Source organism: Pleurodeles waltl, chromosome 8, assembly GCF_031143425.1.
Source record: "Pleurodeles waltl isolate 20211129_DDA chromosome 8, aPleWal1.hap1.20221129, whole genome shotgun sequence".
NCBI lineage: Eukaryota > Metazoa > Chordata > Amphibia > Caudata > Salamandridae > Pleurodeles > Pleurodeles waltl.
Genome location: NC_090447.1, coordinates 497,429,409 through 497,501,497, shown reverse-complemented (window position 1 = coordinate 497,501,497; position 72,089 = coordinate 497,429,409).

Below are 72,089 nucleotides of genomic sequence, written 5' to 3'. Positions count from 1 at the left end.
CACTCTGGGCACCATGCCCCCTCCTGAACCCTTGGAGACTGTTATCCACTTGAGAGACTGTGGCTTTGCACTCCCCAGGATATGGTAGTGGGTAACCCACCCACTGTAGAGACTTGAGAGACTGTGGCTTTGCAGTCCCCAGGATTGAACAGTGGGCAACCCACCCACTGTAGATACTTGAGAGACTGTGGCTTTGCACTCCCCAGGATTGAACAGTGGGCAAACCACCCACTGTAGAGACTTGAGAGACTGTGGCTTTGTACTCCCCAGGATTGAACAGTGGGCAAACCACCCACTGTAGAGACTTGAGAGACTGTGGCTTTGCACTCCCCAGGATATGGCAGTGGGCAACCCACCCACTGTAGAGACTTGAGAGACTGTGGCTTTCCAATCCCCAGGATTGAACAGTGCACAAACCACCCACTGTAGAGACTTGAGAGACTGTGGCTTTGCACTCCCCAGGATTGAACAGTGGGCAAACCACCCACTGTAGAGACTTGAGAGACAGTGGCTTTGCAATCTCCAGGATGGAACAGTAGGCATGTGACCCCACTCGTGGATTTGGCGTCGTGCACTCAACCAGCTGAGGTGCCCCCCCTTTCTCTCTCTCTGAGGTGCCGGTTTAGTTGCTCTCTGATGCCCCTGCAGTGTTCTCTCCGTCATGGTCGGGGATCTTGTGTGGGCCTCGCCCATACCGTGTGGTCCCAGTGCTCCACAGACTTTCTTAGAGCACTACCTGGACTACTATGCTTGGTATATCTTTTGTACATGGTGTATATATATATTTCTGCCTACTTGCTTTTAATATTTTACAATGGTTACACTCATTTTCTATTGTCTTTGCATTCTTCCGGGGGGTGTGGGGGTGTAACTGTGATGTATTGATTTGCATAAGTGTGTGTGTTGTAGTGGGTGAGGGTGGGGTTGTTGCTTGTTGCGTGTCCCTGTTTTTTTCCCTCCTTCCTCCCCTGTGTCGTAAGTGTAGTACTCACCGTGGTCCTCGCCGCCGGCGTTCGTGCTCCTGGTAGAGGAGCAGGAAGACTATTGCAGGGAGAATTTGGAGTTCCGGATCCAATGCGTCCTCATTCCTCGTGGGGTGTGTAGAGGTGAGTGTTTTCCCTTCGGGATTCCTGTTTCCGCCGTGTTTTTATCCACAGTGAATCCACCCCGGAAAAGGTGGCGGATTGGCCTGTCATAATAGTGTGGGTGGTACATTGTCTCCCGTCTGTCTGTTGGCGGTGACTGCCGCGCTGTTTGTTTGTACCGCCATGGCGGTCGGAGTGTTATAGTGGCTATCTTTGTTGGCGGTTTCCGCCACGGTCGTAATTGCAATTTTTTTACCGCCAGCCTGATGGCGGTCTTACCGCCACTTTAACACCGACCGCTAGGGTTGTAATGACCACCTATGTCATGTTAAATACATATTGTCACCCTGCATAGATGTGTAGGATCCTGTACTCCTGCCTCATGTCCTTAATGTCATCACTGTGTTTTTACTCATACACTATGTGTGGGCTAGCCAGACATATAAGTCATAGATTGCACCATGAGTAGCAACAACTCATCTGTGCATATGAAAAGCTTCACTTAGGTATACAGTGCCCTGGCATGTTCAGTTAGGATTCCACTACCACATATGTTCACACCTCCTAGCATTGTGGTCATTGTCCTTTGGTCATACTAGCATAATTGTGGGCCCTCAGTTATAGCAATCGGAACCACCTTGACATTTGTCAGGTGCAAAGGCATTTCTTATACCAAACTTACACCTCACTGTTTATACACATGTATAGCCTATAAAGTTTCACTTTATGTACATGCACTTTGAAAATGGCATTGCACACAGCATACAACAGCACACACAACCACTGCACTACACATTACACATAAAGCATGACACTCACTGGTAGCATTGGCTTCACAAAAGCTCTCCACCTCTCCGGTCGTGTATGTCCAGCATACACATAACATGAGACATAGCACTGTGAATGTTGAACAATGAACACTGTGGTCAAATATTGCACATTACACATGATTTGCAAATGAACAGCATGGCTTTATGGTCATGACTACTCAAATGGGCCATTGGTCCTATCTCAATGTCATACATTGATAGGCAAGGATGATATGTACAGATATGTGTTGGCACCGTACATATATGTCTCAGGTACATTGTGTAAGGTTATCAAATGATCAACTACCCCAAGTATTGTCAAGGCTAGCTGAGCATAGTGGCACTGTGCACCTACATGACTCAAAGAACACACCCAGCCATAACTAGCAATACTCCTGTCTCACTCTTGTTATCAAATGTACATGACTATGCAACACACAACAGTAGTTAGACATAATTGCTGCATGTTTAAAGACAACAAATACACATGTTTTCTACATCCCCCAAAGCACTACATTATCATTTCAGGTACAAACATGAATCTGACATAATAAGGCATGAGACATTCAACATGTTATGACTATTTTTATAGTCACACACATCATGCCTCATCTATGTGGGACATGATCCATTGAAGTGTTCAAAATGTGGATCTCCAATACTAAGGGACTTCTCCCAGGATGGAACATGTTGACACATGCCCTGGCAGCAGGTCACATATAGGAATTGGGCACATTTCCTCAGGCTGGCCACATCACATCTGGTGACAGGTGCACTGTGGTGCTAACAGAAAAGTGTCTGACAGGTATACCGGGGACACTGCTCAGTGTGGGGGCATGTCAACCCAGTAATTGGGATCCTTTGTGTCATGCTTTGGCTATGAAATTACTGTTTTGGGGGCGATGGCATTTGTGCCTGACATATGTGAATCACTGACACTATGGGCCATATTTATAAGCCCAAGTGTCACCCTGCACCATCGGAGCAACATTTCAGTCACGTTTGTGTGGCACAGTGTGTCTGGCCATGATCCCAAAGTTGCTAAATCATCTGATTCAATTGTCTCATCAGGGGTAGCATCACAGTTCCCCAATGGAAAAGAAATACATGAGTACTCCACTTGTTTCCTCTTCTCATGTGTGCTGCCTTCTACAGTACACTTAGATGATGAAAAACACCATTGATGATTATGTATGGGCAGGAAGCTGTCATGTCCTGCACATGAACACTCATCCCTGTCAACCATGTACTCTTGCACCATGACACAAGGGTGCCTGAACGGATGCCCAATAGCATTTTATTCAAAAGCATAGAGGACAAGAACAGGATTGTGCCACATGTCATAGTTAAGGTGCATTGCTGCACGTGTCAGGGATGCATGTTGGCACAGAAACACCACTTGCAGCCCTGCCCTGTGTCCTAACCTATTAAAGGATGTCCTGTGGCCAGCAGACATCTAATTGCAAGTCCAGTACAAGGAGTCTGCCACAAAGAATGGGTACTTACCAACGGTTCCTCTAACCTCGATTCCCACGTAGTCAAGGAGGTCATGTTCCCTTCTTATGAGGTCTGCCCCTGATATTTCAGCTGTTGGATTGACCTCTCCAAACACAAAAAAGAGAGTCAGGGGGAGAAGGAGGACCACCCAATACTGTCTCCCTAAAACTTGAACCATAAACACAAAGAGGATAGGGTTCACTTATAATTTGGAACCGCTGGCAAAAGATTTGCCTGGGGCTCCTCAGTCTCACACAATGAGTTCCGTATTGAGTACTGTTAAAAATTATGTGGTAAGGGAAGTTTCCTTAACCACAAGCCGTCTAGGAGGGGAACGGAATAGGTGCTGAGTGAGCAACTCCTTTGGAGTTTGTGTGACTATAAAGGGACACTCCCGCTGCTTTCAGCCCTTCAGGATTAGGGCCTCCATAGGGTATCTCCCCACAGGTGGAGTAGTCCTTCTCTTGCTTTTGTAATACATGATAATTAAGGATCCTAGGCCGTGAAGAATGCCCCCAGACCTCCTTTGGCTCTTAGTAGCGAGCAGAAACATGTTGGCCAGTAATTATTAGATAGGTGACCCAGTGAGTCTTTATTCTCATATAGGTGTCCGATCCTCTGTTCTTAACCTCACCAGCAGTCACCACGAATAAAGGTGTACTACTACACAGGTGACTGACTAGGTGTTTTTACATTTTCCCTAGCATAGCTGGATCCCATATACTTCCAGATAATCTGAATTTCCGCACTCCCTCCTGCTCTTTAAACGGTGAGGTTGAGTCCACCCAGGTGGCACTGTCCTACCTGGGTGGGGCTAGGTGGTCATATGATGAAGCAAGACACTATGGGGGTCATTCCAACCCTGGCGGTTGGTGACAAAGCGGCGGCCAACCCGCCAACAGGCAGCCGGTCCAAAAAAAGGAATTCTGACCCTTTGCGGGAACCGCCAACACAGGCTGCTACTTTAACACTCCGACCGCCACGGCGGGACAGACAAACAGCGCATCGGTCACCGCCAACAGGCAGGCGGCAGACAATGTACCGCCCACCCTATCACAACCCACCAATCCGCCACCTTTTCCGGGGCGGGAGCCCCGCCGATAAAAACACGGCGGAAACAGACTACAAACTGGAAAACGCTCACCTATACACACTCCACGAGGAAGGAGGACAGCTTGGAACCCGAATTACACATCCTACCAGCTATTGTCTACCTGCTCATCTACCAGGAGTACGAACGCCGGCGCAGACGACAACGGTGAGTACTGCACCTATGACACAGGCGAGTGGGGAGGAGGAAAGCTTACGGGCACACACATGCGCCATACACCCACACCCCCACCACAAATACCTACACCCCAATGCCGAACAACAAGTCAGAGTGACACCACACAAACCCCCCGGAATAATGCAAAGACACAATTAAAATGATCTATAAAATATATGTATAAATAGCTCCATTGAAGGTATGGGAAATATGCCATATAAAAGATACAAAAATAAGGAATGAACATATTCAACAATATATACATAGGCAAAAAGTCCTGCACATTCTGTCAAAGTTCCATAGTCCGTGGGCCAATGTGCACAAACACATGGGCAAAGCCCACACAGGAGACCAGATACCATTGGAGAGAACACTGCAGGGGCATCAGATGATAAAACTACAGGCACCTCAGGGGGAAGGGAAGGGGGGGCTACTCAGCCACATGAGTCCACGACGCCAGATCCACGAGGGGCCTCCATGCCCACTGTCCCATCCTGGGGAGTGCAAAGCCACAGTCTCACAAGTCCCTACAGTGGGTGGCTTGCCCACTGTACCATCCTGGGGAGTGCAAAGCCACAGTCTCACAAGTCCCTACAGTGGGTGGCTTGCCCACTGTGCCATCCTGGGGAGTGCAAAGCCACAGTCTCACAAGTCCCTACAGTGGGTGGCTTGCCCACTGTACCATCCTGGGGAGTGCAAAGCCATAGTCTCTCAAGTCTCTACAGTGGGTTTCTTGCCCACTGGACCATCCTGGGAAGTGCCAAGCCACAGTCCATCAGATGGATTACCGACTCCACTGTTAATGGAGGAGGCATGGTGCCCAGAGTGCTTCCTGAAGCCCTGCTCGACACAGAACCGGCACTGTCAATGGGCCAGCGGTGCTTGAGATGAAGGGCCCAGCGGAGCGGTGCTTGACAGGAAGGGCCCAGCGGAGCGGTGCTTGAGACGGCGGGGCCCAGCGGAGCGGTGCTTGACAGGAAGGGCCCAGCGGAGCGGTGCTTGAGATGAAGGGCCCAGCGGAGCGGTGCTTGACAGGAAGGGCCCAGAGGAGCGGCGCTTGACAGGAAGGGCCCAGCGGAGCGGTGCTTGACAGGAAGGGCCCAGCGGAGCGGCGCTTGACAGGAAGAGCCCAGCGGAGCGGCGCTTGAAAGGAAGGGCCCAGCGGAGCGGTGCTTGAGATGAAGGGCCCAGCGGAGCGGTGCTTGACAGGAAGGGCCCAGCGGAGCGGTGCTTGATACGGCGGGGCCCAGCGGAGCGGTGCTTGAGACGGCGGGGCCCAGCGGAGCGGTGCTTGAGATGAAGGGCCCAGCAGAGCGGTGCTTGACAGGAAGGGCCCAGCGGAGCGGTGCTTGAGATGGCGGGGCCCAGCGGAGCGGTGCTTGACAGGAAGGGCCCAGCGGAGCGGCGCTTCACAGGAAGTGCCCAGCGGAGAGGTGCTTGAGACGGCGGGGCCCAGCGGATCGGTGCTTGACAGGAAGGGCCCAGCGGAGCGGTGCTTGACAGGAAGGGCCCAGCGGAGCGGTGCTTGAGATGGCGTGGCCCAGCGGAGCGGTGCTTGACAGGAAGGGCCCAGCGGAGCGGCGCTTGACAGGAAGGGTCCAGCGGAACGGTGCTTGAGATGAAGGGCCGAGCGGAGCGGTGCTTGAGATGAAGGGCTCAGCGGAGCGGTGATTGACAGGAAGGGCCCAGCGGAGCGGTGCTTGACAGGAAGGGCCCGGCGGAGCGGTGCTTGACAGGAAGGGCCCAGCGGAGCGGTGCTTGAGATGAAGGGCCCAACGGAGCGGTGCCTGAGATGAAGGGCGGAGCGGTGCTTGAGATGAAGGGCCCCTGTTCAGCAGTGCTCCTCACGGCGCGGCCCTGTTCAGTGGTGCTCCTCCCGGCGGAGCCCTGTTCAGCGGTGCTCCTCCCGGCGGGGCCCGTTCAGCGGTTCTTGTCCCGGCGGGGCCCTGTTCAGCGGTGCTCCTCCCGGTGGGGCCCTGTTCAGCGGTGCTCCTCCCGGCGGGGCCCTGTTCAGCGGTGCTCCTCCCGGCGGGGCCCGTTCAGCGGTTCTTGTCCCGGCGGGGCCCTGTTCAGCGGTGCTCCTCCTGGGGGGGCCCTGTTCAGCGGTGCACCTCCCGGCGGGGCCCTGTTCAGCAGTGCTTGTCCTGTGTGTCTAGGGAGCCAGACCTGGGCAAGACTTCCCGCTCATTCACCATCCGAACTTGCGGTCGCGGCGCCCTCCTGTGATGGAGTCCTGGGCCCGTGGGTGTCGTCCGTCACACCCGTAATGGGGCTGGTGGGGCCCTCCTGAGCAGCTCGCCTACTGCCTGACTCCTCCGCCCTGCTGCCCTTGCCCTCCTTCGCTGAAGCTCTGTGGCCCTTTCCTCCCTTGGATGATGTGGCAGGTGACGGGGCAAGGCTACTGTCCTTGGTGGCAGCCGTCTCAGGCTTGTCGCGCCGGGCCTTTTTCTTTTTTGTCCTCTTCCCAGGGGGTGGGCTGGCTGTCCCCTTGCTGGTGGCCGATGTTCCTGCCCTAGGATCTGGTGGACTCCAATAGCCCTGCACTTTGGTCACAGTAGATGCAGGGCTGGTGGTGGCTGAGGTGCTTTTTTTACTCTTACCAGATGGAGGGGGTGGGTCAGTGATTGGAACGAGCTCAAGGTTGGAAAAGAAAAGGACTTTGGAAGGACAGGGAAGGGTTGGTGTAGTGGGTTTGGGAGTGGAGGAAGAGGATGTGGTTGTAGGAGAGTCAAGTGTGCTGTCTTTGGGTGCAGGTGCTTGTGACGGAGGCTGTCGTGAGGTGGATGGCTGTTGGGTGGGTGGCTGCCTGCGTTTGTGTGCTTTGGAAGAGGGGGTGACAGACACACTGGGAGAGGACACAGGGGACGTGTAAATGGCAGTGGGGGTGGTGACTGCACGTGTGCGGACTGTAATGGAGGGTGTGCTGGTGATGGAAGTACTGGCTGATGGTGGTGTGCATGCATGTGTGAGTGGAGACGTCACAGGGAGGGAGGAGGGAGATGAGGAGGTGGGGGACACAGAGGTGGTAGTGACTGTTGGCATGTCTGCATCTGGATGTTGCTTGTGTGAATGTTTGTGTGATCTGTGGTGCTTATGTCTGGATGAGCTGCCCTTGGGTGTAGAGGTGTGTGCAGGCTGGTCTGATGGTGAGGATGGGATAGGCAGAGGAACAGGAGACTGGGACTGGGTGGAGGGAGTCAGAAGAGGGAGGCTGGAGACAGGGACAATGGCTGCCGTCAGTGCTGAGGCCAGAGCGTTGAACGATCGCTGATGGGCAGCCTGACCCGAATGAATGCCCTCCAGGTATGCATTGCTCCGATGCACCTCCCTTTCTACACCCTGGATGGCATTCAAAAGGGTAGACTGCCCAACAATGAGTGTCCTGAGGAGGTCAATGACCTCCTCACTGAGGGCAGCAGGGGTAACTGGGGCAGGGCCTGAGGTGCCTGGGGCGAAGGAGATGCCCGCCTTCCTGGGCGAGCGGGCACGGAGCGAAGGCTGAGGGGCTGCTGGGAGGGCGGGGCTGGTGCGCTGGGTGGCGGCTGTACCTGTTGTGGCGGTGGGCACGGATGTTGCCGCCACCGCTAGGGAGCTCCCTTCCGAGGATGTGTCGGTGTCGCTGACGTCTCCACGGGTCCCCATTGTGGAGCTCCACTCGCCCTCCGTCTCACTGGTGTACTCGGAGTCTGTTGTATGGCCCTCGGGGCCATGTGAGATACAGCTCCCTTGTGCGCCGATGCCACTTCTCCTCCGCCTGATGATGCTAATGCACACATGAACAGGAAGACAAAGAAGATGGGGGGAGGGGAGAAATGAAGACAGGTTGAGTGCATGCATTGGCAACACTGTTGTCGGAGAGGACAGACACAGAAGCCCCCTGAACTAGGCCGCGCAATGGGGGTACACTACTCAGTTATTGTGACTAGGCCTACTGGTCTATGGACGACAAATGCACACATGGGTGAGGCCGGACCATGGATAGCTGTACTTGGCACCCTACAGAGGTGGGGAGCGGGGGCACAGGGCCGTGTCTAACGGAGGGGCCTAGCCTACAGAATGGCCTGGAGATATCCACAGCCCTCCTCCCCCACCCAGACACCTTCACTGCACGCAAAGATAGCAGAATGTGCTGATACTCACCCCCTTGTGTCTGCTGTGATGTCCTCACGCGCCCATCCAAATCGGGGTAGGCCACCGCCAGGATCCGGGACATCAGGGGGGTCAATTGGCGGCTGGCACCCCTCCTACGTTGGGAGGCCATCCCCAGCAGAGACTCGGCGGTCTTTCTGGTCCCGCGGCGGATGTCCTCCCACCTCTTTCAGCAGTGGGTGCCCCGTCTGTTGTGGACCCCCAGGGCCCAGACGTCCTTGGCGATGGCATGCCAAATGTCGATCTTCTGATGGGCGCTGACCTATGTGACATGTACAGGGTGGTAAAGGAAATCGCATCAGTTTTCTGCCTGGTCAATGTGAGTGGCCCTCCCCTCCCCAACCTTGCCATGTGGCACATGCTCTCATCATTCGTGCATTGCACTCCTCATTCGCTCCCCTTCCCACCATCTTACATACACCCCACTCAACACAGGCATAGCTCATTCAACGTGCACCCTGTGTACTAACCTGTTGGTCTGGAGGACCGTAGAGTAGCGCATACTGGGGGAGGACCCCATCAACAAGTTTCTCCAATTCTTCGGAAGTGAAGGCAGGGACCCTTTCCCCAGTCGCAGCAGCCATTGTATCTCCCAGACCGAGGTCACAGCAGCACTTGCAGTATAGGTCCTCTCCTGTGGATGATCAGGTCTCGAGTGATTAATCAGATAGAAAATGGCGGTCACGCCCGCAGCGGTGCGTACCGCGGTGTTGCGTACCGCGACCGCCGGCGCACATCGTCATTGGCTCCTGAGAGCCATAGGGTTCAATGTTAACCAATGCTGCTTTGCGCCGCGGTCTTCGACCGCCTACCGCTAAGGTGTGCCACGCCAGCGCAGTGACCTCACATCCCACTGTCACACTTCACAGGTCAGGCAGCCGCCATTTCAAGGGCCCACATGGCATGATTTCTACTGCGTCACACAGGCCTAGGCCTTGCATTGCCACTCATACAAGCCATTCAATGCATAGCGATTCGTGTACTGTGCAAGCTGTGTGAACGAACCTGTGGGTTGCTTGACTCTGTGCTCCATGTTGTCCTTCCTAGGCACCGTCCGCTGGGACTTGCGAGGAGAAGGATGAATCCTCCCATGTACCGGCCGCTGGTGGACCTGTCGACAATGGAAGAACGACATATCATAGTTACATACTGGCTTGACAGAGCAACTATACATGAACTATGTGCCCAGCTGGAGCCAGACCTGATGTCCCCCATCCGCCAACCCACAGGGATTCCCCCTCTGGTGCAGGTTCTGTCAGTACTCCATTTTTTGGCAAGTGGGTCTTTTCAGACAACAGTGGCCATATCATCTGGGATGTCTCAGCCTATGTTTTCTAAGGTTTTGTCCAGAGTGTTGTCTGCCCTGATGAAATACATGCTGAGCTACATTATTTTCCCTGAGGTGGGCGATTTGGCTACAGTGAAGGGTGATTTCTATGCCCTTGGACATATCCCCAACATCATTGGTGCCATTGATGGGACCCATGTGGCTTTGGTTCCCCCCAAAGAAAGTGAGCAGGTGTACCGAAACAGAAAAAGTTATCATTCGATGAATGTCCAGGTGGTCTGTTTGGCTGACCAGTACATCTCCCATGTAAATGCCAAGTTCCCTGGGTCAGTGCATGACGCGTATGTCATGCGAAATAGCAGCATACCTTATGTGATGGAACAGCTACAGAGACACCGTGTGTGGCTAATTGGTGACTCTGGTTACCCCAACCTGTCGTGGCTACTGACCCCAGTGAGGAATCCCCGGACCAGGGCAGAGGAACGGTACAATGAGGCCCATGGGCGATCTAGGAGGATCATAGAAAGGACCTTCGGAGTCCTGAAGGCCAGGTTTAGGTGCCTGCATATGACAGGGGGATCCCTCATGTACTCACCAAAGAAGGTGTGCCAGATCATCGTGGCCTGCTGTATGCTTCACAATCTTGCATTGCGACGCCAGGTGCCTTTTCTGCAGGAGGATGGTCCAGATGGTGGTGTTGTAGCAGCTGTGGAGCCTGTGGAGAGTGAAGAGGAGGAAGACGACAGGGACGACACGGACAACAGGGAGACAGTCGTACAACAATACTTTCAGTAGCACACAGGTAAGAATCAGCCACCCCATTTTACATTTACTTAAGGCCTCATGCGTCTCCACTGTCTGTGTTTCCCCCCAGTTCCTGTTAACTGATTTGTGACTATCCCTTCCCTTTTCAGAGCTGTATGACCCACTGCCTGACTTCAGCTTTGTTTGCCCATGGACTAAAGCTTATTGAAATTGGTATGTTGTCATCACAAAGTAACTGGACATTATTGCACCGTTATGTGGAATACATTTGTTAAGAATACAAGCAGACTCCTGTTTTTTTAAGTGGAATAAGTGATTTATTTTAAGTGCTACCTATAGGTACATGATTGGGAAACGGTGATGAGTGGGGGTGGAGTAATGTCCATGGCAGAGTCCAGTTCTCAGTCGCACAGGTGCATTGTCCATATGCCTGGGGAAGGATGGAGCAGGGGCAGTTCAAGGTTGGACAGGGTGACAATGTGGGACAGTGGGATGACATCAGGGGGTATCTTAGGCTGGCGGGGGTCTTGCAATCCTACTCTGTCTTCTTGTGAGATCTCAGGTTCTGCTTGCGGGTGGTTCTTCTTCTGCAGGAGGTGGGGTTCTGGTGGCCTGTCGTTGTGTGGGGGCCTCCTGTCCACTAGCGCCGGCGGAGGTGGTAGGCTGTTCCTGGCCTGGGCTAGTGACAGGGGCCCTTTGGGGTGCCACATGGTCCCGCAATGTGGTGACGATCTGGGTAAGGGCCACGACGATGGTCCCCATTGCGGAACCGATGTTCCTCAGTTCCTTCCTGAACCCCATGTACCGTTCCTCCTGCAGTTCCTGGATCTCCTGGAACCGGGCCAGTACCGTCGCCATCGTCTCCTGGGAGCAGTGGTATGCTCCCATGATGGAGGAGAGGGCCTCTTGGAGAGTCGGTTCCCCGGGCCTGTCCCCCCCCTGTCGCACAGCAGCCCTCCCAGTTCCCCTGTGTTCCTGGGCCTCTGTCCCCTGGACGGTGTGCACACTACCACTGCCCCCAGGTCCCTGTTGTTGTTGGGGTGGTGGGTCAACCTGGGTGCCCTGTAGTGGTGGACACACCGCTGATTTACGTGTCCTGGAGACAGAGGCATGGGCCCGCTGGGCGGGAGCTGTGCTGGTGTTCCCAGAGGGGGTTGGGTCTGGTGTAGCCTGTGGCTGTCTGTGGGGAACCGACTGTCCAGAGGTCCCCGATGGGCCGGGCTGGTCATCTGGCTCCAGGGAGACAGAGCTGCTGTCATCGCTGGGGGCCTCTTCTGGGGGTGGGATGGACATCTCTGGACCCTCCGTGGCGGTGTGGTGGCGTTTGGGTCCTGCAGGGGTATAAAGGTATGGTTATTGCTTCTGTGTGTGGCATTTCGTGTGATGGGTGGGTGTCCGTGTAACCATGTGCAGGCATTTCCTTGTGGGGGCTTTTGTGAGTGTGGCTTGTGGGGGTGATGTGTGTGTGCAGTGGGCATGCTTTGGTGATGGGTGTCCATGCTTTGTGGTCGCATGCAGGGCTTGGTGTTGGGATGGGTGGGTTGTGATGGTGAGCCTTTTGCTAGGGGTTGGTGTGATGGGGGAGGGGGTGAGGGTGGGTGTATGATTTGGCATGCAGGTGAGGTGGGGGTGGGAAGCAGTAGTGAAGATTTGCCTTACCAGAGTCCATTCCTCCGCCTACTCCTGCGAGGCCCTCAGGATGCAGGATGTGCAAAACTTCCTCCTCCCACGCGGTAAATTCTGGGGGAGTAGGTGGGGGTCCGCCACCAGTCTTCTGCACCGCAATGTTGTGCCTTGATACCATGGAACGCACCTTCCCCCGTAGGTCGTTCCATCTCTTCCTGATGTCCTCCCGATTGCGTGGATGCTGTCCCACCGCGTTAACCCTGTCCACTATCCTTTGCCATAGCTCCATCTTCCTGGCAATTGTGGTGTGCTGCACCTGTGCCCCGAAGAGCTGGGGCTCTACACGGACTATTTCCTCCACCATGACCCTGAGTTCGGCGTCACTGAACCTGGGGTGTCTTTGGGGTGCCATGGGGTGGTGTGGTTGAGGTGTGGGGTGGCGTTTGTGGTGATGAGTGTGGTGCGTGTGGTGGTGTGTGGTGTTTGGTGCGTGGATTCTGTGTGGGTGATGGTGTTGTGTGCCTCTGTGTTGTGGGATTGTCTGTGCTCTCTCTCTAGCCTTCGTCAATGATTTCGGGTCGTAGGGGCTTGTGGGTGATGTGGGTGTGTGTTTTATATTGTGTTGGGTGTGTGGGAGTGGTGTTAGTATGTGTATCAGGTGTGTGTATTTCAAACTGACCAATGTGGCTGAGTTTTCTATGTGTGTGTGTATTTTGACCGCGGCGGTGTGTACCGCCAATTGAATACCGCGTTTGAAAGACCGCCTTGTGGATTTGTGGGTCGGAATGGTATGGGCGTATTTCTGTTGCCGTGACGGTGGAGGTTTGGTCTTTGCCATTTTTTCGCTGAGCTTTGGTGTGGCGGATTTTTGTGGATGTCGGGTTTTTGGCGGTTTGCCAGTTGCGGGTCAGAATGACCGTGGCGGTTTACCGCGGCCGCGGCGGTGTTATGGCGGTCTTCTGACCGGCAGTAAGCGCCTTTTACCGCCGAGGTCAGAATGACCCCCTATATAGTGTGTGAGACCACCTAGTCCGTAAAGGAAACTTCCCTTACCACATAATTTTCAACAGCACTCTATACGGAACTCATAGTGTGAGACTGAGGAGCCCTCGGCAAATCTTTTGCCAGTGGTTCCATCTACTAAGTGAACCCCATTCTCTTTGTGTTTAGGGTTGACCTCTCCACCTCAAAGATCCACTGAATGTGAAAGTAGGCCTTTCCTCAATGCAGTTTTCGTGCCTCCGTCCTGTAGCCCTGGATCACAAGACCACCCATGGCCATGATATGTAGGAAGTAGTGGGTCACCAGCCATATGACCCTCCCAACTCCTCCGCACTCATACCATGGGTCCTTCCATTCCCCGACATGTTCCAACCAAACCCACAATTAACTAACTGAAAAACGAAAAACCCAAACTACCCCCAACTACCCCAAAAGACTAAACTACCCCAAAGACAAGTACCTGAGAAAATACTCTCAAAACAATATAATAGACAAATAGACAGGACAAAACAGATGTAAGGGACACTATATAGCTAGAAGACAGGACAAAAGACTCCTCCAGCAGCAGTCCTTAATAGAGCTCTAACAACATACTGTGATTGTAAGAGAAAGTGAGAGTAACTTTGCAGTCCCTGGTTTTAAGCATGGCTGATCCATTACAGCACTTGCTGTGCTGAAATGCACATTTTAAGCCAATGCGTTGTTTCATTCTGATGCTATGCGCCAGTGGATTTTTAATGATGCTTGATGAAGTTCCAACGTGTCACCTGGAATGCATTATTTTTGGTAGACACAATGAGTTAAAAAAATATGCATAGGGACAATATGTCTATTTTCTATACAATTACTGTAATATGTGTATATCTGTATGGTGTCATGTGGAAATCATTTTTACAGTCAAGGGGATTGTTGTGTTGCCTGTGAATAAGTGCATTTCACACACTCCTCCCTTTCCATGTGTCTAATGTATGTATTGAAAGTGTACATGGGTGAAAGTACATGCATTTCAAGGATTAGACAGCGCATAGGCCACATTTCCTATGAACCAAGGACACAACACCTTCAGAGGGCTATCCCATGTGCCAACTCTGTGTTGCCACTTGAGTCCATTGCTTAGTTTACCCCAAGGGGTGCTGTGGACTTGCCATGGAATGTGGCCCTCACACCCATATTTTAGACAGCACAGATATCAGATAACATATGTTCTGCATCTGAAAGTGCAGACAGCAGGCTGTCAATCAATGGTTTGGGGGGAGGTTACAGTATCTGGTGCAGGCAAGTGTTGTGATACTTAGGGCCTCATTTACGAGGAAATGGTGCAAATCCACAGTCACAGTCTCTCAATTCTCTACAGTGGGTGGGTTGCCCACTGTACCATCCTGGGGAGGGCAAAGCCACAGTCTCTCAAGTCTCTACAGTGGGTGGGTTGCCCACTGTTCAATCCTGAGGAGTGCAAAGCCACAGTCCCTCAAGTCGATAACAGTCTCCACTGGTTCTGGAGGGGGACTGGTGCCCAGAGTGCTTCATCCTGTTAAGGACAGACGGAGTGGATGCTGTTCTCCACTGGTTCTGGAGGGGGACTGGTGCCCAGAGTGCATCACTCTCCCCGTGAAGGTCCCAGTTCAGTCACTGCCCCTGCCGCACATGGGCTAGCGATGCTTGAGTTGGCGGTGCTTGCCCTGTTCAGCGGTGCTTGCCATGGAGGTCTTTGCCCTGTTCAGTGGTGCTTGACTTTGCTGTCTCTGACCTGTTCAGCGGTGCTTGCCATGGCGGTCTTTGCCCTGTTTAGCGGTGCTTGACTTTGCTGTCTCTTCCCTGTTCAGCGGTGCATGCCATGGCGGTCTTTGCCCTGTTCAGCGGTGCTTGCCCTGTTCAGCGGTGCTTGACTTTGCTGTCTCTAACCTGTTCAGCGGTGCATGCCATGGCGGTCTTTGCCCTCTTCAGCGGTGCTTGCCCTGTTCAGCGGTGCTTGACTTTGCTGTCTCTGACCTGTTCAGCGGTGCATGCCATGGCGGTCTTTGCCCTGTTCAGCGGTGCTTGCCCTGTTCAGCGGTGCTTGACTTTGCTGTCTCTGACCTGTTCAGCGGTGCATGCCATCGCAGTCTTTCGCCCTGTTCACCGGTCTTTGCCATGTTCAGTGGTGCTTGACTTTGCTGTCTCTGACCTCTGCAGCAGTGTTTGCCATGGCGGTCCCTCATTGCCCAGCGGGGCTGTGGCTGCCGGAGCCCTCCTGGGCACTGACTCTGGCGGTGGCCTCCTGGCCAGTGACAATGGGGCTGGCGGTGGCCTCCTGGGCAGCGGGGATGATGGCGGGCTTCTCCGCCGTGCTGCTCTTCCCAGACTTTGGTGCTTTCTTCTGCCCCTTCCCCACCTTGGGAGGAGTCACAGCTGAGTGGACAGTCCTCCCGGGACCCTTGTGAGCGGCTTTGCCGGCTGGAGTCTTCCCCCATCCCGTCGGGCACTGTTCAACTTCTGGTGCTTCACAGAGGGGGACTGGCTGTGCTGTGGCTCCGTGTCACACTGGCTGCCCTGGTGCCTGGTGCACTCCATGTACCTCTAACAGGCACCACTTGTACCGTAGATTTTTTGGCTGAGGTGCTAGTACGGGACCTATGAATTGGAGGGGGGGTGGTGGGAAAGAGGTCAAGGTTGCTCAGGAAAAGTTTCTTACGAACACTGGGATGGGTAGCTGGAGGGGGTCTGGGAGTGGAGGAAGAGGAGGTGGTTGTAGGAGGTGCAACTTTTGTTGATTTGGGTGCAGGTGCATGAGCTGGAGGCTGTCGTGAGTTGGATGGATGTTGGGTGGGTGTGTGCCCGCGTTTGTGTCCTTTGGGAGGGGGCATCACAGACACACTGGGAGAGGACACAGGGGACGTGTAAATGGTAGTGGGGGTGGTGAGTGCAGGTGAGCGGGGTGTGGTGGTGGGTGTGCTGGTGCAGGACCTAGTGGCTGTAGTGGTAGTGCATGCAGGTGAGAGTGTAGATGACACTGAGAGGGAGGAGAGAGACGACGAGGAGGGGGACACAGTGGAGGCAGTGGATGTTGCTGTGTCTGTATGTGTGTGATGCTTGCGTGTGTGCCTGGGGGATGTGTGGTGCTTATGTTTGCCTGAGCTTCCCTTGTGTGTTGACGTGTGTGCAGGCTGGTCTGATGGTGTGCTTGGGATAGGCTGGGGTACAGGGGATTGGGTCTGGGTGGAGGAAGTTGGAGGGGGGAGGCTAGGGACAGGGACAATGGCTGCCATCAGTGCTGAGGCCAGAGATTGCAGGGTTCGATGAAGGGCAGCCTGACCAGAATTAATGCCCTCCAGGAATGCATTACTGTGTTGCAACTCCCTTTCTACACCCTGGATGGCATTCACAATGGTAGACTGCCCTCAGTGAGTGACCTGAGGAGGTCAATGGCCTCCTCACTGAGGCCAGCAGAGGTGACAGGGGCAGGGGCTGAGGTGCCTGGGGCGAAGGTGATGCCCACCCTCCTGGGTGAGCGGGCACGGGACAAAGACTGAGGGGCTGCTGGGAGGGCGGTGCTGGTAGGGGGGGTGGCGGCTGTACCTGTAGAAGTGGGGGGCACAGATTTTGCCGCCACCACAAGGGAGCTCCCATCGGAGGATGAGTCCGTGTCGCTGGTTGCTGATCCTGTCCCCGCCGTGAAGCTCCCCTCGCCCTCCGTCCCACTGGTGCATTCAGAGTCCGTGGTGTGGCCCTCCATGGCCATGTGGGATGCAGCTCCCTCGTGCTCCGGTGCCACTGTACCTCCGCCTGATGATGCTGATGCACAAAAGAACAGGGAAAGCACAAAAAGGGGGGGGGGCGACAGAAGAAAGACAGGTTGAGTGGTTGAGTGCATGGCTTACCGCTACCATTGGCGGACAATACAGACACAGCAGCCCCCTGCACTACGCCGCGCTGTTGGGCTCTACTGATGCAGTACCAGGGATATGGCCTACATGGCTATGGTGGACATCAGCACACATAGATGACACAGGGGCATGTATACCTGTACTTGTCACTCTACAGAGGTGGGGTGGAGTGCCACATGGCCTGCATTACGGAGGGGCCTAGCCTACAGAACTCGCCATGGCCTAGGGAAACCCACAGCCCTCCTCCCCCACCCAGTCACCTTCACTGCGCGCAAAGTCCGCTGAATGATGTTGTACTCACCCCCTTGTGTCTGCTGTGATGCTCTCAAGCGCCCATCCAACTCAGGGTAGGCCACCGCCAGGATCCGGAACATCCGGGGGGTCATGGTGCGACAGGCACCCCTCCCACGTTAGGAGGCCATCCCCAGCTGAGCCTCCGCCGTCTTCTTGCTCCAGCGGCAAATGTCCTCCCATCTTTTACGGCAGTGGGTGCTCCATCTCTGGTGGACCCCCAGGTTCCGGACATCCTTAGCGATGGCATGCCAAATATCCTTCTTCTGGTGGGCGCTGACCTACATGACATGTACAGGGGAAGAAGAGAAGTCATTACCAACTGCACCGTCTAAGTGAGTGGCCCACATCCCTACCCTTGCCATGTGGCACATGCATTCACAGTCCTTCATGCTCGCAGAACTCTGCCACCTTCCTTCTTACAACCAGCCCTCTCCACCCAGGCATAGCCCATACAACTTGCTCCCTGTGTACTCACCTGTCGGTCTGGAGGACCGTAGAGTAGCGTGTACTGGGGGAGGACCCCGTCCACGAGCTTCTCCAACTCCTGTGCAGTGAAGGCAGGGGCCCTTTCCCCAGATGCACGAGCCATTGTCTCTTCCAGACCGAGGTCACAGCAGCACTTGCAGTATAGGTCCTCTCCTGTCGAAGATCAGGTATCGAGTGATTCAACAGATAGAAAATGGCGGTGACGTCCGTGGCGGGACCCATGTTGCTTTGGTTCCCCCCCCCCCCCAAAAGGAGTTTACAGGTGTACAGGAACCGGAAGAGTTATCATTCCATGAATGTACAGATGGTATGTTTGGCAGACCAGTACATCTCCCAGGTAAATGCTATGTTCCCTAGCTCAGTGCATGACGCCTACATCCTGCGGAATAGCAGCACCCCTTATGTGATGGGTCAACTCCAGAGGCACCGGGTGTGGCTATTAGGGGATTCTGGTTACCCCAACCTGTCATGGCTACTGACCCCAGTGAGGAATCCCAGGACCAGGGCAGAGGAACGCTACAATGAGGCACATGGTCGGACTAGGAGGGTGTTCAAACGCACCTTCGGCCTCCTGAAGGCCAGGTTCAGGTGCCTCCATATGACAGGTGGTTCCCTATTCTACTCACCAAGGAAGGTGTGCCAGATCATCATCGCCTGCTGTATGCTTCACAATCTTGCTTTGCAATGCCTGGTGCCTTTTCTGCAGGAGGATGGTCCAGATGACTGTGATGTGGCAGCTGTGGAGCCTGTGGACAGTGATGAGGAGGAAGCAGAGGAAGAAGACATTGACAACAGGGACTCAGTCATCCAGCAATATTTCCAGTGACACACAGGTGAGAAAACGTTCTTGCCTACTACAAGTACTTTCACACTTCTACCTCTATCCTGTCTGTCAATTTCAAGCAGTATTTGGTAAATGAGTTGTACATTTCCATTACGGTTTCACAGGTGTGGTTACCAACGTGTGTCATCTGCTTGCATTCTTCATGGACTTGTGATGTGTGACATAGGTATGTTGACATTACATTTGAGAACGGATTTTGTCACTGTCATAGCTAATACACATTTTCAAAATCACAGACTGACTCCAGATTGTTTTGTGCTTCAAGGGTGTTTATTGAAGTGCTAAATATTTGGAGGGGGTGGTAAAATGGTGAGGGGTGATGGTGGAGGAATGTCCATGGCAGAGTCCAGTCTATTAGTCTCACAGGTGCACTGCCAATATGGGCATAGGAAGTGGAGCTGGGGCAGTTCCAATATGGACAGGGTTACAAAGTGGGACAGTGGGATGACAATCAGGGTGGTCTCATTTCTTGGCGGGGGTCTTGCCATCATACTCTGTCCTGTTACTGGATCTCAGGGACCGCTTGCGGGGTGGTTCTCCGTCTGCAGGGGGTTGGGTGCTGGTGTGGTGGTCCTGTGGAGGGGCGTCCTGTCCACTAGCGCCGGCGGAGGTGGTGGGCAGTTCATCGTCCATGCTAGTGTCAGGGGCCCCTTGGAGTGCCACGGTGTCCCTCATGGTGTTCAGTATGTCCTTCAGCACCCCTACGATGGTGCCCAGGGCGGAGAAGATGGTTCTGAGTTCCTCCCTGAACCCCAAATACTGTTCCTCCCACATGCGCTGGGTCTCCTGAAACATGGCCAGGACCGTAGCCATCGTCTCCTGGGAGTGATGGTATGCTCCCATGATGGAGGAGAGGGCCTCGTGGAGAGTGGGTTCCCTTGGCCTGCCCGCACCCTGTCGCACAGCAGCCCTCCCAGTTCCCCTGTGTTCCTGGGCCTCCGTCCCCTGGACTGTGTGCCCACTACCACTGCCCCCAGGTCCCTGTTGTTGTTGGGGTGGTGGGTTATCCTGGGTTCCCTGTAGTGGTGGACACACAGCTGATTGACGTGTCCTGGGTACGGAGGTATGGGCCCGCTGGGTGGGTGCTGTGCTGGTGTTTCCAGAGGGTGGAAGGTCTGTGTTGGGCTGTGCCTGTGCGAGGGGAACCGACTGTCCCGAGGCCCACGATGGTCCGGGCTGGTCATCTGGATCCAGTTGGCCAGAGCTGCTGTCATCACTGTGGGCCTCTTCTGTGGGTGGGGTAGAGATGTCTGGACCCTCCTGTCTGGTGTCGTTGGGTAGTGGTTCTGCAGGGGTGTAAAGGCATGATTATTGCATCTGTGTGTGTCATGGTGTGCAATGGGTGGGTGAGCGTGTACCCCAGTGCTAGCATTCCTGTGTGTGGGCTTGTGTGATGATGGTTGGGGGGGTGTTATGGGTATGTGCAGTGGGCATGCTTTAGTGAGGGGTGTCCATGCTTTGTTGTGTCATGCAGGGCTTGGTGTTGGGATGTGTGGTTTGTGTTATTGGTACATTAGTGAGGAGTTGGAGTGATAGGGGAGGGGGTGAGGGTGGGGGTCTTTGATAGCATGCAGGTAGGGTAGGTGATATGATAGTTAAGATTTGACTTACCAGAGTCCATTCCTCCACCGACTCCTCCGAGGCCCTCAGGATGCATAATGGTCAAGACCTGCTCCTCCCATGTTGTTAGTTGTGGGGGAGGAGGTGGGGGTCCGCTGCCAGTCCGCTGTACCGCGATGTTGTGTCTTGAGACCATGGAACGCACCTTCCCCCGTAGGTCGTTCCACCTCTTCCTGATTTCGTCCCGATTTCTTGGGTGCTGTCCCACTGCGTTGACCCTCTCCACTATTCTTCGCCATAGCTCCATCTTCCTAGCTATGGAGGTGTGTTGCACCTGTGATCCAAATAGCTGTGGCTCTACCTGTACGATTTCCTCCACCAGGACCCTGAGCTCCTGCTCGGAGAAACTGGGGTGTCTTTGCCATGTCATGGGGTGGTGTAGGTGATGTGTGGGGTGGTGTATGTGGTGATGAGTGTGGTGATGTATAGTGGTGTGTGGTGTTTTGTGCGTGGATGTTGTGTGGGTGATGGTGTTGTGTGCCTCTGTGTGGTGGGGTTGTCTATGCTGTGCAGTCTCTCTGGTCTTCGTCAATAATTTTTGGTCGTAGGGGTTTGTGGGTGATGTGGGTGTGTGTTTTATATTGTGTTGGGTGTGTGGGAGTGGTGTTTGTATGTGTATCAGGTGTGTGTATTTCGAATTGTCCAATGAGGCGGTGTTTTGTAGATGTGTGTGTATTTTGAACGCAGCGGTGTGTACCACCAATGGAATACCGCGGTTGAAAGACCACCGTGTGGATTTGTGGGTTGTGATAGCATGGGTGTGTTTCTGTTGGCGTGACGGTGGAGTTTTTGTTTTCGCCAGTTTATCACTGACCTTTGGTGTGCCGGACATGTGTGGGTGTCTGAATTTCGGCGGATTCCGAGATGTGGGTCATAATAGCTGTGGCGGATTTCCGCGGCCACGGCGGTGTATTGACGGTCTTCTGCACGGCGGTAAGTGGCTTTTACCGCCAATGTTGTAATGACCCCCTATGTGTTATTTTACCAGGTACATTCTTTCTTGCTATCACACTCTTCTAACATTGTGTGAGTCACTTACGCATGTACCCCACACATGACTAGTTTTTGTTAACTCAGCAATGTTGCTGCTAGTGATACATTTGGTACTTGCTCCCCATCTTCCACATGATCATCCTCCAGGTGTTTCTGCCCCTCATTGTCATTGGGCCATGGGAGTTTATGAGCTGCACATGTGTTTGTCAATATGCAGCACAGTAGTATAGGTTTATTGGCTATTAGTGGAGAGTAGGATTAATGCTCCCAAATCTCCAAGAGGATTATACGACGGAACACCGAATTAAAAACAACTACTAACCTTAACAACGAGGTCGGAACACTGACCTCGCCCTTACTACTAATGATTTTACCACGAATGCCTTAACAACGATATTTCGTTGTAAAGGCATTCCTGATAAAACCATTACTAATAGGCACCATTCACCCCACCCCCCCAACCCCATCCCAAAACCTAAAACCCCCTGATCCCCCACCCCCTCCCCAAAACCAAAAACGCCCCACCCCCCAACCCCTCCCCAAAACCAAAAACGCACCACCCCCCAACCCCACCCCAAAACCTAAAACCCCCTGACCCCACACCCCTCCCCAAAACCAAAAACGCCCCATCCCCCAACCCCACCCCAAAACCTAAAACCCCCTGACCCCCCTCCCCAAAACCAAAAACGCCCCATCCCCCCAACCCCACCCCAAAACCTAAAACCCCCTGACTCCCCACCCCCTCCCCAAAACCAAAAACGCCCCACCCCCCCAACCCCACCCAAAAACCTAAAACCCCCTGACCCCCCACTCCCTCCCCAAAACCAAAAACGCCCCACCACCCCAACCCCACCCCAAAACCTAAAACCCCCTGACCCCCACCCCCTCCCCAAAACCAAAAATGCCCCATCCCCCCAACCCCACCCCAAAACCTAAAACCCCCTGACCCCCCACTCCCTCCCCAAAACCAAAAACGCCCCACCACCCCAACCCCACCCCAAAACCTAAAACCCCCTGACCCCCACCCCCTCCCCAAAACCAAAAACGCCCCATCCCCCCAACCCCACCCCAAAACCTAAAACCCCCTGACCCCCACCCCCTCCCCAAAACCAAAATCGCCCCATCCCCCAACCCCACCCCAAAACCTAAAACCCCCTGACCCCCCACCCCCTCCCCAAAACCTAAACCCACTACTTACCTTAGTCAACCCCTTGTCACCTGCGTTGTCCTCCTTCGCCAACTCCCTTCTTTGTACCTTAACCACGGATGTTCGTTGTTCAGAACATACGTAGTTAAGGCACAAAAAAACAAAGTCGTGGTTAAAGAAAGCGTTGTTGCGCTTTCGTTAACCACGACTTTCGTAATAAAAAAGTCGTAAAAAAGGATGTTTCCCCTCCAAGAGTAATACTGGAGTACTCTGGGAGTCCCCTCCACAAAGCAGCAGGTCCTGTTTAGGCCATGATTTGGACTCTGCTGGGATTCCATGTGGGTGTGTTTGTGAGGAGTAGCCACCCACAGCTACTGATGCTATGCTTTGTTAGCTGCACAGTGAGTAGGAATGTTTAGGGGTAATGGTCTTTACAGTTTATGTTCCCACATACATATACAAGTTATTATATGTCCTGATGTACTCAGACCTACTGCCAACAGTATGAGACTTGCTAAGACATTGATTGACATAAATACGAGATGATCACTGTTGTTTTAGACACTCTGCTACACAAAGAGATGTACTGGCTTCTGTGATACACTTACTCTTTGTCATACATGTGACTGCACAACATGCTGATGTTGTAAGTTGTCAGCAGTGTTATGAATCTTTCAACCATTGATTTGACACATATATCACACTGATCAACTGTTGCAGTTCCTACTATTTACATACCTTGTGTTGCCATGATGCATAACGTAGTAATCCCTATCTATCAGTTTTCTTTTAGAACAACAGTACAATGGCAGATATGATTTTTTCATTAAAACATGTTTGTTTTGTAGATGATGAAAACATTACACACCACACTTTTCAGAGCTCAGTGCATTGTGTCTGATACTTAGAGGATGACAACAGAGTTCACACTAGATTTGCAACTGTTGGGGCCAACTCATGGTTTCCTGGATGTTGTTTTTTCTGGACATGGGACTGTGCCAAACATTCCAAGACATGTCGTATAGGGTTATTTATTCACATGTTTCGCAATCATGCCTTACTCCACATGTTTTCAGTTCAAGAAATGCTGCACAATGTGGACACATCGCCGTGCACTGGCAGCAATGTTTTGTATGTCTGAATGATTTGGCATGTCATCCCCCTCCTCTTCCTGGGAAGCCTCCTGCTCCTCATCCCAGGGGACGTTGGTTTATGCACACATATTGTGCAAAATGGCACATGCCAGTATCATGTTGTAAACCATGGGTGGGGAATACAGCAGACGCTCACCTGACACATCAAGGCAGCGAAAGCGGGCTTTTAACAAAGTAAAGGTCCTCTCCACAATATTTCTGGTCCGAACATATGTCTGGTTATAGGCCCTCTCCACGTCTGCTTGTGGATTTGCAAAAGGTGTCCTTACCGATGGCTGGATGCCATAACCTTGGTCAGCTGAAATGTTAAAGGAATAAAGAAGTGTCATTGCTATGGTTTACTGCATTTGCATACATCCTGCACATGTGTGTCATGTGTATTTGCATTGTGATGCACGTCTCCCAATTATGAACACATGATATGCATATCATGCCACGGTAGTGCTGTTTCCAAGGGCCTGTTCACTAACAGTATGTGAGATAGATTCAATGCAGCACATGGGCAGATACGTCATACAAATTAAATTCTTGATAAGCATATTTGTGCAGCATGGTTGGATGGTGTTCGATTCCCATCAGTTTGGTCCACTCAATGTTTTGTGTTCCCACTACATGTGTGGTGGGACAGACTGTGGCTGTGAATCTTTTTTGTATGTCCAGCCTAGGTTGGTGGTGACATGCCAAACAACTGATGATACTGGGAGTGATGAAGGTGTTTTTTCCCATTCTATCACTCTTACGCCACCCTTGAGATGGCGTAAATATATGATACATTCCCAGAGTTGTAAATCTCATAATACGTCAGTTAGCTTTGTCTTTCATGGGTGTTGTGTGCGTTGTGCATGTAAGTTGTCCATATTTACAAGACCATGATAAGCCATGCAAGGTGGATTTGCATGGCCTTGTAAATATGGCCTGGCACACTGTGCCAGATGAGTATCAAAACATGTTGCTTTGGTGGTACAAAGTGGCAAAGTGCCTGGCATCTGAGGCCACTAATCCCTGATGTATCAAGCATGACATAGCTGATGTCCCATGTGTGTAACATGTGACCACCCCCCAGTGTAGATGGTACGTCTTCCTTGCACACAGTGGGAGCAGATTTCCTGTCTGCAATGCATGTCTGTGTGCCTTTACATCATGCAACATATGCATAAGTGGCTTGAGATGTCTTCACCTGTATGTCAGGGTGATTTGCATTAGATATGTGTACACATTTTTAGGAGGGAGCCACTACATTGCATATCATTGTCATCATCTGACGCAGCCAGATCTGACACTGATGAAAAATGATGCTAGCCCAGACAAAGTGATGCTAGGGGCCTCTATCGTCATTTTGTAGATGTGGAGATAATTTAGCAACGCCGCAGCTTTGGAACAAATGATGCTACAGCAGCACAAAATCCTTGAAAATGAGGCCCCAAGTGTATTAGTCTGTTATGTGCCACCCATAGACCAGCCCTTTTAAACATAAACTTGAGCATGCCAAACTTGACACAGGCGTGTACAGTGCACAATGAGAGTTGGTGGAGAAAAGAGAAAAGGTTTCATTTAATTATCTCACTTTTTTTACTAAAGGTTATTTTTTTATTTTATTTTATTTTTCCTTTCCCACTAAAAATGTGTTATTGGGCATTGGCTGAGAGTGTGTTGTCCATGTGAAATCAGACATTACACTTAATTTGCTACCTACTCCCTTTCTAGGTTGTTTCTACAGTGTACTAGACCAACCTCTGACATCAAATGTACTTAGAACAAACAACCCAAGTGTATGTTGTACATTTGAGTATATGTGGCCAATATGGTTTAATCATTGTATGTATGTATAAGGGAAGCAGAGCAACGGAAGGCTTGTGAGTTCCATTTTGGAAGTCCTTGTCCTGTTCCTGTGCATAAAATGGAGGTGACTGTGTTGTCTCAGGCAGTGGAAGTGTATTGCTGACATTCTTTAAGTAGAACGGAAGGGGCCTAGACACTGAAGTAGGGACAGAGGTGTTGGACCTGGCCCTTTTTACGGGGTAGTTCCCCAAACTTTTTGCCTTCTCCTCCTAATTTTTCTGCCCCTTTTTGGCTGAAGTTATGACTCCAGGCACTTTACCACTGCTAACCAGTGCTAAAGTGCACGTGCTCTACCTTGTAAACTTGGTATGATTGGCTTATACGTGATTGGCACATTTAATTTACATGTAAGTCCCTTGTACAGTGGTATCTCTATACCCAGGGCCTGTAAATTAAATGCAATTAGTGGGTCTGCAGCGCTGCTTGCGCCACCCACTGAAGTAGCCTTTCAAACTTGTCTCAGGCCTGCTAGCTCAGGGGCTGAGTGCACAGTTTTCTGCCACAGGGACCTGGTATCTAAATTTTTACCTTTTGTTGGGGTTGAAGGTAGTTCCTACTTCCATCTCCTTGTTTTCTGGTGGAGTGGTTTAGCATTATCTTCTTTCCACTCCTATGTATTTTGTAATCTTGACCAGGACTATCATTACCACGGAGGCTGTACACTGGACCACTCAATCTCCCTGTCCCTCATAAGTTTGTATATCTAAAGTTACTTGCCAGTCCCAGAACTCCCCTTTTACTACATGTAAGTCACCGCTAAGGTAGGCCCTAGCTAGCCCTATGGGCAGGGTGCTATGTATGTAGAAGGCAGAACATGTGCCTAATAGTGTGGCCTGTCCTGGTAGTGATAAACAGCCTATTTGGTTTCTTACTGCTGTGAGTGCTGCCTTCTCATAGGATTGCATTAGAAATGCCCTGCCTTAAGTCTAGGGCATATTGTCTGATTTATGAGGGGTAGCGTAGGCATGTTTGGTATGGTTGTAATGGTAGTGAGAAATTCTGCTTACTGGTGTAGGTGGAGTTTTTATTATCATTATAGAAATGCCACTTCTAGAAAGTGAGCATTTTTATGTCCTTATGACTCTGGTGTTTTGCAGCTTGACTCCAATCCACGTCTGGGCAGAGTGCTGATGTTCCTTTCTTGTGCATGATAGGCTGATATGTTTCTATGACTTGCCATATGGTTTATAATGTTCTTAGTATAGGCATTTATTATATCTCTATGACAAGTGCCTTTCTTTCCCCATGTGATTCCTGACCACTGCTTATGTTGCAGAATTCTGAGTACTTACATGTTCTAGTGTGACTATTACTTATTCTTGCAGAGCATTAGCAACCGGTGTAACATTCTGACAACTGCTAAGGTAGCAGGGTATTTCTGACATGTAATGTTTGGTCTAATTATGTTTGGTGCAATACCGTTTATTTTGACATAACTCGGTGTTGTGTTCCTTTGTGGTGTATTTATTGCATCACATGTGTTGTATATGTTGTGCAAACGCATTACACATTGCCTAAGGGTTAGGCCTGACTGCTCATGCCAAGCTACCAAGGGGGTGAGCAGGGGTTATCTTGGAAGTGTCACTCCCTTGCCCTGACTAGAGTGGGTGGGTTCTGCCTGGCTTAGGTGCACAACCTAGCCAACCAGAAACCCAATTTCTAACAAGAGAGGACAGAGCTTTGTATAAATTTGATTAGGTCCTTTGCTGAAAGGAACTCCAAAACAGCCTTCCTGTAGAACACTGTAGCACTGCCAGTTGGTAGATGGGAGAAGTGAAGAGGAGCTGTAGTCTCTGTTGTTCAGAGTGTAAAGGATCCTTTAGATGAGACCAGCCATTTGCCTCTTTTCTGATCACTGCCTCTATGGCTGTTCATAGCCAGGAGCAGACAGTTCACATCTCTGTGTGCCTCTGTTGTGGGTGCTGCAGACTGGAGACTACCTTGCTGTGGAGTGCATCACTCTGCACAAAGACTGTTTTTGTAGAAAAGAATAGAGAGGGAGTTGAAAAGGTAGCCACCCCATTACTGGGCCTGTGTATCTAATGCTGACACTTTCATACATGACACCATTTGGGAACAACAAATGTAGGTTTTAATGATGAAATTATAATTTCTGCCATTAAGAATAAGGGGGTACTTTTCAGCAAAACCAGACAAACATTCTTTCTCGTAATTACTTTTAAGAGGAAGTAAAATAAAAAGTTGAAAATGTTTTATTTTAGGACTAAACAGAACTCCTATGTAAGGGTATCATATGTGGTCTGCGCATTGTGCTCTGGGCCTGTTTTTGTGTTATATACTAATACACATAGTAGCATCCAAAATTCTTCCAGCCCATGTTCTCCCCCTAATAAATAAACAGTAACAGCCTATTTAACAACACAAAAACAACAGCATACTTAGCATGGATGAATCATCTGGAAATAATGGTTAGTTCACGTTTTTGGCAAAACAATATGTTCTGAGATCTAAGAGGCAGCAGGATGGAGGAGAGAGTGTATAAGAAAGTGCAAACAGGTAGAGTAAAAGAGTAGAAGAAAGTAATTACAGATTTCACATCTTTAAATCACAGGCTGAATTACTTTTATATGAGAGGTCAATGACAAACAAAATAAATAAATACAATTTGGGCATGCACCAGATTGGAAAATGTACTAGAGGGCAGCCTACCAGTTCATATAAACAGCCCTATCAACTGCATGGCACTCTCACCCTTTTGTTTGCCCTAGTTAGAATTAAGACTTTCTTTCCTCATTAGGGCTTCTGAGACATTGGGTACATGGAGCGCACATAATGAATCGATTGCCTATTTGGTACTAGACAGACTTGGTTTGAAGAATAGGGTGCTATAAATCACTCCTAGGTCCCCCAGATGTGTCTATCCAGTGGCAGAGACTGATCCTATGTCCACAGGCATGAACCAGATCTGGTACAGCTCCTGTTTACAGAGTGCCAGATGCCACTTTTATTCTCTAGTACTTCTGACTCGCTTCCACATGGAGCCACATGTTCTACTTTCCCTTACTGCCCCTATCATCAGATATCACATCAATACTCAACCCACAGAGGCCCTCAACATCAAATTCAACTAGAAAACTTTCAGAGTACCCAATATACCGGTTTCTAGGATCAGATAAGTATTCTTTGCTTGCTTGCATTGTACACTTGTAAATTGTTCCTACCTTGAATTTGAGACTTTCCATAACTTTTCTTTTCTCTTGCTTATCTTTTTTCCACAAGAACCTCTGAGTTCAAGAATTCAAGCCTTCCAAGAACGATGGCCAAAGACTAAAAGGGTCAGGATTTCACTCAGATAAGAGCAATGAACAGTTTCAGTTTAATGTCTCTAGAGCTAGAGTGCAATGCTTCCAGTGTGATGAAGCGGTGAAACTGATGGTTTGCCTGGACATGTCCTTTAAGCAAGACCACACCCAAGACTGCCGCTGAGATGGCCACTGAGACTTGCCAGTTCTGTGGAATTTTCTGAAGGTCTTGTAGGTGCATCTCTTGAATTTGCGTTCAATGTGTTATATTCTTTGTGTTTGCCTGCTGTGTGTTCCTCCCTTGCAGTTAAGCACCGGCGGGTCAACTGCTCTGGTGGAAGGAAAGCAGGGAACATACTGGCAGGATTGAAGCCAGACACAAAGGCACTCCATTCAACTTGCACTCACACCACTTATTCAGCTCATACACACTACTTACCCTGAACTCATTAGGCATACTGCTTGTCCACTGTATTCGTACACTCACATAACACACTCTGCACTCACACAGGCACACCACTCATGTTGAACTCACAGCACTCCATTGGCACTCACACGAGTACACCATTCATCCTACACACATACAGTCTCACCACTCACATACTGCACACTCATCATTCACGCTGCACACCACTGACCCAGATCTCATATAGTTACACAACTCAATTTGTTCTCATAAATGAACACCACTCAAGATACACTCATCCAGTCACAACCTTCCCCATTCACTCTGCACTGACACAGAGAGACCACGCTGCAGAAGGACCTATCTTCCGTATGCTTCACCCACCCACTCAAGCAGAGTCCATTCAAGGTAAGAGTGCTAAACCTGCAGAACGTTGGAAAGAGGTGTTGTTGTGGCGGCCAAGCAAAGAAACAGTTGGGTCACAGGAGTTTGGGAGGCTGTGTTGATGGAGATCTCAGGGAAGTGCCATTTAGGGCAAAAGAGGGATGTTCTGTCCTCTGTCTTCTGGTACCCTTTGGCCCATTCTAACACTACAGGAGTCCAAGGCCCATATTTATACTTTTTTATGCAAAACTGCGCAAATGCAGTTTTGCGTAAAAAAGTATAGCGCCGGCTTGCATCATTCCAGAGCACCAGCCGGGCACCAAATGTATGGAATGCTGCAAGCCGGCGAAAAGGTTGGGCTAGTATAAACAAAATTGACGTTAGTAGGGAGAGAGGGTGGTGGTATGGGAGAAGGGAGTTTTGCACCAAAAAGTGATGTTAGGCTGGTTAGGGGCAAAAAAAATGCCTCCAACCAGCCTAGCATCATTTTCTGACGCAAAACCATCCATCCCATATGACTCCTGTCTTAGAGAAGACAGGAGTCATGCCCACCACCAAGTTAGGCCCCAATGGCACTTTTACTTAGAAGAAAAATACTTACCTATACTTCCCCTACTTAACTGGGATGGGGTCCCCCATCCTCTGGTGTCCCTCTGGTGTGGGTGGGGATGTTCCTGGGGTTTGGGGAGGGCACCTGTGGGCCCATTCGATGGTGTTCAACCATGGAAATGGGTCCACAGGTCCCCTAATGCCTGGTCTGAGCCAGGCCTTAAATAATGGTGCTAGGCAAGCTTTGCACCATTATTTAGCCCCTCCTCCCACCTGTGCATCATTTTAGCACAAGGGGCTAAATATGCGGCTATGGGGTTAGCACCATTTTTTAGATAGAAACGCTTACCTTGCATCTCATTGACACAAGGTAGGTTCACACATCTAACAAATGGTGCAAACTCCAATATTTTGATGTTAGACGGGTCTAACGTCATAAATATGGAGTTATTTTTGGGCTGAATTTGTGTAAAAAAAAATGACGCAAATTCAGCGCAAATGGAGCATAGATATGCCCCCAAGTCTTTCAGGAAAATTGGCTGTAAAAGTGAAGCCTTATAAAAGTGAAGCCTTACCTTTCCAGGGCCTGCCACCTCACTCCAACTGAGCCTGTTTCCTAAATATCACCTTACCTGACTGAGATATCACCTCTCAGTTCTGCCACGTAGCAGATATCAGATTATTTGAAATGGGTGTGCTGGTGGTGCAGGCAGTGTCCACTTTCTACAAAAATGTTGGCAGCACTGGTGCCTCTGGAATCCTGCTCTGCGGAAACAATGATGGAGCAGGAAGAAACAAGAATAGAAATGCACCATCTCAGGGAACGGAACATCCAATGCTCGGTTAAAGTTGCAATGCGCCCAGAAAAACTTGAAGCACTTCTTTCACTTCTGCCCTCACATGTGAACTGTGGTGAATATACTTTGGGATTCTCCCCCAGCCCATCCTCTTACAACCATATCTATACCAGCATTGAGTGAGGGAGGTGCTTGTACTCTAGTTGACACTTGGCCAGCCCTGACTGCCATATCCATGTTGCTGTGTTGACCTCACTCTAGGCCACAGAACAAAGTGCCTAAAAATGCAGCACCTACCACCCAGGTAAGCCCTCAGCTGGCTTGGAACATGTGCAATTTCATCCATTTTGCTGTTCCAAAAAATGAGAGCTTCAGTTTAATTCATGAGACTCATGTTTGGTGGGTGTGACAGGCCGGTTGGAGAAGGCCCGTGCACAAAACCAACTTGTGCTGACACTGCCCCAGGTGCTCAGGAACAGCCTGGGGCAGTAACCAATGAGAGGTATTCATCGGCCATGACGTCGGAACTTCGAAATGGAAACCGGGAAGAAGGGGTGGAGAAAAGGTCGGCGTTCGCGACCGACGAGGAGGAGAGTGGCGAGAAGAAGAGCGGCGAGGAGGAGAGTGGCGAGGAGGAAAGCGGCGAGCAGGAGAAGAGCGGCGAGGAGATTGGAGATCGGTTTCTCCCCAGCCAGGGAGAAGAAGACGAAGAGGCGGCAGACGGAGGTCTGCACCCCGCGGTGACCCAGGGAGGCAAAACCAAGAACCCCGCCACGCTTCTGGAGAAGCATGGCACAAGCAGGTGCGTGACCACACTGCAATAGGGAGAAGCTGGGGAAGGGAGGATGGGAGGAGAGGGAATAGTAAACAAGGGGGAGTGGGCGGTGGGAAGAAAACCAAAACAGAAGGGAACCGGGCACTTTATAGCACCACTCGAGTAAAAGAGGGCACATCGACATACCCACCAAGAGAATAAGTTAAACCGCAGTGACAGCACTGGAAGGAAAGGGCCTCATCATCAAACCACAGAAAGCAGTAAAAGATAGAGAAAGGTACTTTAAGAGGAAAGAACAACTGAAAGATAGAAACATAGTAAGAAAATAAGGAAAGCTACATTCAGGAAGAGAAAGATAATAGGAAACAAAAATACCAGAAAAAGAGTGGTACAGATTCCTAGAAAGGAAAGAGACAAGAGGAAGAAAGAAAGACAGTAAGAAGAGTGAAATACAGAGGCGGAAAGAAAAGAAGAGGTAGAAAAGGAGAAAAGACAGATAGTGAAAACAACCACTTTCCGATACTTTTCTTCTTCTTCAATATGCATGTGCTTCCTGGGAGCCCTAAAAGAGAAGAAAAGAACAAAGAAGACGTAAAGATCCAGGGAACCACATCCAAAGCCATCCAAGAACACGACAAGAAACACAGAGAAATACCCCTGTTTATATATCATTATATTCTTCAATAAATCACATACCTACTTGGCTCCAGAGCTTCTTGTTGTCCTTTAACCCGGCCTACCACAGTGGGTTTTATTCCTGTTCATATTGCCTCCTCCCCCCTCATTGGTAAGGCAATGTCCACAATACCCCTCAATACCAGTAGCCTCTGTTAGTTGATTGTGTATACTTTTTTATTATTAGAGGCATTGATGTGTTTGTTTTAGGGAACATAAGATTCCCGGCCAGTGCATCCCTTGTTTGAAGATAGACCGGGTAGGAAGTATATTGTGAATAGTAATGGATTCTTCTTATGTAAATAAGGCTAATGGTAGGAGTGTACAAAGAATCAACTCAACATCTGACTTAAAAAAATATTCATTATTCACTATTCTGCTGCCAATTTTTGCCTAGTGAGATACTTGAGGAATTCCATCTGACCACCAACCCTCAGGGGAAAAATGCATATTTATTTGGATTCTGGTCAAGACTGAGACCACCGTTGAAAAAAATCCATGCTACAGATTGGATAAAACTAGAGCTGCCTTCTAGCCAGACAGGCTTTTCAGTCACAGCTATTATGGAAAGACTAAGGTCTCCATTCAGAGTACATTGAAATTCCACTTGATATTTCCCATTCCACACATTATGACAGTGGGGCATCAGTAAGTCTGGGAAGAGGAAGTTTTCCAGATTATGGGATTCTGAGAAATATCACACTTTCAACATGTTTTCCTCCAGCATTTCACCTGGAAATTACCACAACTTTTAAGAGCAAAGATCCCTTACAACTTTTAACTCCGATGGGGCTGGTAAAGCCTTTTACTCACACCTGAAGTGAGACACCATAAATCGCTTGTTGGATAAACTATGCAAAAAAGCAATACGACCTGAGCAAATGTTACAAACTATGAAAGTTAAAAAACAAAATGCTTACTTAAAATTTGGGATTGAGAATACTGAACATATTTGACAAAAAACACAACATAGGTTTTCATGCCAAGGAGACAACCTTGCCAAAACTATAGTGAAGAAGGTGGGCTATAGCACAAAATCAAAGGTGTGGAGTACCCAAATAGATATTAGTGGTTGCCTTGTGGGTTAAGGTGTTGGTGATGGTCATTGTTAGAAATTAGGTTTCTGGTTAGCAGAGGTATGGAGGAACCACAATCCCAGTTAGGGTAAGTCAAAAACATACCCTAAATTAACCTGCGCTGAGTCCCTGGCAGCTTGGGACAGAGCAGTCAGGGTTAACTTAAGAGACAATGTGTAAAGTATTTGTGTAACACTTCAAACAGTAAAACAGTGAAAACACCACAAAAAGATACTAAACCTGATTAGGAAAATGTGACTGAATTTATTAAATAGAACAGGAACAAAACATAAAAAATCTAAAGAGTAGAACTTGAGTCATGAATAAACTGTAGAAAAGTGCTTAGAAGCAAAAAGTGCCAACCGGAGCTATCTGGTTGCGCCAGACCGGGGCCAAGTCAGAAGTTGAGGCCAATCATGAAAGAGCGGAGGCTGGCCACAGGGACCCAGTGAGGCCCATAAAATAGCTTAATCCTGGTTCCACTTTGATGAAGATGTGGGGAGCAGGCTGAAGTGACGCATCAGTGTCAATCCCCCACAGTGAAGATGAAGCATCAATCTTTTCCACGCAGTAGTGATGTGTCCATTTTCTCCACGCAACAGTGGTGATACTTTGGGTCTGAGATGTTGTGGTTTCAAAAAGGATATGCCAAAGTCGATCCGTGCTGGAGAGGCGATACATCAACTCTGTTCTGCAGGATCGGGCTGATGCGCCAGTTCTGATCCATGCAATATGGCCGATGCACCTGTTCCGATCCATGCAACAGGGGCGATGAGCTGGTTCCCATATGTGCAGCAGCGGAGATGCATTGTTTCAGCTGCAGCAAAAACCTCACACCTACTTCCAAGGGTCCAGGACTGGGGGTGCACAATTTGGCAGGGCATAATCAGAGATGGCAGAGTCCAGGTGTAGATGTAGGTTGGATAGAAGTCTTTTATGTGCCTGAGTCTTCAATCAGGAGACCAGTCAGCTAGCCCTCCGTGACGTTCTGGGTTCTATGTTGAAGAGTTGCATGACCAATCCTTCTCACACCCAGGCAAGAAGGAAGCAGGCAGCAGGTCAGTACAGCACAGCAGGAGACCCGCAGAGTAGCAGTCCACCAAAGTGGCAGAGTGGCAGTCCTTGTAGTGGCACAGCAGTCCTTCATCTGGCAGAGTATCCTTGGGTGCAGAAGTGTACTGAGGCGGTGGTGTCCGAGGTCCGGTATTTATACTTTGCTGCCCTGATTCTGGGAGGTGGGAGAAGCTTCTAGACAGTGGCTTAAGCTTCCATTGTGTCTGGCTGTCTAGAGGAAATGTAATAAGTAATCCCCAGTGTTATCCTAGGAGAGGGGTGGACCTCACAGTAGTGAAAAACAAATTTGGGAGTTTTTCACTGCCAGGACATGTAAAAATTAAAAATGCATAGCTTACTTTTTAATTTCACCACACCCTATCCTATCGCCTAAATTAGGGGTGACTTATGTAAGAAAAGGGGGGGTTTTAAGGCTTTGCAAGGGGTTTTAAATGCCAATTCGAAATTGCAGTTTAAACTGCACACACAGGCTCTGCTCTGGCAGGCCTGAGACAGGTTTAAAAGGCCACTTACGTGAATTGCACAATCAGTGCTGCAGGGCTACTTGGAGCATTTAATTTACAGGCCCTAGGAACATGTAGTATACTTATAAGTAATTCAAATATGAAAATTGTAGCTAAGCATATATTACCATGCTGTAAGGAGTGAACGCATGCATGTTAGCACTGGTTAGCAGTGGTAAAGTGACCTGAGTGCTAAGGCCAACAAAAATAGGTCTAGCAAAAAATGAGGAGGCGAGGCAAAAAGCCTGGGGAAAGACCACCCCAAGTCTGACAGGTCTAACAGTTATAATTGTATGCATTACGTTCACCTCATTTTTATCCAGTTCTATCAAGGACAGGCATTAGAGTTTGAGAGACGTTAGAGCTAACATAGTGAATCTATGATAAACGTGGGAGACTTGTCTTATTTTAGTCAAAGCTGACCTTCTATGACTATTGGAGTTTTATGATTTTGCTCCTAACCATAATTTCAACTGCCTTAGATGGAGCATAGCCAGAAGAATATTAATTTAGAAGACACACAATGCATTACACCTGTTATTCTAGATAGTGTTAGTCTATTCTGATGAATTTGGAGAGCAGAGCTGCTGGATCTATTGGCCTGTACTGTGCGCTGTGGTAAGAAAAATAAAAATTTCAATGTCATTTGAGAAAACCAATAGATGAAGAAATTTGACATAAAGGATTTTTTTCATATAGACTTGTAATAACATTCTTGCATACGTATGTACTAACAGTCACTGGTTAATTGAATATGCAAAAGCCTAGAGATTCTTCCATGAAGCAGCAGTACCTAAAGTGGTCAGTAGGTGCCCCTTTCGAGTCAGATACCAACGCTTCAAATAACTGACCAAGCAGAGAGGGTGTGGCTCCAATACAGAAACTCCATATACCATACATGGCAACATTTTACAAGAGGTCAGGAGACTACATTTCCTCCATTGATTTTTATTGAAGCAGAAGCAATTTCAGGTGGGATACAACTAAAATAAACTCATTTTTACCTTCAAAAGTAAGGAGTGTCCCACCTGAATGGGGTCTGTTGGCATGCATGATATACTCTTCTGTTATTTTAATGACCTGTGGTTGTTTTCATAAGGATAAAGATGCCAATGCTGATTTATAATGATGCAGGTTTCAATACATTTCTTGATTTTTACTGTGATGACACCCTGCTATACCTAGGTACAAATAATTACTGGTAAACAATTATTGGTAAAAACAAATTCCTTCAAATATTTAATCTTGGGAGTTTATGTTTTTGGTGGATGCATACGTGTATGCATTCAAAATGCATTTCCAGATTTAGTAACTCTGTTCTGGATCAGTATGAAGTATTATGGGAGGACTTACGTTCCAAAAGTATCATGATTTGTGTTGGGAAATTGCATAAAGTAACACAAAATAGCACTGTCTGCTACTTTATGCCAAGGGAAATACCCTGAAGTCACACATGAGTTTTGATGAAAATTCCTATCTGCTAACATTGGTAGACAAGGATTTGTGCCAACAAATTACACCTCCTTGAGGCAGGTATGATGGTGGTACATGTTTTTAAAACTTTTCATATTTTTACAACTTTGCAAAATCAAGTGGGTAAGTATTAAAGCACAGTTTTTTAGGTTAGGGTTCCCTTCTTTCACAAAACCTATGATTGATAAAATGCACTCACCCTGGCACTATGGCGCGTGGGTGACAGCCTAAAGTGTGCTCAGTTAGGCTGAGAGGAAAAAGCACCTTATCTCAGCACATATGGCTCTGTTCTCTGCTTTCCCTTTCATGCACTGCAACACAGCATATTTGGTTGCTGCACTATGTTGCAGGAAAGTTAATACATTTGCTTTGAAGTCTCTCAAATTAACTGTATTCACTGGTGGGATCAATTATTCTTTAGTGGAAGAGAGCATGATTTGATTGACAACTGAAAAGTCTATTGGATAACAAGCATTGGCCTGTCCGCCTCCCTCACAGCCCTCTCCCCACAGGGGACCACACCCTCTCCGGAGCACTTTAGAAGTGTAATGTGGGGGGCCACATTCCCCCTCAGCCACAGAAACTACCATCTCCCTGGGGCTTAGAAATGATGTTATGCAGATGGATATGCACCATTTTTCACTTCAATAGCATCAAAAAGCGATGCAAACGGAGCAAACAGTGCTACGGAGCCCCAACGATGGATCCCAGAAGCCAGGAGAGACCCCAGGGAGACTCCAAACAACCAGGAACCAGCCAGGAGGACACAGACAAGACCCAGGGGAGAGACAAGAAGAAGAGAAGTGTTGCTTCAGTGCAGAGGAGCATGAAATACTGGTGAGAGAGGTGATGGAGCACCAGCATCAACTCTTCATCACCTCTAAATTGCCAATTGAGAGAAGAGAGAGACAATTTGGCAACAGATTGTGGACAAGATTAACAGGGTGGCAGAGGTCAGGAGAACTGTCACTGAGTACAAGAAACACTGGCATGACTGCAAGCGGAGGACAAAGGAAAAAATGGCAAGGAACAGCAAAGAAGCACTGCAGACCGGAGGTGGGAGTCCAGCACTGCAAGAGGACTTGGAAGAGATGGTGGAGGTGGTTGCAGCCATCATCCTGGAGGAAATCATCACTGGTATTGCAGGACAGGACAGTGCAGACAACCAGAAAACAACACATATTCAGGGTAAGTTGCATAGGGGACCAAAATACCTAAATGTCAAGTGCAAGAAGGGGGAGGCACATACCTACTACACATTGCATGTCAGCCCTGCAAATCAGGAAGTGAAAAGGGCAAAGGGGCACAGCACAGGACTCCCTGCACTGCCCATGCCTGGTGCATGGGCTGTGCAGGGGCATCCAGGGGCACAGCACAATAGAACACCAACAACCTTTGCATGGGGATACACCCCCATGCCAAGGCTGCTGAAAATGCGGAAGCAGACCAGGAGGGTAGGTAAGAACGTAAAACTGGTCTGGTTTCACAGGACAGCTGGTATTGTCAGAATGTAAACTAGCGGACAATGCCCAGTCTCAGGCCATTGGCTCAAGCGGCATTCTCCATTGACAAAATTGTCCACAACTACCTGTGCTGTGTGCGCTGGTAAATTAGGAAATGACAGTTAGGTGCCCATGGAACAAGCACACTCGAAATGAGGGTTCAGTATGAATATATGATCAATACCCATCAATCCCTATCCAAGTGCAACTCCTTTCAACTGGTCATGTCCATAGACTGAATAACCATCAGGCACTGTCATGTACATAATGATGTACACAGCAGTAATCTCCTACCTATGCTGCCCATCACTGGGTTTACTCCTGTGCCTGTGTCATAATAGCTGCAATGCCACCATGCACCATCTCAGGTATCATGGTGCTAAGACAAATACATTGAGGGGGCAGACATCTGTATGTAAAAATGTAAATTAGCACTTGTATAGCGCACTACTCACCCGTTAGGGTCTCAAGGCTCTGTACTCATACCGCTATGGAACCCCTCCTGGCTTTTCCCTGTGAGGCGCCCACTCCTGAGCACCCCCAGGGTGAAGCCAGGCATTCAAGCGCTGTTGGGGCCGTTGTGGAGATTAAGCAAGCTATTGCCCAGAGTTGCAGAGTGGGACCCATGAATTAGATTAGGCACCGAGACGAGAATTATCTGGTCAAGGGGAATTGAGCCCAAGACATGCCGAAGCGGGACTTGAACCGTGGTCTTGAGCCAGATCTCTGCTTCAGGGTCTGCCGCTCTAACCATTAAGCCACACTTCTCCACCTGCAGCGTCACAAGAGGAAATTGAACTCTGCCAGGTCCGTCAGTGCAATGGAATGTGGCACACATACACAAACATCAACATAAGAAACTACCAATGCATTGTCTCACGGAAATGCCATGCATGGTGTGGTGCTAGGTCTCAGCACAGCATAGCTGTATGTGAAAAATGATAGACTGGGATAGGGCCATATTGTTAATTGTGGTGCAATGGCATCAGCACACCAGCAATCATAGTGAAGCTTCACCATGCAAATGGAAGCAGAAGGAGGGTTGATGTGGACGAGAAGGTGACAAGCCACAATTTAGACAGAACCAACACCTAGAAAATGTGATGCAGACAATTGCCCAAACTGCCCACACTACATGTGACATGCAGGTGGGGCATAGGGCTGAAAGACTGCAAACATTAATGGCAGGAACATTGCATGGGAACTTAGATGATAATGTACACCAATAGGACGTCAGTGATGTCTCATTACAACTGGCACAACACAGACACACTAATTGTACAATATCTCATTGCAGAGGACGATGGCTCTCTGCCTTTCTTGGACTATCCTGATGACCTGGATGATCAGCTAACAACCATCAGCTAGGAATCCCTCCAAGATGTCCTGGGAACCCTCCAGACATCACCTCCAGTCGCAAGGAGGAGCATTCATGTAGAGCCATACCAGAGGACCCATCCACCACCCCAATAGTACGACGTGCCAGCTCAAACACAGCTGAGGACTCTGATGACACAGGGACCACCTTTGAGAGGACAGTAGTGGGAGTACAGCTGGAGCTGGCCAAGGAGGTGTGGGTGGGGATGCAAACTATGGCAGCCAGCCTTGTGGGGATGCACATGTGCATGATGACGTCTGCAGAACAGACAACAGCCATACAAGTCACACAATCCCTACTGCATGGAGTCCAACAGTGTGTGAGGGATGTAACCAATGCTGTGAGGGAGTTGCCACAACACCTGCCCTCCCAATCTTGCTGCTGCATTCATTACAACAAGCAGGACTTCATGTACCGGCAACTGGCCTTCCTCAGGGCAGTCATGGCTGCCTACCCCAGGGATGTTGCTGCCATACTCAATAATCAGCAGCTCCTCCTTGCTGCAGTGATGCTATGTGTAGTTTCACAGATGGCAGCTGGTGGGAATTTGGTGTCCACTTCTCCAACCACTGAAGTGTGGGTGGCCCCCTCAAACCCTCCACCACCACCATCAAGGGCAGAGGAGACGACACACACATCAGAGGATGAAGATGTGGAACCGATCATCTTCACCCGTAGGAGTACCCGGTAGCACCAGCCCATGCCACATGGGAACTGATTTTATTTTGTCCTATGCTTGACAACATGCCAGTGTTGCTACAGTTGGTGACATGCACTCTTCACCAACACGCTGTTAACCTTTCAAATATGGACTGCAATTGTTTCTCACTACTCAATTGGCAATTCATGTTCCCCTGCACTGAACAACTCTTCACCTCAACATGTCCAATGACATGTCCCTCAACCTTGCACTTGTGTTGTGCCACAATAGAATGCTTTACACTAATGGGGTCAGAGACCTGGCTATGTAAATATTGCACTACAGCACCTTAAAATAAACAGCACCTACACACCCACTTTGTCTCTGTGTAATGTGACACATCTATTTTGCTGGAGATTTGTGATGTGTGTAAAATGTCTATGGTCACAGAGAGTCAATACCAGAGTGCAGAAATAATGTGGGAAGATATCTACGCACAAGGTATTTACAAGATGAACATCAATGCTGGCCACATCCCCTACAAGCAAGTCACTGTGAATGTGACATTTGCTTTAAAACATACATGCCTCATCCACAACATACAGCAGGAATGGCAGTGTAAGAGTGATTGGCCAATAACGTCAGCTGGGAGTACAAGTAAAACACATTGGCGTGACATTTGTATACTTGACCTCATATGAAATTGGCACTACTCAGTTTAGCAGTGTTCATGTGAACTTCAGGCTGCAGGCATATGTCCCACAGTGCCCAAAATCACGACACAGGATCAAAACAATTACAGCTTAAAAAGCACACCTACCTGTCCAATATATGGGAACCATAGTCACGTTGAGTGGTGGGTACAATGGATGGCAGATGCATTAAGATTTAGATTTGTTGTAGCTGCCAATGTGACATCTCAGTTGGAAGTGGGAATTAACATGTCAAGAGAGGGATGTGGATGCCGGACGAAGTTCACAGGCCAACAGACATTTGACACTGTACACTCATGCAAAGACCCTGAGCCCCAAGCAGATGACACATACAGTAAAGGAATACCTACATTTTTAATAACTATGTACGGAACAGAAGTTAAAACTATGTAACACACCAATACTAACCTAATCTATCCTAACTATACATTAACCACAACTGGCCCTAACTACCCTATGCTAAGCTTACTTACCACATTTCACAACACACTCTAAACATTTGCCCCCTACCCCCTTATATGACGAGACACAAGCAGGACAACATATACTAACCTAAACATATACTACCTAATGCTAAACAAATATATATATTTTTTTTCTTTTTAATTTTTAATATATATTTTTTTAAATACACAAAAGCCCCAACATTAACATCCACCCACCCACCCACAAAGTAACATGTAATAATATGAAAAATCACCCCCAAACCTACTTATCCTATCTAAACAACTACCCTATTCTAAGCTGTCACTAAACCCCTTAAACGCACTACAAAATAGGATGAGGAATGAGGAGGGAGGGGATTGAATTAGGGGTGAGGGGAGGCAAGAGTTCACAAGTTGGCCGTCCTTAGGGCCATATTTATACTCCGTTTGCGCCGAAATTGCGTCGTTTTTTTTGACGCAATTTCGACGCAAAACTAACGCCAACTAACGCCATATTTATACTATGGCGTTAGAGGCGAATAGCGCCAAAGTTCCCGGAATGTGCGTCATTTTTTAGCGTGAACCCCTTCCTTGCGTTAATGATATGCAAGGGAGGCGTTCCCGTCTAAAAAATGACTCCCAGGCCTTTACGTGGTATTTATACTCCCGGGCAAAAGAGACGCCCGGGAGTTGGCGTGGCTAAAAACGGCGCATTTGCGCCACTTTTTAACGCCTGCTCAGGGCAGGCGTTAAGGGGCCTGTGGGCTCAAAATGAGCCCACAGGTGCCCTCCCATGCCCCCAGGGACCCCCCCTGCCACCCTTGCCCACCCCAGGAGGACCCCCAAGGATGGAGGGACCCACCCCAGGGACATTCAGGTAAGTTCAGGTAAGTATAATTTTTTATTTTTTTATATTTTGTTTTGGTGGCATAGGGGGGCCTTATTTGTGCCCCCCTACATGCCACTATGCCCAATGACCATGCCCAGGGGACATAAGTCCCCTGGGCATGGCCATTGGGCAAGGGGGCATGACTCCTATCTTTACAATGATAGGAGTCATGTTGATGGGGGATGGGCGTCGTTAAAAAATGGCGCAAGTCGGGTTAAGACGATTTTTTCGACGTAACCTGACTTGCCCCATTTTAAGACGCCCATGCGCCATTTTCCCCCTACGCCGGCGCTGTCTGGTCTACGTGGTTTTTTCCCACGCAAACCAGGCAGCGCCGGTCTGATTGCGCCGTCTAACGCCATTCCATAAATACGGCGCCCGCATGGCGCTTCAGAATGGCGTTAGACGGCGCAAAACTTTTTGACGCTAAACTGCGTTAGCGCAGTTTAGCGTCAAAAAGTATAAATATGGGCCTTAGTGTCTTTTTAATTGCCTTCTCTTAGTGTTTTTGTCCACATCCTTCTGAAAGGTGTCAAGCTTTTTTAACACCATTTTCATGTCCCTCTGGAGCTCAGCAATTGCGCCCATGTCCATTGCAGCAGGTTTGGTGGTCTGTGTTGCAGAAATTGATGGTGCAGCAGGTGTGGTGGTCTGTGGTGCAGAGGTTGGGGTGCAGCAGATGGGGCAGATGTGACGGTGGCCGCTGTGGTACTGTGTGTAGTTGTGGCCACAACCTTTGTGGACAATGCCGGTCCCCCTTGGCTGAAAGCCCACCATTCCCCTGTGGCTCGCTCTCTTTGATAGCATCGTGCCATCTTTCGGTACCCAGACTCTACATTCAAGATGTGTCAGTATCGCACTGCCTGCTTCTGGAAAGCCCTGATTTTCGCTACATCCAAGTTGGCAGCTGTAAAAATGAGACAGGCAACCATCAGTGTCATCACTGTGTGATGCATGTACAGATGATAATCTAACACTCTGCCTCGATTTGCACATGCAGTCCAAATCACAGTCCGGATAATACAATGTCCCTGGTGAATGTAATGGCAAAGCTGCCTACCCATCATGTCTTTTACACCATAGCAAAGCATAACAAGTGTTGGACCAAATAAAGTGGTCCGTGCATTGATGTAGTGCAATGAGCCACAATGCAAAGGTAGCAACTACTTCACATGGGCCAGGCCGACTAATCTTTATCATCTGATTTAACTTCAAAGCACACAAGACCAGTGACTTGTAGATGTAATTGGCAGGATGATATGCAGTTGCTAATCATAAGGGGTCAGCGTTGTTTGGGACACATGCATGCTTGAATGAGATAACTGTCACCTGCACTGTGACCATCACATCTACCTACACATATGTTGTTCCTCTACCCCTGTGCCACTGGGGGATGGGTATGCAATACATCATCACAACTGTCGAGAACAACCATGAAGGCATGTCCACTTGTACATTGATTTAGTGAGTGGAACACATGTGAGGAGGGCTGCTACCTAGGAATAAGGTATCCATCGGTCATTCACATATACATTCATGTGTCCAGTTGTGGACAACCATTAATACCTGATCTGCAAACACAATTCCCAAAACACCTACATTGATGCCAGCACACATCTGGCCTTAACCTGCATGCATGCTTATTACATACCACATAAGTGTCACGTAAATGAAGTACTATTTATGGGGGTAGATGCTGGGGGACAGTTACCCATACAGTCCTACATGTACATTACAATACAGGGATGCACAATTTTGTGTGGAAAACTGATGCATCACTGTGTTGTGAGAATGAGGGTATGACCCAGTGCCAATTTACTGACCCTGGAGCACTTCCAAGTCACATGTGGGCCTACATGTGGCTAGTAATACACCTTGTTCACACGCTGCTGCTTATTGCGCACAACAAGACTTCCAAGATATGACTCTCTGCCTGTCAATGTCTAACCCTTGCACGGAACACTATGTCAACATCCAGCCAAGTAATATATAAGATCACGTGCCAGCTCATCATATCTTGCAATGAGTGCAACACACAAGAGTCACTGACACAACAGCTGCAATCACTACATAGGACAGACATTATCACACTTACTGGATATGCCTGGGTCATGAAATCAAGCCACTTCCCCGATGGTAGGTCCACCTGTAAGACATGGAAGACATGTAAGACATGGAAAGGAAATATATGCTCAATGTCAGATCACCGTACAACCATGTGGACAACATATCATAGTGTGTAACATTTTACATGAGTGAGCTGGTGATCCTGCATGTAGACAGTACAACAGACATACCACTGCAAACTCACATTGACACTGACTCTCCAGTGAGTGATAGCCACACATCTGCAGACATGCACTGGGCCTAACAATCATGTGGTGCTAAACCCGACTACAACCATTTGTGGCTAATCCATTTCAGATGGTACTCCATGGCATGATTTGTATTTTGGTGACAATTTCAATGGCACTTCCCTGGTGCACTGCAATACAAGTGACTCAGGTATTATGGCTTGTGTATCAAAGGACACTAAGGGGGTCATTCTAACTCTGGCGGGCGGTGGAGGCCGCCCGCCAGAGTTCCACGACAGAACACCGCTCCGCGGTCTGAAGACCGCTGTGGTGATTCTGTGTTTCCCGCTGGGCTGGCGGGCGACCGCCAGAAGGCCGCCCGCCAGCCCAGCGGGAAACCCCTTCCCACGAGGAAGCCGGCTCCGAATGGAGCCGGCGGAGTGGGAAGGTGCGACGGGTGCAGTTGCACCCGTCGCGAATTTCAGTGTCTGCTAAGCAGACACTGAAATTCTTTGTGGGGCCGTCTTACGGGGGCCCTGCAGTGCCCATGCCATTGGCATGGGCACAGCAGGGGCCCCACGACACCCCATACCGCCATCCTGTTCCTAGCGGGCGAACCGCCAGGAACAGGATGGCGGTATGGGGTGTCGGAATCCCCATGGCGGCGCAGCAAGCTGCGCCGCCATGGAGGATTCCTGAGGGCATCGGAAAACCGGCGGGAGACCGCTGGTTTTCCTGTTCTGACCGCGGCCAAACCGCCGCGGTCAGAATGCCCTGCCGGGCACCGCCAGCCTGTTGGCGGTGCTCCCGCCGACCCCGGCGGTCCTTGCCCGCCGGGGTCGGAATGACCCCCTAAGTTACTGTGTGATGACATGTGGCTCAATTTTCAGACTGCAATTGTCATGCATTCAGTGGTCCATAACAGATGTGACACAGTTGTATGTAGGTAACAAATGCCCCATTGGCAGTGTCCCCTAAGCCATGTATGCCCACTTTCCAACTTAATGGCAGGGATCATGTGTGTGTAATGATGACAATGTAGCGCTAAACATGGAATGGCCACTTTGCTGTCCTGATACAGAGAAATGTGGTATGCTGACAGTGTCTTACCTGATCATCATTGACAGAATGCATAGGCACAGGTGTTGCCATTGCACCTAAAATGTGTGACTAAGGTCCACATGTAAGAAGATCAGGTTTTGTGAGTCACGCTTTGCGAGACTTAGCAACTCGCAATTTGCGAGTAGGATAATCTGATGTACAACACTGTCAAAGACACTGTTTGCAAATCACAAATGGGGTAGCAAATGACCTACCTCATGAACATTAATGAGGTAGGTCTCATTTTGCAAACCCCTTGGGAATGGCGGCACTCACAGGGATGCTGGCCTGCTGTGCTCAGCAGACCACCATGTCTGTGACTGGTTTCAAATAAAGATGTATTTTCTATTTTAAAATGCAGCCTTATTTTATTAAGAGCAAACAGAAAGCATGTCAAAAACAACTATTATAACTTTAATCTTTTTTTTAAAGCAGACAGTGGGACCACTGCATGCTCTGAAACAATTTTTTGGCATACATTCACAAAGGGGATCCCTTCCCTTTTGCGAATGGGTTAGCACCAACTTGAAACTGTGGTAATTGCAATTGTTTTGTGACAGCTTGCGCAGTCACCAGCATGCGCAGTCACCAAACAATCAATCAGGGGCCTGTGACTCGCAAATAGGAAGGGAACGCCCCTTCATAAATACCACTAGCAAACCCCGTTTTGTGATTCGGCAATGTGATTGCAGAATGGCAAAATTGGGTATGTGCATTGGAATAAACATTTTTCTTGACGTAAACACGCAAATTCTGAAAACTAGCCAGTTTGTGACAATTAAAAATAGCTTGGTACATGTGGCTCTAAGTGCGCAGGTGGAATCCGTGCAAAGGGCCCATGTATGGTTAGTTATTGTTTGCGTGATTTTTCGACGCATTTGCGTCAACATTTTTGACTCAATCTGAGATTGCGTGATTTTCAAATATTTAACATGCATGCACCCTGTATCAACATGAAGATAGGATGGTATGGCCTGCAGTGTGTGGTATAGTGGATGGCCACATGTGGTAGAGCATGCAACTGTGTGTTTTGGGTGTGAATGATCTGTGACAACAATATGTGTGCTTCTGCAGGAACGGCATGCAATACATTGGACGTAATGCTAATGTATGACTGTGTTTCAAATGGGTAGCTAGATTTGATGGCAATCAGTGATCTACAACAGTCATGATATGTATTTGTAATATGTGTTGACTCATGTGATGTGTGTAGTTGTTTGAATTTGGGGACATTACATTTCACACGACAAACAAAACTCAGGGATGATTGAGGATGGCTGATGAGTGCTATGTAGGATATGTTACCACTCATATGTAATTAATTATTGGTTACAACATCATGGTTACTTATGTGTGAACTACACAAATGTCAGACATGTGTACATGTATGGTATGTACTGTGTTTGAGACACTATGCATTCATGCTACCCATAAAATGCTTGTTACATGTCAGTTTGACTCATAACAATTATCTCTGTTAGGGGGGCGTGGCCACGGAGCTGAGCATGGCGCACGCTTAACCGCTCGGCTCCGGAGGGGCCGACTTCAAACGTATGCCTAGACGCGCTGGGGCGGGCAGTGTCGCGCTCAAAGTGGAGCGGAACGACTGCTGAAGACGTGGGGAGACGGTGGCGGCGCGGCTTGGCCCCCGGGGTGAGCGCCCGGGTTCCCGGGGCCGATCGGGGCTGCGGAGCGGCTGCGGCCTAGCTGACGGGCGGGGCCGCCCCGCGCTGAATTGAGGTGCCACTGGCTCGGAGCGAAGGAGGAGGTGAGCGGCGATTGCGGGTGGGGCCACTGGCGAGGGGCCGTTGCCCCGGGGGTGGCCCCCTGCGGATTCGTGTGGCCCGGCGGGGATCGTGCCCGGGGGCCTGCTGGCGGGCTGTGGCCGCGGTCCTGGGACGTGCGGCGTGCCGCGCCGGGCGCGGAGGCTGTGCGCGGGCCCGCCCCGAGGTGTGAGGGGCAGATCGGAGTGCCGAGTGGGGACGCCGGACGGAGTGAAATTGGCCTCCCACCCGGGAGACGGGGCCTGGTGCTTCCCGGCTGCGGGGGCACGGACGGTGAGGAGACAAGGGGACAAGAGGCGCCCCGAGGAGGACTGATAGGGAGCCCGCTTCTCCTGTGCCCCCTGGGGGCCGTACGACTGCCGTTGCCCGGGTGCCCCCTGTACGGTGGCGGGGGGGCCCCCTGTGCCTAGGACGGTTCAAGTTGGACGCTGATCGCCCGTCGCGGGGTGTGGCGGCGAGGGTCCGCCCCGTGCTGATTGCTGTTATCATCCGAAATTTGAGACTGCGCACCATTGTTGCCCGGGGTTGGGGTCCCTCCTGGCTGCTGGAGACGGCGCGGCCTTGGGGGCCTGCCGCGGCTGCCCCTCCCGCGCAGGGCGGCGTGGTCTTGGGGGAGGCGCCACCCCCGACCCGATCCAAACCACCTTGTTACCGACTGCGCCGCTGTTGGGGACGCTCGGCGGAGGCGAGCTACACGGCGACATCGAGGATCCTGGGCGCACCTGCTTACTGTGGCCCAACGAGCTGGAGATGACTGGCTTGGTGGCTGAGACTCCTCCTAGAGCGACCAGAACCTGAGATCTTGACGGCAACAGATTGGGTGAACGAGCAGGCCAACAGCAGGCAGCATAATTACCTGCGCAGCTCGCCGGCCTCGCTGAGACGCCCTCCTCTGCATATCCAATGCCCTCCAAGGGCAGACACAAGAACAAAGCCATGGAACCCATGACACTGATACCAATGGCGGACAACGAGCTGACCACACAGAGCCAGTCACAAACCAAGGTTCAGGACACCCTGGACAAGATACTGGGTGCCATTGAGGACACCAAATCCACTCTACAGCGTGACATTAATCAGGTGGCGATAGAGGTTGGGCTATTGAGAGCCGACCACCACAAATTGGCCGACAGAGTAAAGGAGGCAGAAGCAACACTAGAGGAAGTTGTTCCAAAACAAGCAGAAGTATCAGCGGAGGTGACCTCTCTAGCAGACAGAGTGGCGAAGCTCGAACGGTGAGCTGAGGACGCAGAGGGCAGAAACAGGAGAAACAATATTCGCGTGGTGGGTCTCCCTGAGGGGATCGAGGGGACTAACATGGTGGAGTTTCTGGAGAAATGGCTAAGTACGGTTGTGGCACCAGGATGCCTGACCCCCTTTTATTCATTGGAACGTGCACACCGGGTGCCGGCTAGACCGCTTGCCCCTGGCAGACCGCCCCGGGCTGTAATTGCTAAACTCCTGCACTATAGTGACAGAGACATCCTCCTGCAGAAAGCCAGGGAATTGGGTCCGTTTAAAGTGGCCAATGGCGAAGCAACACTGTTCCCTGACTTCACCTTGGAGGTCCAAAACAAGCGTGCCTCCTTCCTGGCCGTTAAAAGAACTTTACGAGAAGAAGGGATACAGTACTCATTGCTCTATCCAGCAAGACTACGAGTGATTGTGGAGGGGAAAACCACTTTCCTCCAGACTCCGGAGGAGGCATGGGAGTGGCTTGAGAGCTCGGGGTCGGGCCCGGCGCGGCCTGCGCCGGGGGGCCGCGGTGGGGGGGGGTCCCGGCGGGCCCTGAGAGGGAGAAGGCCAGGGGGCGGCCGACGGCTAGCACCCACGCAGGCACAAAGGGAGACTGGAAAGAGAGAAGCCCTAAAAGCGGCAGCCAAGATGGGAGTGGAATCGTCTCCGCCGGCGGTCTCTGAAGAGGAATCAGAAGACATAGTGGTGTCCTCGCCCGAGGGCTCTGGGGGATCGACTAGTGCGCCGGAGGTAACCCCACAAACGGCTGATGAACTGATCTAAACAGAACCCGCACCGGCGCTGAAAGGCGAGTCAAGATAAGAAGTACGGTGGCCCCTCCGGACCTGGCCGCCCCCCCGGACCTGTTTCTCGCCTGTCAACCCTGACCGGCGAGTATTGACTTGATGTGTTTGTGTGATCTGCAGTGTTGTAGGACTTACTGGGCAGCCTACAGTTTTGGAGGCGCCCTGGGGAAGGGGAGTTGGTTTTTTTTGTTATTAGTTATACCGGCTATATGTGCGATGTGGGCTGATCATAATGAAGGTGCAAGCTTCTGGGGGGCTTGGCCGGGGCCGGGGGCGCGTAGACTCCATGTACAACGGGCTCTAAGAATACGATGGGGGGCTACAACACTATGACCTGGAACGTTAGGGGGATGGGCACTCCGAGTAAGCGACATAGAATTCTTTCCTTTTTAAAAAGAAGAGGGGTGCATATAGCTATGCTACAGGAGACTGACCTCGCGCCCGGAGAGGGGGAGAAATTACGGAGGAGATGGAGGGGTCAGGTATTTGCCACAGAATATTCAGCTTACGCAAGAGGAACCCTAATTTGGATTAGAGCGGGAGTTCCATTTGTGCTAGATTCCTCCAACATAGACAGGGAGGGAAAATTTGTCATTCTAGAAGGGAAACTACAGGGGCTCCAGTTGACCCTGAGTTGTATATACGCCCCCAACCAGGAACAAGCATTATTCATGACGGGCCTGTCTGGGCATCTCACTCGTCAATGCACGGGGGAAGTACTAATAGGAGGAGACTTTAACGCAGTGCTTGATATCGACCTAGATAGGTCTAACCCCCCACTGCAGGGAGCAACATCAATTAAAGCAGCAAAAAAACTAGCAGAGTGGCTGGACGCCTGGGGACTGGTGGATGCTTGGCGGCTACAACACCCTGTTGCCAGGGATTATTCGTTTTACTCGGGCCTCCACCAGGTACATACTAGAATCGACAGAATAGTTTGCACAGCAGGGCTGGCCCGAAATATGACCCACGCGGAGTACCTTGCCCGCACAATATCTGATCATAATCCTCTATTGATGACATTGAATGTATCTCGGGACAGACCTCCTATACCGGCATGGAAAATGCTTCCGTCGGCCTTGGAGGACCAAGCGTAGAGGGAGGGGGTACAAAGCTACTTAGAGGAACACATAGAGGATAACCGGGGATCCACTTCCTCCAGAGGCATAGAGTGGGAGACACTCAAGGTGGGGACGCGGGGTCATTGTCTGGGACAGTCAGTGGGGATAAAACGTACACTTGAGAGAGAATTAAACGCACTGGAGAAGGTCATCCACGAGGGGGAGTTGAGACAGGGCCCCACAAGACAAGCGGATGAAGAGTACGAGAGTGCGCGTAGGGAGCACTCCCGAATAGAAGAGCGTCTTAGATGCCACAGTGTGCAAAGATACTTGGTATCCATGCAATCAGAGGAGGGGAGATCCGGTAGACTTTTGGCATGGCTAGTGCGCCCGAATGGTGATAGTGGTCCTATTGCAAGTGTATTGGACAGGGGTGGGACACGCAGAATTAGTCCAGAATCCATTAACGACGCATTCAAAGATTATTATACGTACTTGTATAGGAAGCCCACAGACTTGGAGGTGGGGATCCTTGATGGTTTCCTAACTCGGATGTCTCTGCCGGCTTTGAGCCCGGAGGACGGGGCCGGCCTGGGGGGTCCAGTGACTGCAGAAGAGATAAACGAAGCAATCACGCAGCTGGCTCCTGGGAAGACCCCGGGCACAGATGGTCTTCCGATGGATTTTTATAAAAAGTATAAATCCTTATTAACTCCCAGACTGAAGGAAATGTATATGGAGGCGGTAAAGAATGGGGTGCTCCCTTCCACGCTCCGTGAAGCATTGGTTGTGCCGCTCCCAAAAACAAACATTAGTGATCCATCGGTAACAGAATTTAGACCACTATCAATGCTAAATAGCGACTTTAAGATCTTGAGTAAGATACTAGCTAATCGGTTACTGCCCCTTATGCCGACCCTGGTGCACCCTGACCAGAATGGTTTTATTCCTGGTCGCAGCACCTCCTTGAATCTTAGGCGGATTTTCTCTATAATGCATATGCCTGATGAGGCGAAGCCACCAGCCGGGACCTTGCTAGCTGTGGACTTTGAAAAGGCCTTCGACTCGATCAGATGGGATTACTTGAGGGCGACAATGTTAAAAATGGGCCTGGGTGGTGGCTGGGTTGCCTGGGTGGACCTGTTATATTCGTCCCCATTGGCAAGGGTCAAGACGGGTAGGACGGTCTCAGCTGCTTACCCAGTGCATCGGGGAACTAGACAGGGATGCCCCCTGTCCCCATTGTTGTTCGCGTTGGCGATGGAACCCTTAGCGGCGTGGGTGCGAGGTGAAGGAGCGGGCAGAGGGATTCGGTGGGGACCAGGGGATCACATTATCTCGCTATATGCAGACGACATTTTGATATACCTTAGAGACGGGGCGAGTGGACTCCCCTGGGCCCTGAACGTACTTGAGGAATTTGGTTTAGTATCAGGATTAAGACTTAACCGTAATAAAACATATGTGTTCCCCCTGACGTCTGGATATGGTCGCCCCATAGCGTGCCCGGTGGACCTGAAATGGGCTCCGCGTACATTTAGATACTTGGGGATCCAGATCTACCATGGTATGGCTGACCTAAGAGAGGGTAACCTAGGTGGAGTGCTTCGTTCGCTGAGATCATCAGTAACATTCTGGCGCTCTTTAAAATTGTCAGTGATGGCTAGAGTGGCGCTATCCAAAATGATCATGCTCCCCCGACTGCTCTATTACTTTGCCAATTTACCGCTGCTAATACCCCGGGCATGGTTCCGTGATCTGAACACATTGCTTAGAGAACTAATTTGGGATAGTGGGCGAAGACGTACCACTCTCGTGACCATCTGCGGGCCTCCCCAAGCGGGAGGCCTGGGGGCACCTGACTTTGAGGCATATTACCTTGCATCCCAATTGCAGTGGATAGCCGGGTGGCTTACGGGTCGGGGCCAATTGGATTTATATACGGCCCAGGGAGTGATTGATACGGCGTGGATTGCGGCAAACATGGCAAACAGGAAGATAACTCTCCCTGGGAACAACATAATGATAAAAGTGGCAATAGGATGTTGGAAAAGATGCACGAAAAGAGTAGGAGTTGGTCACCCGTATTCTCCAGCTCTGCCGCTGGCAGTACTTGCTATAGAACCCAGGGGGAGGGGGCCGGGAAGTATGGGACTCAGTCATTGGCTAGCAGCGGGAATAGAAGTAGTGGGAGGACTTTTCAAAGAGGGAGTCCTGAGGGGATTTGTTGACTTGATGGAAGAGGGTGTTCCCGGTGGACAGTTTCTACTGTACGGGAGACTGGTACATACCCTTAGGGCTCACTGGGACACGGCAAATGCGGAACCTGACACACACAGGGTCTTGCACTCACTGATGACAATAGGTGAGGAAACACGTCTCATCACCAAGATATATCGGTCCCAGGTTGAGGCAGCTTTAGACCCCCTACGTTCACTGAGAGGAGGCTGGGAGGGCACGGTTGGTCGAGAACTCACAGACTCAGAGTGGAAAAAGATACTGGCTTACCCCCGGATGGTGTCCCGTAATACACGCTTAAGGTACCTTCAATATAATTACCTGCATAGAACATACCTCACACCCCACAGGCTGCCCGAGGTGCGGGGGGGGTGGGGCGAATTTCGACCACATGGTTTGGACTTGCCCGGTGATCCAGACTGGCTGGAAGGAAATGTTGACTACCTTAACTGAAATGCTTGAGGTTGAGTTAAGACCCAGCCCCGAGATGTGCTTGCTGGGCCTTGGACCAACGGCACTCCGTGGAAAAGTGAAGGGGCGCTTTTTGGACCTCACCCTGGCACTATATAAGAGACTAATCTCGAGGGGCTGGAAAGCTGCGGGTTGTCCTTTACTGACTGTCTGGGAGAATGATACATTAACGTGGGCTAGAGCTGAATTACAGGTCCTAAAAGCAGAAGAAGCCAGGAGTATCCGCCGGGTTCCCATAGCTCCGGGGTGGGAGAACTTAGTGACGAATTGGGAGAGTATAACTAGGAGATTGGTGAACCCAGCAAGAGAAACCAGCGACTCCCAACCCACGCCGAGGTCGGAGCCAGGCGATTGTAGCACATAGATAGGCGCCCAGAACAAACCCGACCTCCACGTGGCTTTCATTAAGTGTAGAGGCCTGAAGACAGCTGGGCTGTGGATCCCCACCTCGCCATCGAACATGATAGGCAGTGTGCGTGCCCCTCCGCCTACACGGCGCGTCCCTGCGCCCTGGGTCGATATCACCCCCTGCTTAAAATTAAAATAAAAAGTGGATCTGACATAGCACCTTCAGTTCAACAACTATAAAAATCATTTGCACATAGCCGCATGGTTGGCCCTGTGTGGCCTGTTCTTTTTTATTCCCGCCTCTTCCTCCTTCCTCCCACACCCAATTGGGTGGCACCTAACCCTCTATATCATTATTCCAAGTTACAAGGAAGAAGGGGTTTAAACCTGTTGCTTGACTATTGCTTATGCAGAACAAAGAGCTGTAATAAAGAAAAGTGATTGAATAAGTAAAAGAGTAACTGGTTGAATAAAGAGAAATAAAACGACTGTTAATAAAGATTGAGCAATAAGCGAAAAAGTACAAAATAAGAAGCAGATATAAAAGTGCATGTGAAATGAATAAATATGTAACGTTGTAATAGCAAAATGTTAATAAAAATATATTCTAAAAAAAAAAAAAAAAAAAAAAAAAACTAATGTGTCCAGCCATAGTCGCAGCATTGTCGTATCCCTGGCCGTAGCAATGCTCTAGTTTAAGGCCATCAGCTTGCAACTGGTCACAAATTTGTTTTGTAATGACATCAGCTGATTTCCCATATAACTGAATAAAGTCAATGAAAGACTCTGAAAAAAAAACAAAAAAAAAAAAAAACAATTATCTCTGTTACTTGTGCTGCTGTGGTGGACCTACTGCCCTAGCTGCATGTGTTCACATATTTTCAGATGTGCATTCCACAGAAGTGTTCAATTCATGTGTGTGGGCATGTGTACCCTGTGTCAGGATTGGGCTCCATGGTCTTTTCAATGCTAACAGTGTTTTACCTATTTGCAAAAGGATTTAAGACTCTTATGCTTTTAAAATTAGTAACTTGAATTGTGTATGTTGGATTTTTGTCATTTTGATCTTGTTTTTTTAGATAAATATTTTCTATATTTCTAAACCTGTGTTGTGTCATTCTGTAGTGTTTTCCTTAAGTTACTTTGTGTGTTGATACAAATACTTTACACCTAGAACTCTGAAGTTAAGCCTGCCTGCTCGTGCCAAGCTACCAAGGGGGTGAGCGGGGATTAGCTAAGGGTTATTCTCCTTCACCCTGACTAGAGTGAGGGTCCTTGCTTAGACAGGGGGTAACCTGGCTGCCAACCAAAGACCCCATTTCTAACACATGCATTCCGATTACCATACATACATGCACTCACACTTCCATACATACATGCACTCACACTTCCATACATACATGCACGCAATCAACACTAAACACACTCCTGCATTCATGCACACACTCACACATACATGCACACACACACACCCACGCACACACAAGACCCCCCACCCCTTCTCCTGGCGGAGACCCAACTTACATGGATGCAGAGTTTCTACCACCAGCAGCGGCCGCCATCAGAACACCACCAGGCCATATTATTTGTTATAATATGGCTGGCAGTGGTCTACTGGCATGGCGCTGTTGGTGGTAGGAGCTCCACCTTACCGCCATCTGCCAGTATGACCACAGCTGGATTTCCACCCTTCTTGTGGCAGAAATCCAGCTGTGGTCATATTATGGCAGACGGGTGGTAGCCACGGTGACGGTCTTTTGGCGGCCGTTGCTGTGGTAGGAAGACGGTTTTTACCTCCAATGTCATAATGAGGACCTACATCTCTTACAAAGATTGTTGTTTTTGGGTATGGGAGGAATGTGATCAGCAAAGTGGTGATCTTCCAATCTAGCTACATTTTCCACCACTCTAACTCTAGGAACACTGCCTGTCCCACTACAACAAGGCTGACCATCAGGGACCACAACAAAAACATTAGAGGTTGCTAAATGGAACAAATGGATAGCCAGCTTCTTATACCAAATGCAAGCCTTACGACAAGCAGTGTAAGGTTCCAACCTCTGATCTACTGTATCTATACCACCCATGTGCCTATTGTAGTTTAAAATGTAAACAGGTTTGCACACTTTAGGAACCTGACCCCAAACACACACAGGTTAAGTACTTTCATCATGTGAGCATGAAGTCATCCCTCTGTTCTGCAAATTTCACAGTTAGCAGTTCATCACTATGCAAGGCATTTCACTGTCCCCTATCTTGTTTTGTTACAAACAAACTCCTTTAGATAACCTCAAAGTTAGAGCAGACTATGCCACAACTAACAGTGTCCACTTTGAACAATCCACTGAACAATTGCACACTTGTGTAGAAGTTATCTATGTATAAATGGTGACCCTTGTTAAAGTCCTCTACCAAGTTCCCACACAATTTTCTCACTTACTTTGAAAGTGGACAGACTATCAGGGGGGTCAATAGTGGAATCCTTACAATTGTACACCTGGAAATTATAGACATATTGGCCCTCATTCTGACCTTGGCGGTCGGCGGAGAGGCGGCGGTCGGACCGCGAACAGACCGGCGGTCAGAAAAATGGCATTCTGACCGCGGCGGTCACCGCCGCGATCGACCGCCACTTCCCCACTCCGACCGCCACGGCGGTCATGACCGCCGGGCTGGAGTTTGCGCACTCCGGCGGTCGTCCCAAGACCGCCAACGGTATCATGACCCTGCCTACCGCCGCGGTTTCTGGCGGTCGGGAACCGCCATGCGAACCATGGCGGTAAGCACTATCGGGGCCAGGGAATTCCTTCCCTGGCACTGATAGGGGTCTCCCCCACCCCCCACTACCCACCCGAGTCCTCCCCCCGCACCCTGCAACCCCCTGCCACCCCCCAGAGGTGGTACGAACCCCCTCCCCACCCCCACCCCGACATGCACATACATGCACCCCGACATGCACACACCCCCAACATGCACATATACACACCCCCTACACACACATACACAACGGGGACACATACCCGCACACATACATGCAGACATGCGCACCTGCCGAACAGCACACATTACCCATAGACACAGCAGCACCCCCCGCCCGCATACACGCACTCACACACCCCCTCTACACACTCACACGCACACCCCCATGCACGCCCTCATCACACAACACCCCCCCTCCCCCTCCCCTCACGGACGGTCAACTTACCTTGTGCGTTGGTCCTCCGGGAGGCGACGGGAGCCATGGGGAGGTGACCGCCAACAGAACACCGCCAACAGAAGACCGCCACACAGATATGTGGGTCGTAATTCTGTGGGCGGTGTTCTGCTGGCGTGGCGGTGGAGGTTGACCAGTCTCCACTTTTCCGCCGACCGCCAGTGTGGCTGCTGGCGGTTTCCCGGCGGAACGCTCCCAGCGGTCGGAATGCGCACAGCGGCATACCGCCGCGGTCGGCGGTCTTCACCGCGGCGGTAACTCGGCGGTCTCGCGAAAAGACCGCCAAGGTCAGAATGAGGGCCATTGTATACTGCTCTCAGACAGCATATACATCTCAATTCCATATTGTGCACTCTTCCTAGGAATGTACTGCCTGAAAACCAAGCATCTCTTAAACAGGACCAAAGACTCATCCACAGATATTTCTGGAACATAGATCTCTGAAAATTGATCTACAAAGTGATCAAGGTGTCAACATCACAGCGGTGTGCGCTTTAGAGCTCGCCCCTTCTTAGTGCTCATCATTAGGACAGAGACCATCCATATGCTATCATGTTAAAACATCTGATAAAGGATGTGGTAAAGTGCATGTTATACTATCAGGGAGTTGGTGGCTAGTTTGTCCAAAAATCAGGAATTGCCTTATGCATAAACCTTCACTGCATTATCATAAAATGTGTTGGTCTTAATTCAAGACTCAGCACGTTATTTGCACACTGTGTATTGTTCATAGAATTATGTAAGGACTTCAAGTCCCAATTATACTTGAGCGGGGCACCTTGGATGTGGCACCTTGGGTGGGGCACTTCTATTTAAGCAGCCCCTCCCAGTTACCGGTGCTCACTATTCTCAGATGCTTATGTGAACAGGGAGCTTCATTGTGGTGTTCCTTATGCAGACTGGAGTTCTTCATGACAAGCGGTTTCTTGTTCCTGCCAATCGCTTGGGATTTCCTTGTTTGGGTTCTGAAGCAGAGTGTGGTGTAAACTCGGTACGGTTAGACGGATGGTGGTTTCTTCCACCATCAGTTTTCTTTTGTTACTTAGAAGTTATTTGAAGTTGTTTTCTCCCTGAGGCATGCTTATCTCTGGCAGTTATCTGTTGATACAGAATTGCTGCTCATAACAGGTCGGGTGCAAGCTATTGCCGCTGTTTGTTGATACATAGTTGCCGCTACACGGAATCGCTTATTGGCGGCAAAAGAAGAGAGATACATTGTGTAGCGCTCGATTTCTAAGGTGCTCTAATGTTTTGATGAGCTGTTAAAATAAAACTTTTGAACGCGACGGAATACATTTATGCGAATATCACGATTTAATTACACAAATTGACATCATGTTTGTTGAACTTCTTGAAATGTGAGGTAACATTTCTTTTAGTAAGTTTCTTGCTAATCCTTCATTTCTTAAGAAGGTACTAATATGCATTACTCAAACAATTGCAGGATTTATGGTCTACAGATTTAAAACAATCTATGGTAGATATTTCTTGTTTGTATATGCTTCTCATTTCCATAGGTCTCCTTCCCATCTGTTCCTTTCCCTAATTCCCTTCCCCCCACTTGGCCACTCTAAAACTCAGCGCTGTTATAGCTAGTAGAGTTGGAGGTGCCACGAGGTGGGCCTATTGGCAACGACGTGTACACCCTGAGGATTTTGTTTAGCTGACAGAAGGACATGCCCAATCTTAAAAAGACTGTCACAATCAGGGAGATCTTGTGGCAACGCTGAAGCATAATTGACAAAATGCAGCATCCGAACCTGAAGTAATTAATTATGATTGTAGGAAATATGGCCTTTGCCATCAAGGGACTGGTAGACCAATATGGAGAGGGTGACAGCTTCCTTGTCAAGCCCATTAAAAAAGAGAATCTCACCAAAAAATACATCATCCATCAATAACTCACAGAACTTTATGGTCAAAAGGTTTTCAGTATTCACTCTACACCCTGCGACACCAGTAAAGGCAGACAACTTCAGCTGCACCATGTTTGGGGCAACCCAGAGATCAGCTCTTCCAATGGGAAGCCTTTCAACCCCAGGCTGCAATCTAGATGCCTCCTGCTGCACTTTTGGCACATCAGTGTCCTCCTCTAAAACAGGCACTTCCTCCACACTTAGGTGGTCATTTTGAACCTGGCGGTAAAGACCGCACCGCCGGTGTTTGCAATAACTTCCATCAACAGGCTGTCGGTTCAGACCGCCACATAATGAAGCACATGAGAAACAGTCAGAGGCCCATCCACCTACGGCAGAGGACATCTTCAGGCTGCAGGAAAGGCCCTACATGGCCACCATATTATGAACCACCACACCACCATCAGTTCCAGGGCGGGAACTACCACCACGCAAAGCCTGGCGGAAACGACCCCTATAAAGGGAAACACTTACCAGAGGCCCACAGAACACGCTGACACCAACATGGAGTGATAGTTGGAAATAATGCCAGTGCTTCTCCTTGCCATATTTCTTCAGGACTGTGACCACCGACAAAGATAATGACAGTAAGTACTGCAGCCTAGCATACATGGGAGGAAAAGGCACAATTACACACCACCCACCCCACCCACTCCACAATTCACTCCCACCCTCTCACACTGCCCCAAGCCATACATACCTTACAAAACTTTCTTACCAGACACATGCACACATAAATCAGAACCACTGCATACAGCTGTGTACATCACTCCCCCACACTGAAATGCTGCACAACAGGACAATATTGCACCAACAGGTCTGCTGGGCACTAAAACTTAATGTACATAAACAAAACTTTCTGTCCAAACAAGGCCATAGGCCAGTCCAAATTCAAGTCCCGGAAGGGCACGTATAGGTCACACTATGATGGAAAAACCCTCCACTGAGAAAGGGGCATCACTGGGGCAGCCAGGCACCTCAGGGATCAGGGGCAAGGGATGGTGGGTGTGCGGACTCAGGTTTGGAAGGGGGGTGTTTGGCGTAGGTTCTGGAGGTGGAGAGAGTATGGGCTTACCCTTGGAAGGAGGAGGAGTGGGCTTGGACCGGGGGGTGGCAGAGAGACCAGGGGCAACACAGGGCTTTTTCCTCCCTGGGGAAGGGGCACAGAAATGGGAAGGGTGGGCTGGGGAGGACTTTGAAGAGGAAGAAGTAGACTTGGTGAACATTTATGGATAAGAAGGGGTGGGCCAGTGGGTTCAAACAGGTCAACACGGGAGAAGAAAAGCTTTCTAGGTGCAGCAGGAAGGGTTTTGGAGCCAGGTTTGGGAGTGGAGGTACAGGGAGTGGTTATACGAGGTGTAGGTGTGCTGGACGTGGATACAGGTGCCTGTTTAGTATGCTTATGTGTGGTGAATGTATGTGGAGTGGATGAGTGAGAGCGTTTGTGTGCTTTGGAAGGAGGGTGGGTGGACACAGTGGGGGAGGTGGATGTTGGTGTGTCTGCTTTCGTAAGTTGGGTGTGGGCCTGCATGTGGTGGGATGTGTGGTGCTTGCGTTTCTCTGTGTGCTTCAAGAGTGTTGATTGGGTGCATGGCTGTCTGTATGTGTGTGTGGAATGGGTGATGGGAATGGGGTCCTGGAAGGGGTAGAGGTGGTGGGAGGGGGATGGAAAGACCAGGGACACTGGCTGCCGTCAAAGAGGCGACAAGAGCCCGAAAATATCTCCGTAGGCCAGAAATGGCACCATGAATGCCTTCCAGGAATGCATTGTATTGCTGCATCTGGGATGCCAGCCCCTGGATGGCATTCACAATGTTTGTACGCCCTACAGAGATGGTTCTCAGGCAGTCAATAGCCTCCTAATTAAGGGCAGCAGGGCTGACTGGGGAAGGAGAAGAGGTGCCTGGGGCGAAGGAGACGCCCACCCTCCTGGGTGAGCGGGCATGGGAAACTCAGTGCAGAGCTACTGGGAGAGCCGGGTGATGGTATGGGGTGGCAAAAGATGGCAAAGAATGGGTGGGCCCAGTAGGTTCCACCAGCACCAGGGAGCTGCCATCAGAGGAGGTGTCAGAGTCACTACCTTCAATGGTAGTCACCTCCCCCTTGGTTCTCCCCTCGCCCTCCAACCCACTGGTTCCCTTGGTGTCAGTGGATTCTGCCTTCTGGGTCCCGTGGGCTGCAGCATCCTCACTCACCGGTGCCTCAGCTCCCTTGCCAAATGATTCTAAAGCACACAAGGACACAAGAGCACGGGGGTGATAAAAGAAGAAAGAAGTATGTCAATTCCAGGACAAATATTCCTTTTGGAGCACATACACTCCCACCCATCTAAGGCACCAACCCTCAGCAGACACAATATGATAGGAATGTGCCCCTGACTGGTAGGCATGATCCCACAGTACACTACATTACCATCCTGGCTCTCTCTTCTGCTACACTTTGCTAAGAGAAACAATGAGAGACGATTCCAAGACAACAAATCTGCAAATCCATGAGGCTACATTTAACCAATAGCTCAAACGGGGACCCCTCCCAGGCCTACATTCCCAGCCATATCTACCTAAGGACACTATCCCACGGACGTAGAGGGGTGCAGGCCTACATGGGCACACCTGCCTATGGGCCTGGCACTACAGTGCATGCACCCCATAGCACCTAACTACACTCATCATAGTAGCATCACAACAGTGTTGGTACTCACCCCCTTGAGGCTGCTGCGCTGCCTTCAAGCGCCCATCCAAATCTGGATAGGCCACAACCAGTATGCGGGCCAATGAAGGGGGTCAGGGTCCAACAGGCATCTCTCCTACGTTGGGAGGCAGTCCCTAGCTGGGCCTCTTCGGTCTTCCGGGCCCAGCACCGCAGGTCCTCCCACCGCTTCTTGCAGTGGGTGCTCCACCAGTTGTAGAACCCCAGGGTCCACACTTCCTTGGCAATGGCTTGCCACAATCCTTTCTTCTGATGGGCGCTGACCTGCATGGGACACAGAGAGTAAAGAAACACATGTCAATGTCGGTGCCCCATAGACAATTGCCATGCAAGTCCAACCTGACATAGCCCATAGAGACATAGACAATAGCCAAGCCCAAATCTGCCAGACACATAATGGGTAAGCATTCACACAGCCAACAAAAACACCTATAAGCATCTGCCACATTCACACACATTCAAGGAGGACGTATAGTAACTCACCTGTTCCTCTGGTCGCCCATACAGCTTTGCATACAGGGGTATGACCCCATCCACCAGCTTCTCCAGCTCCTCCATGATGAAGGACGGGGCCGGTTCCCCTGTAGCACGTGCCATCTTGAAGACCCAAGTCAGGACACAGCAGCACACGCAGTGGAGTTCTTCCCTACTCGAGGTGCAGGAGTCAAGTGGCAAGGGCATGGGAAAATGGCAGCATATACCTAGGCGGTGTGCACTGTCACCACCTAAGGTGATCATCATTGGCCCTGCTTCTCCATTGACAACAATGTTATCCAATGATCAGGTGCACAGGGGTGTACACCGCCTACCACCATGACGACCAAAGCCAGCGGAATGAGGTCACTTCCTACACTACACTACCTGTAGGGCAGGGGGCTTCCATTTTGCATCCACCACACCTTTAAAGTCTGCCCGGGGTCCTAGTCCATGGCTCCATTCAATCTCCTCTTCATCGCATTTACAACATGAATAATGAGACCTTGTTCTGGAAGCTTATGTCCCAACTCAATGTGTCTCTCTTCCTCCCCCATTGGTACAGTCCCATGTGGAAAGGGAGGGCCCTATCTGTTTACAGACCCCTGGTAGACCTGGCCACCATGGAGGAACATCACATCATCACGTACCGCCTGAATCAAGCCACAATCCTGAAACTCTGTGCTCAAATTGAGCCTGTTCTTATACCAGCCAATAGGAATCCCCATGCCATACCTCCAACTGTGCAGGTACTATCTGTGCTACATTTTTTAGCCACATGCTCATTCCAAGTGACAGTGGGCATGGCAGCCGGTGTTTCTCAGCCAAAGTTTAGCCACATCCTGTCCAAATTTTCGAATGTATTCGTGCAACACCCTTATGTCCAGGTCACCCAAAGGGCTGATGTCACCACATCACATCAGGATTCTATGCTTTTGTAAATATCACCCATGTGATAGGTGCCATTGATGGTACCCACATAGCCCTCATACCCCTAAGAGTAAATTAACAGGTGTAAAAACGTTCACTCCATGAATGTCCAATTGAAGTGTTCTGCTGATCAGTACATTTCTCATGTCAATGCAAGGTTCCCAGGATCAGTCTATGATTCCTATGTCCTGAGAAACAGCAGTGTGCCACACATGGTGGGACAAATACAGGGGGACAGAGCTTGGCTCATAGGTGAGTGTGTATGACACTGTACTAGTGACATATCTGACAGGCAGGCTGCATGCAAGCAGTGTTTGTATTAACCCTCTTAAACACACTTTTGTAGGGGATTCTGGCTACCCAAACATGCAATGACTCCTGACACCTGTGAGAAATCCCAGGACAGATGCTGAACTCCATTATAATGAAGCACATGGTCACATTAGGAGGGTGATAGAGCGGACCATAGGACTCCTGAAGTCTAGATTTCATTGCCTGCATCTCTCTGGAGGATCCCTGTGCAATGGCCCTGAAAGGGTGTGTCAGATAGTGGTGGCCTGCTGCATTCTACAGAACTTGGCTGTGAGGAAAGCTATCCCAGTTCTGGAAGAGGAGGATGTTGTCCAACCACCGCTACCACCTCAGACCATGGATGTGAGTGATGAAGACAAAGAGAGGGAAGACATCACCTTCAGAACCCAGTTAATCTGGCTATATTTCCAGTGACCCAGGTACATGTACTATTCTGCAAATGGGTTTCCTGCTTTGTTTCTGGGAGACTCATGTATTAAGTGCTGTGGTGTCCCTTACCAGTGATGTTGCAACTTTATGAATGACGAAACAGATGTGTGTTACAGCAATGGAATGCACAGTGTGACATACTTCAAACACGACAGTCTGTCAGACCCCCTCTTGCAATTAAAGCGACATTATGATGGAAAATGGCTAATACATATACATTAATATTTGCTTGCTGACATTAAATGAGGCCAGATTTTTTGTGTGTTCAAGTGTACATATTTGAAGATAAAACATACATGAGTGATGGGACAATGGAAGGGAGTGGGCACATGGTGAACAACATCCTCAGGTACGTTTACACAGCTGTTGGTAGCACAGGGGCAAAGTCCATGGGGCCACTGGAAGATGGTGAAATGGCAGTGGCACGTCAACAAGTTAGCTCAGTGGCACACAAGGGAGACAGTTCAGGGCAGAGTCACTTCCTGGTGGTGGGCTTGGTTTTGGCTGGTGTTTCACTGGGATGTGTGGGTCTGAGGCCACGTTTGTGAGGGGGTACCTGGGCTGTATGGGAAGGGGTGCTGGTGTTTTGTGAGTCCTCTGGCAGTGCCACCACTCCAATAGCTGCTGCAGATGTTGGAGGGAAGGCAGTGTCCTGGCTAGTGGAAGGGGCCTGCAAGTGGCTGGAGGACTCAGGCTGGATGTCGGTCTGGTGTTACAGCACCCCTGCAATGGAGGACATGGTGGAAGTGAGCTGTTTCCATTGCCCCGTGGCCTCATGGTGGTGTGCTACCTGCAGCCTCTGATTCTGCTACATTGTGGCCAGGATCTAGGCCATCCTGTCCTGGGAATGGTGGTATGCACCCAGGACCTCATCAATAACCTCCTGGGCAGCAGCATCCCGCCTTGGGGCACCACCCTGGGCCACTGATACCCCCCCACTGACCCTAGCCCCCTGTGCAGGTGTCCCCTGCACAGGTCTGGCAGTCCCACTTGCACTGGGCCCTTCATCATTCTGCCTGGTAGTGGGTGGAGACTAAGGCCTCTGTACATGTGGGCAGCCAGTCTGTGGCCTGGAGACACTGGAGTGGGGGTGTTGGGCCAGAGCTGTTGGGGTGGCTGAGTGGTAAGGGTATCAGTGGTGTTCTGGGTGGGGCTTCTGGAAGGTGACTGTCCAGGACTGTGGGATGGGCCAGGGATGTCCTCTGTGTCCTGACATCCCTCTGCACTCTCCTGAGTGGGGCCTTCGTCTTCAGGTGGTAGACTGGCACTCCTTGACGTCTCCATTTGGGGGGCATGGGTGGTGGTACCTGTGTGGGAGAGAATAGAGATGTGGATTTCCTGTACTCTCTTGTCCTTGCAGCACTGGTCAGCAGTATTTGGTGGTTACATTCCTATGTAGTAGTATGCAGGGTCCCTTCATGTTCTTCTTGATGCATTTGGGGGTGGGGGTGCATTCTGGGTGTTGTAGTGCTCCTGACATTACATGCAACGGTTGATGACTGTGCACAGGGGAATGGATAGTGATTTGTAGTGGGTTGTGGGTATGCTCGAAACATGGATAGGAGTGTCTGAGTGCTGTGGGTTGGGTACGGGATGGGGCATGGTGGTAGTGAGAGGGATGGGGCAATAAATGCATTACAGGTGTCGTGACTGTCAGGGTATTGTCGTTGACTTACCCAAGTCCAGTCCTCGATGGAGTCCAGTGAGGCCCTCGGGTGGAGGATAGCCAAGACCTTCTCCTCTCAGTTGGTGTATTCGGAGAAGGAGGTGGGGGACCACTGCCAGTCTTCTGTACTGCAATGTTATGTTGTGATGCCATGGAGCACACCTTCCCCCTCAGGTCGGTCCATCTCTTCCTGATGTCATCCCTTGTGCGTGGATGGGTTCCCACTACATTGACCTTGTTGACAATCCTCTGTCATAGCTTCATCTTACTGGCCAAGGGCATCTGCTGCACTGTGCCCCGAATAGCTGCGGCTCGACCCTGAATATCTCATCCACCATGGTCCTTAGCTCCCTGTCAGTGAAGTGAGGGTGCTTAGGGGGAGCCATGGTGTGTGTTGTGGGTGGTGTGTTGTAGGTGAGCTGGTGACAGTGCTGTTGTGTAGTTTGTGATGGTGGATGTGCAGTGCTTGTGTTTTAGTGATGATTTTGTGTTTGACTTGTGTCATGGTTTGGTCAGTGTATGCGTGTTCGGGGTGTCAATATGTGTTGTGCTATTGGCACAGAAAAGGATTGTGGGGTGTGTATGTGTGTGTTTGATAGTGGTATGGGTGTGTGTCAGGTGTGTGCTTTTCAAATCGGCCAATGTGTGCTTTTTGTTTTTGGGTGGTTCTCATTGCTGACCACGGCGGTCGGTACTGCCAATGGTCGTTCTGCTTTCACTGTCCAACAAGCGGATTTGTGTATCATTATTTGGTGGGCAGGGGTTTGTCTTCGTGGCGGGGTGAGGTGTCCTGCGTTTCTGCAGTCGTTGGCCCTGGCGGTGGGTGGAGGTTGAGAATTTTTTGCGATTTTCATTTTTGGCATCTTTATACGGCGGTATGCCATCCATCTCCACTGGCGGTCTTTTATTGACTGTCAGTATGGCGGTTGGCGGTGTTTACCACCAAGTTCATAATGAGGGCATTAGAGTGCCTTTATCCTCAGATGATTCCTCTTGGACAGAAAATTCACTGCCAGAATCTTGCACTTCCTCCTCTGCCTAAGATTCAGAGTCGTCTTCAAATCATGGTCAGAGGAAGTTTCAAAAAGCATGCCAGAAACCTGCTAAATGGTAATCCTGTGGCTAGCCAGAAGAAACTGTCAAGCAAAATTATCACATGGAAAGTGTGTGACAATAAGGGGCATATTTATACTCTGTTTGCACCGAATGTGCCTCAAAAATGTTGCCGCCATATGCATAATTTTCTGGATGCGGGAAACCGCTATGTGTTAATGACATGCAAGGTAGGCGTTCCCGTCCAAAAAATAGCTTAAACACCCGTGCGCCCTATTTATCCAATCTCGCAAAAATCCCGCACAGCCGGGAGGCGGAAAATGACGCACAGCCCGACTTGCGTAAAAAATGAACTCCTGGGTCACGGCAGATGTTAAAATGGGGCAAACACACCTGTACTTAATGAAAACACACAGAAGCAACAGCAGAGCTCCAAAAGGAAGACATGGAGGTGGTTTTCATCCAGCATGCACGCAGACGCAGAGCACAGGACCAATAACAGCACCTTCCACAACACCAGCAGGGACCCCAAATGCAACGCAGAAGGCGGGTAAGGATATTCCGCACCAGGACAAGCCTTCTGGGACTCCGCCAGCAAGACTTCATTCAGAGGTTCAGGCTCAACTGGCAAGCCATTCAGCAGCTGCTGTGCAACATTGAGCCACAGTTGGCACCAAGCTTGCAGACACCCCACACCATTCCACCAGAAACCAAGCTGCTAGCTGTACTCCACATGTTGGCAAGTGGCTCCTTTCAAACCACTGGTGCCCTCGTTGCCAGGATCTCACAGCCCTCATTCTCTGCCTTCCTTCCCAGGGTACTGGATGCTATCATCTCCCTCACATCCCACCACATGAGCTTCACCAACACACAGCAGAAGCAGCAGGAGACAAAACAGGGCTTCTACCAAATCAACAGCTTCCCATACATCCTTGGTGCCATTGACTGCACACATGTACGCCTTGTGCCACCTGCTGCAACTGAACATCTATACCCCAACAGGAAGCACACACACTCCATCAATGTGCAGGCCATTGTCAATCACTGGGGATTGATCACCAGCATTGTGGCAAAGTATCCTGGGAGTGTACATGATTAATTCATCTTCCGCCACTGCACCATCAATCAACACTTCCAGGATGGACAATATGGAAATGGCCTACTTGTTGGTCAGTACAGAAATCCAGTTATATACACACAGCACAGCAACCCTCTAGGACACACAACACATACACCACAACATCGACACGTGGCCAGGAAGACAATGAGGTTGTGACACCGCTAGGCATGTTTGATATCCTCACCCAATGGGATACACACCTAGGGACAAATGACAGTTCCAAATAACAACAGATGCAACTCCACTGACACAAGGGGACAATTTAAAACAACACAATGACATGGCCTCAACTGGCAGTACAATTTGGAAGATTAATCTTTCAATATCACATCAATAACACTCAATCAAACATCCTTCTAACCAATACGTACTGTGTAAGGGGTGTGTAATGTGTTTTGCTGCAGGTCAAACACCATGACACACATAGCATGATGATGACTACAATGAAGGTCACATGCAATCATTGAGGCTGTACCAATATCTCACATCACTCCTGCTCTCACATTGCCCACTAACAATAAGCAAGTGGACTGTGCGATGAACTCATATTGATGGGACAATATTGAAAGTGCACATTCCTACACATACGCATTGCGACAAATTCACACACACACAACAGATATACAGGCATATGGACCTTCTGACACTCAAAATGACAACCTCACAACTAAGTTAGACTGCTGAACTAGAACATGTTCAGTAGTATAGGTACACGTTACAACCTGAGGTGACTTGGCAAGGTCAGAGAAATAGGTCTTGAGTGAACTTGTCACACATGTGAAATTAGTACATAGTCAATTCTCAACACGTCAGTGCTGACAACGTACGGAGATGTGTTGTACATTGTCACCTAGCCAAATCTAAAGGTCTCACTGATGTATATATAATTCTATTGCATATGTGAAATTGGATGGGATGTCCAGGGTATATAGATGCAACAGTGGTACCACCACTGTGGGATTGATTCTGTGTATGGAAGTGTCATCTCACCCCCAGTTAAGACACAGGGACACCTCTTTCACATGACATAATGCAAGGGAGTACACACTGTACTGCAACTCTACAAAAATACTGCTGACATCCGGTCAATCAGCAAAATACCAGTTCAGATAAGGAAACAACCCAATGCTGATGGTACATCCTAGAAGCCTAGGATTCCACACAATAACACAAACACAGATGAGTCACAGACAACACAAGATAACAACTGCCATGCAAAGTGATAATTATGGTGCAAGCTACATCAACATGTTTTCACTATTTTTTTCTTTCAGCTGATCAGGGGTATGGGATCCAGCCATAGATCATGACCCCATTTGCAAACCCAAGCACTACAGCACAGCATGCCTATAATGAGGCACATAGGAGGACATGCGCCATAGTCGAGAGGACCTTTGGCATCCTGAAGTCAAGATTCAGGTTCCTCGACATCACCGGAGGCAGCCTCCTACACTCACCTGAAATGGTGTGCAAAATAATTTTGACCTGTGCCATCCTGCACAACATTTGTGTAAGAAGGAACATTCCCCTATATAAACCCGACCCACCAATGCCTGAAGAGGAGGAAGAGGAGGATGCTGTCCATCAACATGAGGGCGACCATCCAAACACAGCTGTAGGATTGAGTCGGAGACAACATATTGTCCAAAATTTATTTTAACTCTACTCATCCATCACCACTGTCTTCACACATGTCAATAAAGACCTATTCTAATCACCATATCATGGTCTGGATAATCATTTTTGCATAACATAATCCCTAACTATCAGAATCAGAGTGTAGCCTCATGGAGCATTGCAGAAATACAGATTAGGACACAGAAAAATCCACAGCAAATTTGATGCGTATGAATGTACAGCCAAATTCACACACACTGTAAATTATATATATCCTGTACATTTCACATTTGAAGGGCAATAGCCGAGGACCACAGCTATTTCACTCATACATGTTGGCAACATGGTTCATCGCAGCCTATAGCACACAACTAAGACACCATCAGTCAATAAGGGAAGGAAAAGTCGTATACATGAGGCAGTGGATGTGCTATTGCATTGGTGACAAGAAGGTATGACCAGACCCTTGACAGCAGTAAGTGTTACGTCACCTATCTCTGCAAGGACTATGTGTGACAAGATTTCCATAGAAGCAGCAAATTGATAGCACAAGTGCCCCAGCTATGACTAGCATTGCTCACAAGACACCCCCTGCACATGGCAGCCCAGGTCCAAAGTCCTGCCACACCCATGTTCCTTGTCTCACCCCACCCTTCTTCAGAGGTCCCTGGAAAGGGGAGATGTGTACCCAGATAATCCGTACTCTACTCACACACAGACTCACAATGTGAATTCAGTGTGCTTCCCTCTTTAGTATGGTATGCCATAGTCATTGTACTTCTGTCTGAATGGACTTCTGGTTAAATGATGCACTGCCTTGTTGTCTGATGGACCTGTAATCACTTGTACATTGCTTCCCATGTGAAAGGTACTGTTGGCCCTTTGAACTTGATTCTCACCTTCAGGACTTGTGAGAGACTGAAGCTGAACACACCTGTGAGCACTTCCATGGAGACCAGTCATTTGAACATGCACTGCCCTTGCAGCTGACTGTAACAGCATAGAAGCTGCCATTTTATCTATAACACTGTTATGCATTGCCGTATAATTCAGCTGTGTAACAGAGCCCTGGGTTACTGTGTTACGTTTCAACACACAGGAGAAACACAGTTTTCATTTTCCCCAGTGTTGTTCCACCTTTGACCAGTCTCAGTCTGCTCACTGTGTATTTGTCTTGTTAAATTTTTGGATCCTGATTGACCCTGAATCCTGTTAGCCTGACTGGTTCCTGTCTTTGCATTACCATAAAGGTTCCATGTGGCTACATTTGGATCATAGTTGCTTTCCCAGCCCTCACTTTACTCCTGGGGTATGTTGTCAGGTGGGTCTACAATGCATACTCAAATACATTGTATTGCATAATAAGTTTACTTATCGTACCATGGGGTGGAACGTTTCTCCAACTAGCCGAATCATGGCTCATCCCTTGTCTGGGTTTCATGTATACATGAGTGACAAATAGTGACAGTGTACCATGGATGTATGCATGGATTGGGTATGGTTCCTCCAGCACAACAAACAACATCAGATAATGTGCATGAAATGTCAACACATGATAGGACCCTGACAGTCCACACGCTGATTCACATTGCCCCCCACATATTGACTGGGTTTGCGTGGTGAATAGCTGTGAGATTAATCAGCACAGAAGCACTGATGTTCCCAGATGCCGTGGGAATTTTAGAGGCCAACCTCTGTACAAATGTTGTGAGGAAACTGCTGGTTTAAGAACCCTGATCGATTAACTTTGTCAGCACAGCAAGGTTGCCCTGTTGTCATTCTCATAACACGTCTGCAGTACCATAGCTGGACTATCCCCATGTGTGTTCTCAATTCTTCATTGGCTTTCCTTCAATGGATCCATGAAGGATACTTTGTAGATGCAGGAAATGGCTCCACAGACCCATCACTAGACCTGCACGTAACTGTAACAACATGGACCCCAATAATGATAGAGGCTAAACATTGGCCCACACACTTGAAGCGGACACCTTTGTGCATTTTACCACTGGAAATATATGAACATGTGCTGCTTGGTCTGCTGGTCCTCCACTGCCACAGGAGAGACATGGCTCATTTCTATGACTCCAACTGTGGTGTGACATGACATTTGTGGATTGTATTTGGGACTCGGTGTCACAAACACCGTACCCACTGAGCATTATCCCATGCCTGACTCATGGGGAGTAAACAAACAAGTGCCTAGGAAGTAGTATCCAACATTCCAGAACATGTGTTGGCTTAGTTTTGGAACATTGCCATGATCAACCGTCTGCTATCTATCCTATGGATGCTTTGTCATTGGTGGTGCGTATGTTCCAAACAACCAAGGAAGTGCACACAGCAGTTGTTGCTACATCTATGACAAACACATGTCCTCTCTCATTTCCACACTGAATAGCATCTGAGGGTTGGACACATTGACTCCACATGCATACAAGCAGATTTACAAAAATGCATCTTGTGATGTTCACACAGTGGGACAACTATAATAGTAAGAACCAAATCACGCACTTTGACCCTTAGGCATTGAGTTACTGTATTGAGTTGAATCGCCTTGCTATCCTCTCTTGACCTAAAACATTCCCAAACTGGGTAAAACCTAATTGTATTCCACAGGTTTGGCCATCTATTGCGTCAGTGAAGAGTGCAAATCCGGTACAACAAGTAAAGGATCATGGTCCACAGTAGTATGATCAGTCACATGTGCCCATAAACCGGAATGCACAATGTTGGTGCAATCAGCCTATCTCTGTATTGTCACGACTGTCATGTACTATTACAAATGAGAAATGACCCAAATCCAGTTAAAGACATAAATTTTGATGTATATACATAAAAAAGATGCACATGAGTAAACAAATGACGCATATGCGTTGAAATATGACGCACATTGCACTGAAACATCCATTGGCCCTGAGCGGTAATTCCCACCCTGTACCCCCTGAAATTGGTTAAGTATGAAACATATTTCAAAATATTGATGCAGAGTTATTTCTAAGCATGTGCGTCTAAAAAAATGATGCACAGACTGTAAGCCTCATAATATTTTGACGCATA